At 49.5% G+C, this 71,510-nt stretch overlaps 1 long non-coding RNA gene across 2 annotated transcripts; it reads left to right on the top strand.

Annotated features, from left to right (window-relative positions):
* The first annotated feature begins 17,443 nt into the window (after window positions 1–17,443).
* On the top strand, window positions 17,444–25,947 carry LOC144326355 (uncharacterized). Of its 2 annotated transcripts, none has more exons than XR_013391485.1 (2): window positions 17,444–17,512; window positions 25,532–25,947. It is a non-coding gene; the product is annotated as an uncharacterized LOC144326355 (long non-coding RNA). The 2 variants fall into 2 exon arrangements; XR_013391486.1 differs by lacking the exon at window positions 17,444–17,512 and adding an exon at window positions 17,530–17,676.
* The last annotated feature ends 45,563 nt before the right edge of the window (window positions 25,948–71,510 follow it).

The following is a 71,510-nucleotide window of genomic DNA, read 5'->3' as shown; positions in this document are numbered from 1 at the left end:
TCGGCCGCTGCTTTGCCCCTTTGCACCTCTGAGATCTTTGCTTGCGCGAAGGAGTCCCCCTGCAACGCTCGTCGCACCGCCTCCAGATCCACGGTTGCCGCGGCGCACGCCCACACTGTTGGTGCAAAGATGTGCATGGCGGCCGCTGGCGTTGCTTCCTCCAGATACTGTGGCTTGCGGGAGAGAGCGTCCGCCATGATGTTGGTGTCCCCCGGGACATACTCTATTCGGAAGTCGAAGTTCGCAAAGAACTCAGCCCAACGTATCTGCCTTTGGTTCAGGAACTGTGCCGTGCGCCAGTGCTCTAGGTTCTTGTGGTCCGTGCAAACCTGCACCGTGTGCTTGGCGCCGATCAGAAAGTGCCTCCACGCCTTGAACGCTGCATGAATGGCCAGCAACTCCCTGTCCCATATGGTGTAGTTCTGCTCGGACTTGCTGAGCTTCCTGGAGTAAAACGCTCCCGGTCGCCACACCCCCTGCGGGTCTTTCTGCAGCAGGACCGCCCCCACGGCTCTGTCCGAGGCGTCAGTCTCCACCCTCATCGGCTTGCTGGGGTTGACATGAAGCAGCTGCTCTTCCGACGCGAAGAGACGCTTGAGTGCCTGAAAGGACTGTTCCGCCTGCTCTGTCCAAATGAACTTCTTTTTCTTGGAGCTAAGCGTGTCAGTGATGGCCGCCGTCTGCATAGCGAAGCCCTTGATAAACTTGCGATAGAAGTTCGCAAAGCCGACAAACCGTTGGACCTCCTTCCGGTTGCGCGGGCTCTTCCAATCCAACACCGCTCGAACCTTGGCGCTGTCCATGGCGAGCCCCTTGTCAGACAGCTTGTAGCCCAGAAAATCCACCTCCGTCACGTCAAATTGGCACTTCTCCAGCTTGGCGTAGAGCCTATGGTGCTTCAGCCTGTTCAGTACTTCCTTGACGTGTTTGTCATGCTCCTGTTGCGACTCCGAAAAGATCAGGATGTCATCTAAGAAACAGACGCACGTCTTGTAGAGAAGTCCCGCCAACACGTGATGCATGAATGCTTGAAAAACGTGGGAGCCATTTTGCAATCCAAAAGGCATAACTCTATATTCGTAGGTCCCCAGTGGCGTGAACATGGCTGTTTTCCACTCGTCTCCCTCCCGCATGCGAATGAGGTTGTACGCACCTCGCAGATCCAATTTGGTGAACACTCTGCCCTTCCGCACCTTTGCGAGGAGGTCGTCAATTCGGGGCATGGGGAAGTCCGACGGCTTAGTCACACTGTTCAAGATCCTGTAATCCACTACGAGCCTCTTTTGGGGCGTATCCCGCTTCTTAACGAAGAACACCGGGCTGCCTCCCACCGCCTTGGACTCTCGGATGAAACCGCGCTCCAAATTATGATCTATGAACTCCTTGAGTTCTTGCAGCTCGTCCTCTGACATGGAATACAGTTTCCCCTTAGGCAGCGCCGCCCCTGGCAGCAGGTCAATCTTGCAGTCATATGGCCTGTGAGGGGGTAGCCTGTCTGCCTCCTTCTCGCAGAAAACTTCCAAAAATTCTGCGTACTTGTGGGGAATCGCTTGCAGCGTGCCTAGCAGTAGCTGTGACTCCTCTTCCTCTCCTTCCTGCCTGGGCACGATGCAGTGTTCAGCACAAAAGGAAGAGCCGAAGGTCAGCTGCCTCTGGTACCAAGCCAGCGTTGGGCTGTGTTTGTCCAGCCAACTCATGCCCAACACAATGGGCGTGTCCGACAATTGAGTGACGTTGAAGCTGATGACTTCTTGGTGATTCCCAAGTCGCATCACCATCGGTGGCGTCTGCTGCACCACTTGCCCTCCTAGCAGCTCCCTGCCATCCACCGTGACCACCTGCAGGGGCAGTGTGGCCGGCAGCAACTGTATAGCATGCTGGTTGACAAAGTCCTGCCCCATAAAGTCCGCATTGCTGCCTGAGTCAATGGTGATTGGCACGTCCATGGTGATGCCATTGGGCAGCTGGAGCGACGCGGTGAGCCTCACCACTGGTTTGGGCGGGAGGGGGTTCACGGGCTGTAAAATCTCTGGGGACTGCATCATTAATACGTCTGGCTGGGCCCCAGTGCCTCTTCCTCCAGCCAGACAGCGTCGTTTCCCTGCTGTGGTTCTCCTTGCTGCGTTGCTGCAGTCGCCATTGCTGAGGCTGCAGTGAGCTTGTGGAGCCTCTGGGGACACTCTTTCGCCATATGCCCTGGCTCCTCACAGACGTAACACTTCCTGTTCCCTCTAGGAGGCTTCGCTTTCACTGCTGCTGGTGCTAGGGCTCTGGTTGCTGACTGAGCCCTGGCACCTCCAACCTCCATCGGTTCAGCTCCTCCCCCTGGCGGAGGCGTGGATTGCGTACGTGCTGCTTCTCTGGGAAAGAAGGAGGAGCCCCTGGCTGGTTCGCGCCCTCCACGCCCTTCGTCCCTGCTCCACGGACGTCCTTCCAGCCGTACCCCCACTGCCAGCGCCCTCTGCACGACCTCCTGGGTGGTCCGGGGTCTCTCCCCCCTCGCAATCTCATCTTTTACAGAGCTGTTTAGTCCCTCCCAGAAAAGGTCTCTTACAGGGGTCGCATCTCTGTCCCATTCTAGGGCACTGGCCAAGGCGAAAAAGCGGGCATGGTACTGCCGTACGCTGGCCCTTCCCTGCTTCAGTCCATGAATCTGTTGCCGAGCAAGATCCACGTCAATGCTTGATAAAAAACACGCATCCATCGCTTTAATAAAGGCATTCGCATTTTGGAGCGCCGGATCGTTATCCCTCCATAAATTGCGCAGCCATGCTCTGGCATCCCCATGCAAATAAGACATGATGAACCCCACTTTCTCTTGCTCATCTCTAAAATCTTTACTCAGCAGTTGCAGTGCACACAGTACGTCTGCTTTAAAATTGGGATACTGTTGCAGGTTCCCATCGAAGTGAGAGACCAGACCGCCTGTGCGTCTCCCCAACCCAATCCCCTCTGGTTTGGGTGTCTGTTGCCCTTGCTTCGTAAGCACTTCCAACCTGACCTGGAGATCCCTGTAGGCGGCAGCTGCGTCCTCCTCTCTCTTCCTGGATGCGAGAGCCTCGGCATTCAGCTGTGACACTGCTTCTCTGAGTTCCGCTATCTGCTGTTCAGCCGTCATGTCGGCTGCCGTTCGTGAGCTCACTAGTAGGCACCTGCTTCTCTCCTCTCCTCGAGGCTGTAGATGCCCACAATACGTGAGACGGAGCTTACTGTCAGGGTTGCTTCAAGATCCTAGCTCACAGAGGATCACGCTAGCCAACGGTCATTAAGTAAAAGTCTTTATTGAGTTACAGTTTCCATTCTCAAGCTGCTGCGTGCAACCCTACGTCTAGTAGCTAGATCGGCGAAGCTCCGTCTGAATCTCCGCCCCTCGTACACCAACTTAATATCCTAGCCCTGCTCCACCTTTTCCGCCTGACTGTTCTTCTCTGGGTCCCTCTGCCCCCCTGGGTCTCTTCCTTCCGGGATTCTTCGGACGCTGACCCCCCGGACTCTCCTGTCTCCTTGCGCCGGGCTTTAGGACCCGGCTCTCTTTCCGGGCTGCCTACTGCGCCTCCTTCCTGTTCATTTGAACTTGGCGCGCGCGCCCAACCTTCCACCTTCCGTCTAACCGTTTCTTCGCTCCCAGATGGAGGTGTGGCCACCCCTGACTCGTGCCCTCCCTCCTGCTGTGAGCTGCCAGCGCTTGCCCCCTGGCTCCTTTCCTCTTCCCTGTTCTCTGGCGGTGACGCTGGACCCGATCTCCAACTGCTCTCCTCTGATTCCCCTCTGGCTCTATCTCCCTGGGGTGCCCCCCTAAACTCCCCCCTTGCCTTGGCCACTGGTGCTCCTTTCTGTGAATCCTCCGACTCACTGGAGAGACTCGGAGATCTCGGGTCGTCGTCATCGCTCATCCTTTCTTCTGCCTCCTCCCCTTCGCTCTCTGTTTCCTTCCTTGCCCTTGCCTCTGCTCCTGAACCCCTGACACATACACTTTGCGATTTCTGGGCTAATGTTGCATTTTCACCAAAGAACACAACTTGAAATAAGTGAAATCCAAGATTCTTCTTTCTAAGTAAATGAATCCCAAAACATCCTCTTTTGCCTAGTTTAGACTTATTACACTTTGCTTTGTTATTATGTGTGAATGAACACGGAAAGAACAATTAAAGCTTATGCGTGCTCTTTCGATCGAGATGGAACCAAAGCAGCTATGCTTGATTTGGGCTGCTAACAAACATTTAACTGCGATTTTTAGGTGCATGCATTCTAACCCCAAAAACAGCAACGGGTAATAAACCCAATCACAGCTTTATCATCTTCTTCTTATGCAGATGGAACCGAAAACTCCTTTTTGCTTTGGTTGGAGGTGATTCTAGTGCACACACAAAAAAAGCATGCGAATTGAAATAAGTTCAATCAAAGATTTGTCTTCTTTCTTCACATATGGAAGCGAAAAGACGGTGTTTTGTTATTTTCGTCTCATTACATAAACTTTGCAATTTCTGGGCTAATGGTGCATTTTCACCAAAGAACACAACTTGAAATAAGTGAAATCCAAGATTCTTCTTTCTAAGTAGATGAAACCCAAAACATCCTCTTTTGCCTAGTTTAGACTTATTACACTTTGCTTTGCTACTTGTGGCTGAGTGAACACCGAATGAAACAATCCAAGTTTATTCGTCATCTTTCGATTGAGATGGAACCAAAGCAGCTATGCTTGATTTTGGCTTATAACATACACCAGTTTGATTTTTGGGTGAATGTGCTTTCTAACCCCAAAAACAACAATTGGAAATAAGCCCAATCAGAGCTTTATCATCTTCTTTTTATGTAGATGGAACCCAAAACTCCTTTTTGCTTTGGTTGGAGGTGATTCTAGTGCACACCCAAAAAACACCTTGCGAATTGTAATAAGCTCAATCAAAGCTTATTTGTCTTCTTTCTTCACATATGGAAGCGAAAAGACGGTGTTTTGTTATTTTCGTCTCATAACATAAACTTTGCGATTTCTGGGCTAATTTGCATTTTCACCAAAGAACACAACTTGTAATGTGAAATCAAAGGTTCTTCTTTCTAAGTAAATGAATCCCAAAACATCCTCTTGCCTAGTTTAGACTTATTACAGTTTGCTTTGCTAATTATGTGTGAATGAACACGGAAAGAACAATTAAAGCTTATTCGTTTTCTTTCGATTGTGATGGAACCAAAGCAGCTATGCTTGATTTGGGCTGCTAACAAACATTTAAGTGCGATTTTTGGGTGCATGCATTCTAACCCCAAAAACAGCAACGGGAAATAAACCCAATCACAGCTTTATCATCTTCTTCTTATGCAGATGGAACCCAAAACTCCTTTTTGCTTTGGTTGGAGGTGATTCTAGTGCACACCCCAAAAAAACCATGCAAATTGAAATAAGCTCAATCAAAGTGTATTTGTCTTCTTTCTTCACATATGGAAGCGAAAAGACGGTGTTTTGTTATTTTCGTCTCATTACATACACTTTGCGATTTCTGGGCTAACGTTGCATTTTCACCAAAGAACACAACTTGAAATAAGTGAAATCCAAGATTCTTCTTTCTAAGTAGATGAAACCCAAAACATCCTCTTTTGCCTAGTTTAGACTTATTACACTTTGCTTTGCTACTTGTGGCTGAGTGAACACCGAATGAAACAATCCAAGTTTATTCGTCCTCTTTTCATTGAGATGGAACTAAAACACCTATGCTTGATTTTGGCTTATAACATACACTTCAGTTTGATTTTTGGGTGAATGTGCTTTCTAACCCCAAAAACAACAATTGGAAATAAGCCCAATCAGAGCTTTATCATCTTCTTTTTATGTAGATGGAACCCAAAACTCCTTTTTGCTTTGGTTGGAGGTGATTCTAGTGCACACCCAAAAAACACCTTGCGAATTGTAATAAGCTCAATCAAAGCTTATTTGTCTTCTTTCTTCACATATGGAAGCGAAAAGACGGTGTTTTGTTATTTTGGTCTCATTACATACACTTTGCGATTTCTGGGCTAATTTGCATTTTCACCAAAGAACACAACTTGTAATGTGAAATCAAAGGTTCTTCTTTCTAAGTAAATGAATCCCAAAACATCCTCTTGCCTAGTTTAGACTTATTACACTTTGCTTTGCTAATTATGTGTGAATGAACACGGAAAGAACAATTAAAGCTTATTCGTGCTCTTTCGATTGTGATGGAACCAAAGCAGCTATGCTTGATTTGGGCTGCTAACAAACATTTAACTGCGATTTTTGGGTGCATGCATTCTAACCCCAAAAACAGCAATGGGAAATAAACCCAATCACAGCTTTATCATCTTCTTCTTATGCAGATGGAACCGAAAACACCATTTTTATTTGGTTAGGGGTGATTCTGGTGCACACCCAAGAAGCACCATGCGAATTCAAATAAGTTCAAACAAAGCTTATTTGTCTTCTTTCTTCACATATGGAAGCGAAAAGACGGTGTTTTGTTATTTTGGTCTCATTACATAAACTGCGGCCGTGTTCATTCACAAACAAATAGCAAAGCAAATAAGTCTAAACTAGAAAAAAGAGGATGTTTTGAGTTCCAACTACATAGAAAGAAAAATCCTGGCTTTCGCTTATTTCAAATTGTGTTCTTTAGTGTTAATGCAACATTGACCCAGAAATCGCAAAGTGCATGTAATGAGACGAAAATAACAAAACACCGGCTTTTCGCTTCCATATGTGTAGAAAGAAGACGAATAAGCTTTGATTGGGCTTATTTCAATTCGCATGGTGTTTTATAGGTGTGCACCAGAATCACCCCTAACCTAATAAAAATGGTGTTTTCGGTTCCATCTGCATAAGAAGAAGATGATAAAGCTGTGATTGGGTTTATTTCCTGTTGCTGTTTCTGGGGTTAGAATGCATTCACCCAAAAACCGCAGTTAGCAGCCCAAATCAAGCATAGCTGCTTTGGTTCCATCTCAATCGAAAGAGCACGAATAAGCTTTAATTGTTATTTCCGTGTTCATTCACACACAATTAGCAAAGCCAAGTGTAATAAGTCTAAACTAGGCAAAAGAGGATGTTTTGGGTTTCATTTACTTAGAAAGAAGAATCTTGGATTTCACTTATTTCAAGTCGTTCTTTGGTGAAAATGCAACAATACCCCAGAAATCGCAAAGTGTATGTAATGAGACCAAAATAACAAAACACCGCCTTTTTGCTTCGATATGTGAAGAAAGAAGACAAATAAGCTTTGATTGAGCTTATTTCTAGTCGCAAGGTGTTTTTTGGGTGTGCACTAGAATCACCTCCAACCAAAGCAAAAAGGAGTTTTGGGTTCCATCTACATAAGAAGAAGATGATAAAGCTGTGATGGGGTTTATTTCCCGTTGCTGTTTTTGGGGTTAGAATGCATTCACCCAAAGATCGCAGTTAAATGTTTGTCAGCAGCCCAAATCAAGCATAGCTGCTTTGGTTCCATCTCAATCGAAAGAGCACGAATAAGCTTTAATTGTTCTTTCCGTGTTCATTCACACACAATTAGCAAAGCCAAGTGTAATAAGTCTAAACTAGGCAAAAGAGGATGTTTTGGGTTTCATTTACTTAGAAAGAAGAATCTTGGATTTCACTTATTTCAAGTCGTTCTTTGGTGAAAATGCAACAATACCGCAGAAATCGCAAAGTGTATGTAATGAGACCAAAATAACAAAACACCGCCTTTTTGCTTCGATATGTGAAGAAAGAAGACAAATAAGCTTTGATTGAGCTTATTTCTAGTCGCAAGGTGTTTTTTGGGTGTGCACTAGAATCACCTCCAACCAAAGCAAAAAGGAGTTTTGGGTTCCATCTACATAAGAAGAAGATGATAAAGCTGTGATGGGGTTTATTTCCCGTTGCTGTTTTTGGGGTTAGAATGCATTCACCCCAAGATCGCAGTTAAATGTTTGTCAGCAGCCCAAATCAAGCATAGCTGCTTTGGTTCCATCTCAATCGAAAGAGCACGAATAAGCTTTAATTGTTCTTTCCGTGTTCATTCACACACAAGTAGCAAAGCAAAGTGTAATAAGTCTAAACTAGGCAAAAGAGGATGTTTTGGGTTTCATCTACTTAGAAAGAAGAATCTTGGCTTTCACTTATTTCAAGTCGTGTTCTTTGGTGAAAATGCAACATTAGCCAAGAAATCGCAGTGTATGTAATGAGACGAAAATAACAAAACACCGTCTTTTCGCTTCCATATGTGAAGAAAGAAGACAAATAAGCTTTGATTGAACTTATTTCTATTCGCATGGTGCTTCTTGGGTGTGCACTAGAATCACCTCCAACCAAAGCAAAAAGGAGTTTTGGGTTCCATCTGCATAAGAAGATTATAAAGCTGTGATTGGGTTTATTCCCCGTTGCTGTTTTTGGGTTTAGAATGCATTCACCCAAAAATCGCAGTTAAATGTTTGTTAGCAGCCCAAATCAAGCATACCTGCTTTGGTTCCATCTCAATCGAAAGAGCACGAATAAGCTTTAATTGTTATTTCCGTGTTCATTCACACACAATTAGCAAAGCAAAGTGTAATAAGTCTAAACTAGGCAAAAGAGGATGTTTTGGGTTTCATTTACTTAGAAAGAAGAATCCTGGATTTCACTTATTTCAAGTCGTTCTTTGGTGAAAATGCAACAATACCCCAGAAATCGCAAAGTGTATGTAATGAGACCAAAATAACAAAACACCGTCTTTTCGCTTCCATATGTGAAGAAAGAAGACAAATAAGCTTTGATTGAGCTTATTTCTATTCGGAAGGTGTTTTTTGGGTGTGTACTAGAATCACCTCCAACCAAAGCAAAAAGGAGTTTTGGGTTCCATCTACATAAGAAGAAGATGATAAAGCTGTGATGGGGTTTATTTCCCGTTGCTGTTTTTGGGCTAAGAATGCATTCACCCAAAAATCGCAGTTAAATGTTTGTTAGCAGCCCAAATCAAGCATACCTGCTTTGGTTCCATCTCAATCGAAAGAGCACGAATAAGCTTTAATTGTTCTTTCCGTGTTCATTCACACACAAGTAGCAAAGCAAAGTGTAATGTCTAAACTAGGCAAAAGAGGATGTTTTGGGTTTCATTTACTTAGAAAGAAGAATCTTGGATTTCACTTATTTCAAGTCGTTCTTTGGTGAAAATGCAACAATACCCCAAATCGCAAAGTGTATGTAATGAGACCAAAATAACAAAACACCGTCTTTTCGCTTCCATATGTGAAGAAAGAAGACAAATAAGCTTTGATTGAGCTTATTTCTATTCGCAAGGTGTTTTTTGGGTGTGCACTAGAATCAAGCATACTTCAGTTTGATTTTTGGGTAAATGTGCTTTCTAACCCCAAAAACAACAATTGGAAATAAGCCCAATCAGAGCTGTATCATCTTTTTTCTTCCATCTACAGATGGAAGCCAAAATTTTTTTTTGCTTTGGAGGTGATTCTAGTGCACACCCAAAAAACACCTTGCGAATAGAAATAAGCTCAATCAAAGCTTATTTGTCTTCTTTCTTCACATATGGAAGCGAAAAGACGGTGTTTTGTTATTTTGGTCTCATTATATACACTTTGCGATTTCTGGGCTAATGTTGCATTTTCACCAATGAACACAACTTGAAATAAGTGAAATCCAAGATTCTTCTTTCTAAGTAGATTCCTCTTTCTAAGTAGATGAAACCCAAAACATCCTCTTTTGTCTAGTTTAGACTTATTACACTTTGCTTTGCTACTTGTGGGTGAGTGAACACCGAATAAAACAATCCAAGTTTATTCGTCCTCTTTTCATTGAGATGGAACTAAAACACCTATGCTTGATTTTGGCTTATAACATACACTTCAGTTTGATTATTGGGTGAGTGTGCTTTCTAACCCCAAAAACAACAATTGGAAATAAGCCCAGAGCTGTATCATCTTCTTTTTTCTTCCATCTACAGATGGAACCCAAAACTCCTTTTTGCTTTGGTTGGCGGTGATTCTAGTGCACGCCCAAAAAACACCTTGCGAATAGAAATAAGCTCAATCAAAGCTAATTTGTCTTCTTTCTTCACATATGGAAGCGAAAAGACGGTGTTTTGTTATTTTCGTCTCATTACATACACTTTGCGATTTCTGGGCTAATGTTGCATTTTCACCAAAGAACACGACTTGAAATAAGTGAAAGCCAAGATGCTTCTTTCTAAGTAGATGAAACCCAAAACATCCTCTTTTGCCTAGTTTAGACTTATTACACTTTGCTTTGCTACTTGTGGGTGAGTGAACACCGAATGAAACAATCCAAGTTTATTCGTCCTCTTTCGATTGAGATAGAACCAAAGCAGCTATGCTTGATTTGGGCTGCTAACAAACATTTAACTGCGATTTTTGTGTGCATGCATTCTAACCCCAAAAACAGCAACGGGAAATAAACCCCATCACAGCTTTATCATCTTCTTCTTATGCAGATGGAACCGAAAACACCATTTTTATTTGATTAGGGGTGATTCTGCTGCACACCCAAGAAGCACCATGCGAATTGAAATAAGTTCAATCAAAGCTTATTTGTCTTCTTTCTTCACATATGGAAGCGAAAAGACGGTGTTTTGTTATTTTGGTCTCATTACATACACTTTGCGATTTCTGGGCTAATGTTGCATTTTCACTAAAGAATACAACTTGAAATAAGTGAAATCCAAGATTCTTCTTTCTAAGTAAATGAATCCCAAAACATCCTCTTTTGCCTAGTTTAGACTTATTACACTTTGCTTTGTTATTATGTGTGAATGAACACGGAAAGAACAATTAAAGCTTATTCGTGCTCTTTCGATCGAGATGGAACCAAAGCAGCTATGCTTGATTTGGGCTGCTAACAAACATTTAACTGCGATTTTTGGGTGCATGCATTCTAACCCCAAAAACAGCAACGGGTAATAAACCCAATCACAGCTTTATCATCTTCTTCTTATGCAGATGGAACCCAAAACTCCTTTTTGCTTTGTTTGGAGGTTATTCTAGTGCACACACACAAAAAAGCATGCGAATTGAAATAAGCTCAATCAAAGCTTATTTGTCTTCTTTCTTCACATATGGAAGCGAAAAGACGGTGTTTTGTTATTTTCGTCTCATTACATAAACTTTGCGATTTCTGGGCTAATGTTGCATTTTCACCAAAGAACACAACTTGAAATAAGTGAAATCCAAGATTCTTCTTTCTAAGTAGATGAAACCCAAAACATCCTCTTTTGCCTAGTTTAGACTTATTACACTTTGCTTTGCTACTTGTGGGTGAGTGAACACCGAATGAAACAATCCAAGTTTATTCGTCCTCTTTCGATTGAGATAGAACCAAAGCAGCTATGCTTGATTTGGGCTGCTAACAAACATTTAACTGCGATTTTTGTGTGCATGCATTCTAACCCCAAAAACAGCAACGGGAAATAAACCCCATCACAGCTTTATCATCTTCTTCTTATGCAGATGGAACCGAAAACACCATTTTTATTTGATTAGGGGTGATTCTGCTGCACACCCAAGAAGCACCATGCGAATTGAAATAAGTTCAATCAAAGCTTATTTGTCTTCTTTCTTCACATATGGAAGCGAAAAGACGGTGTTTTGTTATTTTGGTCTCATTACATACACTTTGCGATTTCTGGGCTAATGTTGCATTTTCACTAAAGAATACAACTTGAAATAAGTGAAATCCAAGATTCTTCTTTCTAAGTAAATGAATCCCAAAACATCCTCTTTAGCCTAGTTTAGACTTATTACACTTTGCTTTGTTATTATGTGTGAATGAACACGGAAAGAACAATTAAAGCTTATTCGTGCTCTTTCGATCGAGATGGAACCAAAGCAGCTATGCTTGATTTGGGCTGCTAACAAACATTTAACTGCGATTTTTGGGTGCATGCATTCTAACCCCAAAAACAGCAACGGGTAATAAACCCAATCACAGCTTTATCATCTTCTTCTTATGCAGATGGAACCCAAAACTCCTTTTTGCTTTGTTTGGAGGTTATTCTAGTGCACACACACAAAAAAGCATGCGAATTGAAATAAGCTCAATCAAAGCTTATTTGTCTTCTTTCTTCACATATGGAAGCGAAAAGACGGTGTTTTGTTATTTTCGTCTCATTACATAAACTTTGCGATTTCTGGGCTAATGTTGCATTTTCACCAATGAACACAACTTGAAATAAGTGAAATCCAAGATTCTTCTTTCTAAGTAGATGAAACCCAAAACATCCTCTTTTGCCTAGTTTAGACTTATTACACTTTGCTTTGCTACTTGTGGCTGAGTGAACACCGAATGAAACAATCCAAGTTTATTCGTCATCTTTCGATTGAGGTGGAACCAAAGCAGCTATGCTTGATTTTGGCTTATAACATACACCAGTTTGATTTTTGGGTGAATGTGCTTTCTAACCCCAAAAACAACAATTGGAAATAAGCCCAATCAGAGCTTTATCATCTTCTTTTTATGTAGATGGAACCCAAAACTCCTTTTTGCTTTGGTTGGAGGTGATTCTAGTGCACACCCAAAAAACACCTTGCGAATTGTAATAAGCTCAATCAAAGCTTATTTGTCTTCTTTCTTCACATATGGAAGCGAAAAGACGGTGTTTTGTGATTTTCGTCTCATTACATACACTTTGCGATTTCTGGGCTAATTTGCATTTTCACCAAAGAACAGAACTTGTAATGTGAAATCAAAGGTTCTTCTTTCTAAGTAAATGAATCCCAAAACATCCTCTTTTGCCTAGTTTAGACTTATTACACTTTGCTTTGCTAATTATGTGTGAATGAACACGGAAAGAACAATTAAAGCTTATTCGTGCTCTTTCGATTGTGATGGAACCAAAGCAGCTATGCTTGATTTGGGCTGCTAACAAACATTTAACTGCGATTTTTGGGTGCATGCATTCTAACCCCAAAAACAACAATTGGAAATAAGCCCAATCAGAGCTTTATCATCTTCTTCTTATGCAGATGGAACCGAAAACACCATTTTTATTTGGTTAGGGGTGATTCTGGTGCACACCCAAGAAGCACCATGCGAATTCAAATAAGTTCAAACAAAGCTTATTTGTCTTCTTTCTTCACATATGGAAGCGAAAAGACGGTGTTTTGTTATTTTGGTCTCATTACATAAACTGCGGCCGTGTTCATTCACAAACAAATAGGAAAGCAAATAAGTCTAAACTAGGAAAAAGAGGATGTTTTGAGTTCCAACTACATAGAAAGAAAAATCCTGGCTTTCGCTTATTTCAAATTGTGTTCTTTAGTGTTAATGCAACATTGACCCAGAAATCGCAAAGTGCATGTAATGAGACGAAAATAACAAAACACCGGCTTTTCGCTTCCATATGTGTAGAAAGAAGACGAATAAGCTTTGATTGGGCTTATTTCAATTCGCATGGTGTTTTATAGGTGTGCACCAGAATCACCCCTAACCTAATAAAAATGGTGTTTTCGGTTCCATCTGCATAAGAAGAAGATGATAAAGCTGTGATTGGGTTTATTTCCTGTTGCTGTTTCTGGGGTTAGAATGCATTCACCCAAAAATCGCAGTTAGCAGCCCAAATCAAGCATAGCTGCTTTGGTTCCATCTCAATCGAAAGAGCACGAATAAGCTTTAATTGTTCTTTCCGTGTTCATTCACACACAATTAGCAAAGCAAAGTGTAATAAGTCTAAACTAGGCAAAAGAGGATGTTTTGGGTTTCATTTACTTAGAAAGAAGAATCTTGGATTTCACTTATTTCAAGTCGTTCTTTGGTGAAAATGCAACAATACCCCAGAAATCGCAAAGTGTATGTAATGAGACCAAAATAACAAAACACCGCCTTTTCGCTTCGATATGTGAAGAAAGAAGACAAATAAGCTTTGATTGAGCTTATTTCTAGTCGCAAGGTGTTTTTTGGGTGTGCACTAGAATCACCTCCAACCAAAGCAAAAAGGAGTTTTGGGTTCCATCTACATAAGAAGAAGATGATAAAGCTGTGATTGGGTTTATTACCCGTTGCTGTTTTTGGGGTTAGAATGCATTCACCCAAAGATCGCAGTTAAATGTTTGTCAGCAGCCCAAATCAAGCATAGCTGCTTTGGTTCCATCTCAATCGAAAGAGCACGAATAAGCTTTAATTGTTCTTTCCGTGTTCATTCACACACAAGTAGCAAAGCAAAGTGTAATAAGTCTAAACTAGGCAAAAGAGGATGTTTTGGGTTTCATCTACTTAGAAAGAAGAATCTTGGCTTTCACTTATTTCAAGTCGTGTTCTTTGGTGAAAATGCAACATTAGCCAAGAAATCGCAGTGTATGTAATGAGACGAAAATAACAAAACACCGTCTTTTCGTTTCCATATGTGAAGAAAGAAGACAAATAAGCTTTGATTGAACTTATTTCTATTCGCATGGTGCTTCTCGGGTGTGCACTAGAATCACCTCCAACAAAGCAAAAAGGAGTTTTGGGTTCCATCTGCATAAGAAGATTATAAAGCTGTGATTGGGTTTATTCCCCGTTGCTGTTTTTGGGTTTAGAATGCATTCACCCAAAAATCGCAGTTAAATGTTTGTTAGCAGCCCAAATCAAGCATACCTGCTTTGGTTCCATCTCAATCGAAAGAGCACGAATAAGCTTTAATTATTTCCGTGTTCATTCACACACAATTAGCAAAGCAAAGTGTAATAAGTCTAAACTAGGCAAAAGAGGATGTTTTGGGTTTCATTTACTTAGAAAGAAGAATCCTGGATTTCACTTATTTCAAGTCGTTCTTTGGTGAAAATGCAACAATACCCCAGAAATCGCAAAGTGTATGTAATGAGACCAAAATAACAAAACACCGTCTTTTCGCTTCCATATGTGAAGAAAGAAGACAAATAAGCTTTGATTGAGCTTATTTCTATTCGCAAGGTGTTTTTTGGGTGTGCACTAGAATCAAGCATACTTCAGTTTGATTTTTGGGTAAATGTGCTTTCTAACCCCAAAAACAACAATTGGAAATAAGCCCAATCAGAGCTGTATCATCTTCTTTTTTCTTCCATCTACAGATGGAAGCCAAAATTTTTTTTTGCTTTGGAGGTGATTCTAGTGCACACCCAAAAAACACCTTGCGAATAGAAATAAGCTCAATCAAAGCTTATTTGTCTTCTTTCTTCACATATGGAAGCGAAAAGACGGTGTTTTGTTATTTTGGTCTCATTATATACACTTTGCGATTTCTGGGCTAATGTTGCATTTTCACCAATGAACACAACTTGAAATAAGTGAAATCCAAGATTCTTCTTTCTAAGTAGATTCCTCTTTCTAAGTAGATGAAACCCAAAACATCCTCTTTTGTCTAGTTTAGACTTATTACACTTTGCTTTGCTACTTGTGGCTGAGTGAACACCGAATGAAACAATCCAAGTTTATTCGTCATCTTTCGATTGAGATGGAACCAAAGCAGCTATGCTTGATTTTGGCTTATAACATACACCAGTTTGATTTTTGGGTGAATGTGCTTTCTAACCCCAAAAACAACAATTGGAAATAAGCCCAATCAGAGCTTTATCATCTTCTTTTTATGTAGATGGAACCCAAAACTCCTTTTTGCTTTGGTTGGAGGTGATTCTAGTGCACACCCAAAAAACACCTTGCGAATTGTAATAAGCTCAATCAAAGCTTATTTGTCTTCTTTCTTCACATATGGAAGCGAAAAGACGGTGTTTTGTGATTTTCGTCTCATTACATACACTTTGCGATTTCTGGGCTAATTTGCATTTTCACCAAAGAACACAACTTGTAATGTGAAATCAAAGGTTCTTCTTTCTAAGTAAATGAATCCCAAAACATCCTCTTTTGCCTAGTTTAGACTTATTACACTTTGCTTTGCTAATTATGTGTGAATGAACACGGAAAGAACAATTAAAGCTTATTCGTGCTCTTTCGATTGTGATGGAACCAAAGCAGCTATGCTTGATTTGGGCTGCTAACAAACATTTAACTGCGATTTTTGGGTGCATGCATTCTAACCCCAAAAACAGCAACGGGAAATAAACCCCATCACAGCTTTATCATCTTCTTCTTATGCAGATGGAACCGAAAACACCATTTTTATTTGGTTAGGGGTGATTCTGGTGCACACCCAAGAAGCACCATGCGAATTCAAATAAGTTCAATCAAAGCTTATTTGTCTTCTTTCTTCACATATGGAAGCGAAAAGACGGTGTTTTGTTATTTTGGTCTCATTACATACACTGCGATTTCTGGGTTAATGTTGCATTTTCACCAAAGAACACGACTTGAAATAAGTGAAAGCCAAGATTCTTCTTTCTATGTAGTTGGAACCCAAAACATCATCTTTTTCCTAGTTTAGACTTATTTGCTTTGCTATTTGTTTGTGAATGAGCACGGAAAGAACAATTAAAGCTTATTCGTGCTCTTTCGATTGAGATGGAACCAAAGCCCACTCAGAGCTTTATCATCTTCTTTTTATGCAGATGGAACCCAAAACGCCATCTCTCTCGCTGCTCTACCTGGAGCTCCGGGCAGCTGAAGGGGAGATTGTGTGCGACTCCTCTCTTGAATGCTATAATTTGTGTTTTGTATGCCTGCTGCTATCTGTTAACCTTATGCAAATAAAGCATTGCTTATTCTTCATCCACTGGCGTGCTTATTGGCTCCAGATCCAGAAATAACCCTGCCCTTGGCAGAACATATACAGTGCTTTTTTCTGGGGGGGGGGGGGGACGCAGAGGAATGCATAAAACATTTTGTGAATGTACTTTTGTCCATTTACTGTATTTATTTTTCCCGGTTTGAACTATAAAATGGTGATTTTCTTGAGTCAAAATGAGAGTACCCCCAATCATTTTTTTTTAGAAAAGAAGCACTGCATATATACAAACACATATACATATATCCATTTTATTTTTATATATTTACAAACGGACACCTATATCTAGGTATGTATATTCTTGTATATAAACTTCCGTGGCCCACCCGCACCATCCCTCCGCCAAGGTGCACGAGAGGAAGGCCACTGGGGGAGAAAGGCAGGTGAGGGCGGGGCGGGGGGCAGGGCTGCACCCTGGGGAGAGCGGGGTCGAGAGAGCAACGTCGCAGCGCCTCTTCCGCTCTTTCCCCTCCCCTTCCTGTCCTCTTGCCTCTCCTCCGCTGGCAACTCCTTCCGGTAATCCTACCCTCGCCAAACATGGCGGCAGCACAGCCTCTTCCGCCCTTTCCCCTCCCCTTCCTGTCCTCTTGCCTCTCCTCCGCTGGCACCTCCTTCCGGTAATCCTACCCTCGCCAAACATGGCGGCAGTACAGCCTCTTCCGCCCTTTCCCCTCCTTTTCCTGTCCTCTTGCCTCTCCTCCGCTGGCACCTCTTCCGGTAATCCTACCCTCGCCAAACATGGCGGCAGCACAGCTTTTCCGCCCGTTTCCATCCCCTTCCTGTGCTCATGCCTCTCCTCCGGTGGCACGTCCTTCCGGTACCCCTGCCCTCGCCCAACATGGCGGCAGCACAGCCTCTTCCGCCCTTCCGAACTAGGAGTGCAGAAAAAGGTGAAACTGCCATGAAAAGGAGAGGAGGAGTGTGTGAGAGTGAGAGTGAGACAGGGAGCATCCTAGTAGAGATGGAAGGGGAACCCAAGGGTCATCTAGTCCAACCCTCTGCAAAGAAGCTCAGAGCTACAATTCCCAGGTCTTCTTTGGGAATCCTATGGGAAGTAAGAGTTTCTACATTCATGAGCATTCACTTAGAGTGCGCTCATGTTTTTACCTTTTATTGAAAGCGGCCACTAGTGACTTGGGTGGAGTATAAATAATAAAATTATATTGCTAATTTAACCCTAACCCTAAGTAATAAAATTAAATTTCTCCTTCTGCTGTTCTTCTCTTACCGTAACTCAACCCCAACTCTAACTCCTAATCCTATTCTAACTCAAACCCAACTCTCACTGTAACCCTCTGCTTCTTTATGATTTGTTTCTGTGTTTCTGGTGTTTTGGCTTGGTTATGTCATAAAATTGAAGAAATACCACCAGAAGCACAAAAACCAAGAAATATTCCCAAAATGAGGCAAAACCAGGAGACATGAAAACCAAGCCAAATGAATGGAAAAGAAACAATCTCACCCAAAACCGCAGAACCATTCAAAGTAAAAGAAGCAAAACAATTAAATGCAAAAAAAAAAAAAAGCAAAACCACCCCAAATTAAACAAACCAGCAGAAAACAAAAAAGAAGCAGTAAAGCCACCAATTACAAAGCAAGGCCACAAGAAACTGGAAACCAGTTTTTAAAAAGCAAAACCAGAAACTCAACAAGCATGCAATTTATGGGAGTCCAAAAGCACTTCAAGCAACAGAAATTAACCAACATAGCATACTAGTTTTCACTTAGTCTTGGGTTTCTGGTGAATGTGCTTCGTTTGCAGCTGGCTTCATTTCTTTTCCATTGGTTTAGCTTGTTTTTTGGACTTTTGCTTTATTGCTTCTTTTGAGAAGTTTTCTTGTTTTTGTATTCTGGTGGTAATACTTTTGAATGCTTTGGGGGTTTCTGGTGAATCTGCTTTGTTTGGGATTTTAGTTGGCTTCTTTGCCAGTTTCCATTGATGTTGCTTTTACATGGTTCTTCTGCTTCTTTTCAGTAGGTTTTTGTGTTTTTAGTGGTTGACTTCATTGTTGGAATGGTCATTTCTGGTGGTTTTGCTTCATTTCTGGTGGTTTTCCTTTTATTCTTGGGATTATCAGATCTCATACAAATTAATATTCTCAAAGGTGCAAAACCCAAAAAACCTAGAAAGGAAGCAAACTCACCATCAATCCAGCACCCAATCTGTTATGTACTAACCTTGGATCCTAGAATGCAACAACAGATTGGTCTTTTCCTGCAGGCCAATCAGGCTCCAAGAGGGAAGCAGAGTTAGCCAGTCAGACGGTACTCATTGTGTAAATAATGTATATAAAAGCATGAGGTTGGGGGGCGGGGGCAATAAAGAGCATGAAATACATACAAGACTCTGAGTATATTTCACAATCGTAATTTATATAAAAGAATCTATGAAACGAAAACCACAGAAAAAATTCAACATAATCCCAAAAACAAACAAGAAACAACAGAAACAAACCACATCCACAAAAGATTAGAAAACCAGTTGAATAGAACCACAAGAAACCCACGCAGTAAACATCTCAGGGAAAAGCGAAATCACCCCACACCATGCAAAACTAAGGTTTAACTGGCTTTGGGGTTTCTGCGCAATTTACTTTTTCCCTCTTGTTGGGGGTTTCTGGTGGTATTTCTTCTGCTTCTCACATTTCTGCTTCTTTTCAATTGGTTTTGGGATTCTGGTGAATTTGGTAATGATTTGATTGAAGTCTCTGTCTGGCAATTTTCCTTTTTCATGAATTCCTTCCTTGTTGGGTTTCTGGTATCTCACTTTTGGTTTTCACATTTGTCAGGGCTGCCTCAGGTCCCAGCTCACAGAGGACCAACGCCAGTCCGTTGTTATATTAAATAGTCTTTATTAAAGTTCAGTCTCTCATTTACAGCCACGGCGCGCAGCTCTACGTCTTGAACCTAGACCGCCAAAGCTCCATCTGAATCTCCTCCCCCCAGGCACCAGTTCAAGACCCTAGCCTTGCTCCACCTCTTCCTCTGCTCCCTTTTCCTCTGGGTCCGCCTGTCCGTCGGGGCTTTCCCCTTTCTAGACTCTTCCGACGCTGACTCTCCCGAGTCCTCCCCCTCCCTCCGGCGAGCTTTAGGACCTGGTTCCCAATCCTGGTTTCCTGCTGTCCCGCTCGCCTGCACATTTGAACATGGCGCGCGCGCCCAGCCTGCCACCTTCCTTCTGACCGTTATGCTGCTCCTGTCACTGCTCCCCTCTTCGGGAATGCTAGCTGGGCTTGACTCCTCCTCCCTGCTTGCTGGAGGAGACGTTGGCCCTGACCTGTGGGACACTTCCCCCCCACTACGCTCCGGTGGGGAAGCTGGTCCTGATTTCCAGCTACTGCTCTGGGAGTCTCCGCTGGCCCCCTGCTTCTGGTGTGTCCCCCCTGGGACCCCCCTTGCCCTGGCCATCGGCGCCCCCTTCTGGGAATCTTCTGATTCACTGGAGAGGCTCATGGAATCTCTCGGGTCACTGTCATTCTGCCCTCCGCTGCCCTCAGATTCCTCCCCTTCGCTCTCCATTTCCTCTCTCCCCTGTGCCTCTGCTCCTGAGCCCCTGACAACATTTCTCTTAGTTTTGCTACGTTTCAGGTAGTCTGCTTACTTTTGGGAATTATCCAGTCTCATAAAAATGAAGCAATATCATTAGAAGCTTAAAAAGCATGGGGAAAAAAACCCCAGGCACTAACCCTAACCCTGAACGTCCACCTATCCCCTGCCCTAGCCCTAACCCTAACCCTGACATTCTGGTCATCCATCTTGGGGATAACAATCTGGTGAGGTAAATTCAGTTGAGATCACTAAATATCTCCATCAGCTGTGCTTCCTCATCCCTGAGCTTTTCATAGTTTGGTTTGGAATGTTGTAGAGGTGCTTATGGAGTGGGGGCAGCCTTCCTAAGAAGGTGGATGGGCAAGACACAAAGCTAATCATTCTACAACGATGTTTGTGTTTGAAAATGTGGGTGCTTATATCCCTCATGGCAGAATTATGTTCTGTGCCCAACAGTTGTATAGACCTGGTGGTATGCATCTTTCTGATTTGGGTTGTGACATCTTTCTGATTTGGGTTGGGTTCTTAAGGATCTGCAAAGAGCTCTGTTTGAGCACTTGTGTGTTTGTGGGTGGAGGTGAACAAGCACACCTGCCCAGACAATTTGATTTGGTTACATTGGTCGAATCTGACTAGTTTTGCCGATCCTCAAGTTGTTATATTTAATAAATACAACCTATTTATCCACTTTTGGTTGTCTTGACTCTTCCTCCTGATGTGCTAGGAACCACTCCGTTTGGGGGGCACTGCAAAACATGCGGTTTTTACTGCAAACATTTTGCCAGACTTTGGCCTTGATTTGGAGTGAATCAGGCGATGTTGGGTTTTGGGGTGACCTTATGACCCCTGTCACTTACTTGGTTTGTCGGGCAAAATGCTAAAAAAATTCTACAATGTCTGGCAAAATGCTACAAAACTTTTGCCAGACTTTGGCACCAGTTTGGAGTGAACCGGACAATGATGGGTTTTTGATATTAATTATGAACCCCGGTTTGATGTATCAATTACTCTGTTTATGGGGTGTTACAAAATGTGGGGGTTTTGCTGCAAAACTTTTACCAAACATTAGTTTTGATGGGATCCCAGATTTGGGGGTTTGTAGTTAAATGAAGCATTCTTTCAGTGCTTCTCGGGAAATGTGCAGTTTCCGTCAGATCAAACTAATACTACTGGATAAAATTATATGGTTGTTGATTATCAGACAGTTCTCCCATTTATCAAGGAAAACGTCTGTTATGGGTGGCTTTTGCTTGGTGTGTGTGACTGTTGACAGACAGATTTGAAAAGGAACACAGCTTCCTCTGTTTGTCTCACAGTAACTTACTGGCCTTTTTGATTATGCAGTCGGCTCGCCCAACACTTCCAGTTGGATTCAGAGGACAGGAAATGATTCTGCTAAAGGCTTTCTGTGAATATACGGGTAATTCCAGTTGATTTGATTTAATGGTCACATAAAGGCACTTTCTTTGGTTATAAAATGATGTTGTGAGTCTTATATCTGAGCAGTCAATAAACTCCCTCCCCCACAGAAACGCTTGTCTTCTTCTTCTGCTTGGCATCCATACAGTACTTACATGTTTGTAAGAAAGACTAACCCCACCCCGAACCCCACCTCCAGCTTTCATCTTATTATTCTAGTGCAGTGTTTCCCAACCGGTGTTCCGCGGCACACTAATGTGCCGCGAGACCTTGCCTGGTGTGCCGTGGGAGGGAGGCGGGCGAGTCGGGCGGCGAGAGGCGGGGTGGCGGCGGCGAGGATCCGCGTCGAGCCGGGGGCGGCTCCGCGGTGGTGGTGCCGAGGTTTCTCTCTCCATTCTCCCCTCACACACACACACAGGAAATAACACAGGATCAGCTGACAGGACCCGGCCAATGGGGCGGCGGCGGGGCAGCGCGCGCAAAAGGGAGGAGCGCGAGACAGCGGACGAGGAGGAGGCCGGCATGTCCGGGCAGCAGCAGCAACAACAGCAGCAGCAACTCCCGGCGACGGCTCCTCAAGCCCCGGGCAACCCTACTCCCTCACTGGCCTCGGCCGCCCTCCTGCTCCACCCGCCGCCGCCTCCCCCGCCGCCGCCGGCCACCTCGGCCCCGCCGCCGCCCCCTCCTCCGCCCGCTATCGCCACCACCACCACAACAGCCGCCGCCTCAGCTGGGCCCATGCCTGCTGGGAGCGGCGGCGGCAGCAGCAGCAGCAGCGCCCCGGCGCCCTTCCCTCACGGCGGCGACCCGGCCCTCCTGGTTCGGGAGGCGGGCGCGAAAGCCCCACCCCTCGGCGCTCGCCAGCTCCGCGCGAGTCCTTGCCTGGGCGAAGGTGCTTCTTGGACGGGAGGCTGCGGCGACCAAAGACCCCGGCGGCTGGCAGGAGGAAGCAGAGGAGGAGCGGGAGGCTGACCCCGAACTCGTGGGAGGAGGCGAGAGAGAGAAGGCGCTTGGGCAGCCACCCCAAGCCGGCGCACGCGGGCGCCCCTTTGGAGCTGCCCACCTGAGCGCACGGGACAGGAGCGGCGATTTGATTCGCGCCAGGCCACGCTTGCTGCGGAGGGAGGAGGAGAGCGGCGCCTTCCAGCCTCGTCTCGCTTCGTGACAGCGCCGACCGAGCCTGAGAGGGAGCAGATCCGAGGGGGATCTCCCCCACCCAGCCACCCCCTCGCCGCCTGCCCTGCTCCTGTCGTGGCAGCTGACGAGCCGACTCGCCCTGACCTGCGGGGTCCCCCACGCCGCCTCCGCTCACGGCGGCGACCCGGCCCTGAACGAGCAGGAGAAGGAGCTCAAGCGGCGCCTCAAGCGGCTCTACCCGGCCGTGGACGAGCAGGAGGAGGAGTTGGAGGAGTCCCTCAGTCCCTCGCTTTGCTGCCTCCTCCCCCCCACCCCCAAAGCTTGGAGGTTCCCCGGCAAGGGGGAGGGGAAAAAATTGAAACTTACACTTTCGTGTGTCCCTCCCGGCGTGACGCTGCGCGCTGACGTCACGGGGCTGTAATGATGGTGTGCCTCGAGATTTTTTTCATCAGCTCCAAAGGGGCGCCCGCGTGCGCCGGCTTGGGGTGCGCCGGCTTGGGCCGGCCTCCTCCTCGTCCGCTGTCTCGCGCTCCTCCCTTTTGCGCGCGCTGCCCCGCCGCCGCCCCATTGGCCGGGTCCTGTCAGCTGATCCTGTGTTATTTCCTGTGTGTGTGTGTGAGGGGAGAATGGAGAGAGAAACCGCGGCACCACCACCGCGGAGCCGGCCCCGGCTCGACGCGGATCCTCGCCGCCGCCGCCCCGCCTCTCGTCGCCCGACTCGCCCGCCTCCCTCCCACGGCACACCAGGCAAGGTCTCGCGGCACATTAGTGTGCCGCGGAACACCGGTTGGGAAACACTGCCTTAGAGAATAAAAAACTGAGGCAAATTTCCAGTCTAAACAGGCTACACAAAAAGAAACAGCAGCGATTCTTTATGTTTGACTTGTGCTTGAGCGCCTGATATCTCAGAAAATCAACACCAGTGTTGGGGTGGGTGGGTCAGGGCATTTCCAAAATGTTATGATAGATGGAGCCATGGATGTGGCCAAGGGGGGCCAACTAAATAAAAATACATAGCTAACTGAGGTTCTGACCCCCTAACAAAAGGCCTGCCTCCACTAACAAAAATCCTGGCTACGCCCATGGATGAAGCCAACTACAGTAACTCTGGTTTTGTCCCCACCCAGAAGTGTAGCATGTGTGGGCCGTGGGGGCACAAATTTGTGTCAGGGGGCACAAACAGGTGCCCCCACAGCAGGCTCCCTCATTGGTGCCTGGCTCCACGTGAGAAGGAGCTGACCTAAGCTGCTGTGCTTCTGCTGGCCACAGCTCTGTCCTTAGGTTAGGCCTGACCCAGGGAAGAGAGCAGGAGGGTGGGTGGCTGCAGTGCACCTCGCTCCCAGTCACAGCAGCAGCTCCGCCTCCGGGTCATGTCTGACCTGGCGCACTCAAGGAGCCTGAGCAGCAGCTTCCCTGCCCCTCTCCTCCCCTGGACAGGGGCATGTGGGGCATGCCCCTCCCCCCTTGTTGAGTTCTGCAAAGGCAGCCCTGAGACTGAGGAGGAAGGAGCTCACTGCTCATGCCAACCCTAGAGAGGATGTAAGAAAGAAGCAGGCTGTTGGAGGACAGCCAAGAAACAATTGAGCTTGGTGGAGCAGTGCCCCAGTCCCCCTTAAGGACGAGCCTCCACTGACAGGGAGCAAGAAGGAATTTGAAATGGGGAACTACAATATTGGCATGGGAACTACAATAGCTCAATGTTGCAATTTGTCTACCCTACTTAATATTTACCATTAAGGAAAGTATAAAGTCATGGAGTAAATCCTTTCAGGTTGTTGATGTGAAGCAGCAGACCTCAATCTGATACTGCAAATGTTATAGAATTATTGAATATTCAGAAGTATACCTCTCCACCACTCCTTAGTCAGGCTAGTTTTGGGCATTTATGGCAAGATTATCCCAAGTGGAAAGGAATAATGTATTTTCACTGTTACGTATTCAGTGGTCTGTCTTTGCTTCCCATTGTCTCAGGAATTGGGTAATTACCATCTCAAAGGAATGGCCAGACTACCAGGAAAGGCAATCAGATAAGGCATTATCAGATAACCTGGCAGACAGGAAAAACAACATTCAAATTTCTATTGTAGAAATTTTCCTTTTCTGTGATGTAGGTATGATGTTTGTGGGGGTGGTCTTGAGCTCCAGGGAAGGGAATTTCAAAATGGCAAGCACACATTGTTTGCGGTCCTCCTCCTCTCTCCTGCGTGTGGGGGGAGCACCCTGTTGCAACAGTTTAATAAAGATCAGGCTTACTAGCTGCTTTGCTTCTCAATATTCTCTGGTTGGCCTCTGTTATTTTCTCCTACCGATGGAGAACCTACAAGGTTCTCCAATACATAAAGGAATAAGGGCAGATTTTGTTTACAACAACACAAAGCCATCTGAAACTGTCAAATAAACTGCAAGAGCAGCAATGGAAAATTGCTTTCACACACTAAAAGTTCCCTGCAACTAGAAAGCCAGCAAAGCAGGGGAAAGGCTAGCTTTTTTAATTGACAAGTACCTTCTCTATGATGTGCTAGGCTTTGGTTTTTACGCATAGAAGTGTTATTCCTCACCTGTAGCTTGAGGTAGTATGGTCCATTTGGCCACCTCATTCTGCTGCATATGGAGAGTGCTGGAATTTTTAATTCTTAAGGAAATATTGTGTCTATTTTTCCCACATGAGATGTTTCTTTACTTATATCAATAATGTTATGAAAGACTTCAAGCTGATTAGCACTTGGTGGCTGTGAAGCTTTAAATACAAAACAGACACATAGTGAAAGGATTTCTACACACTGAATTTTTTATTTATTTCACAGAGCAATTGCTTTCAGCTTTGCAGAGGAGCCCGTAGTATCCAAACTACAGTACTTCCGTGAGAGCTGTGAAGCAGAGCTCCCTCCACTGGCTCTGCTGTGACAGGACAGCTCCCTCAGGCCTCCTCTCCCCACAACTGTTATCTGGGGCAGCCATCAGTGGGAGAGCTTTGCTGGAGGTCCAGCTCCTTCAGGCACCTCCAGCCCCTGAACTGTGCCAGCTGGTCAACATAGGAACAACTGTTTAGTGATTTGTGACTGAGATTTGATATTCCTCTTCCCTCCCTGCCCCCTTTGCCTGTGGGTAGGGACCATCTTGCTTTGATTGCATTTAAGTTGTCTGGTGGCCTTGTTGGCTGAACAGCGAGGCACAAATGTTCCAAATAAATAAATCTCTATACACAGTATAGAAAATTAGTGATCTTTGTAATGTGTGATTTTGTAGTACTACTTTGTAGTAGGGTGGCCAGATACCACATAGTATTTGAGCAAGAACAGAAGACCAAATAAGTGAATAAGGCTAAAACCGGAGTGGGGGGTTGGGGGTGCAAATGTGATTTACAAATTATAGAATCATAGAATCATAGAATCATAGAGTTGGAATAGACCACAAGGGCCATTGAGTCCAACCCCCTGCCAAGCAGGAAACACCATCAGAGCACTCCTGACATATGGTTGTCAAGCCTCTGCTTAAAGACCTCCAAAGAAGGAGACTCCAGGACTTCCGGGTTAGCGCGATCGGCTAATGGCGGATTCCCTCCGAGCTCCGGAGGGAATCTGCTCGGTGGGGGCTGGGTCTTGCCGTGCCGGCGACACGGGGACCCTTAAAAACCACGGGCGCGAATGCTCGTGGACGTGGTGACTCAGCGGGCACCGTTAGCGCCCTCCCGATTCACGAAGGAGCCTTTTTAAAGGCTACGGAACGGGTGCCGGGGAGCGGTGTGGTGCTGTGAGTCCTCTGCTTCCCCTGCCGAGTGAAGCCGCATGCCATTTGCCGGAGAGCGCTGGCTTCTTCCTTTTAAAATTCGGACTCAAAATCAACAACCCGTGAGTAATTTGGAACTGAATTTAAATTACTTCATTTTGGATTTGGTACGAGCGGGGGAGGTGAAAAGAGGAGGTCCATCTCCCCCCCATTGTAAACAGTTTAACAGCAAGGAACTGCCAACTAAGGTTGTGAGAAGAGTTGTTTGCTACGTTTTGGTGACATATTAATTCCACGGATTTAAAGAGACTAAGATATTGTGCTGGAGGGCAAGAGTTTATGTGTTTGGATCAAGTACCACTTTTCCCGGACCGGGAGTAACCCGTGAGAAGAGCCTGTTGAGGATTTACAGGAAGCTTTTGACAGCTGTCAAATTAGCTGTCAAAGCTCGAAAAAACTGAAAGTTCTAATTCTAGCCGGTTATTTTGTTATAAAGTAATGAAAGTAAAGGAAGACTGTTACAAACAAAATTGACTTTTGGTTCGGAAGTGAAAGGAATACTAAGTAACTAGAATCCCTCTAGAGGGGATTCACGGACATTACAAGAATGGAGATTGGTCGGGAAATACGAGCTGAGTTGCAAGAGCTGGTCGTTCTCGTGGGAAAGCTGCGAGAGATCTATGAGCAAGGTCATGTCTACAAGCCCTACAAAGTCGAAATCAACAGAAAATGTAGCTATTGAGATGGAAAAGGGCTTGATGCTCAAAACATGGGCAGCCGGACAAGAAAAGAAACCAAAAGCTGGACAAGAAAAGAAATTAAAGAAGGAAAAGGAGGAAATGATACTTGCTAAACAAGGGGCGACCGAAAAGATACAGAAGACAAAGGAAAGTCGAAGATCTACCAAGATGATTTTGAACCCGACCAGAGTGATAGCTGGGCTAGTTGGGATGTATGAACTTAAGAAACAGAATTGGAGCTTCACCTTTGAACAACTAGCCCTGGCTGAAAGAATTACTGCGAGGAATGAGAAAGTCCTTTATCGAATTTGGGGATTTAATATAAGAGATTTCGAAAGAAGCTGGCCGAGAGGGACTGAAAAGGACTTGAGAGCCTCGGACGTAAGGGCACCAGGCTAAAAGATAGATTAATGGCTCTTGGTTTGGGGCTGAAACCGGGGAGGGAAAAGGAGGGTGTGGGAGCCCAAAGGGGGCCTGTTTCATTATGCAGTGTTTAAAATGTTTTTTACGTCAATTATTATTTCTAAAATGGGGAATTCGTGGATGGGAACCAGGGACAACCTTAGGAATAGTACTCTTTTTTGCTATTTCTTTCTTCTTTTCTGTTTTCTGTACTCTTTTGCCTTTTCATCTTTTCATACAACTTAAAAGTTACTGTTTAAATTGATGTAATATAATGAAACAATGGTTAAAATTGATTATAAAGAAGTGTATTAATTAATAATATACGGTTATGACACTGTCAGGGGCTCAGGGGCAGAGCCACAGGGGAAAGAGCAGTTGGAGAGCGAAGGGGAGGAATCTGAGGGGAGCCTAGGAGGGTATGACAGTGACCCGAGAGATTCCATGAGTCTCTCTCTTCAACGGTCTAAAGTTACAGACGTAGGGATGCGCGCCACGGATGTAAAACCAACAATGAACTTCAATAAAGACCTTTGTATATAAAGAGACACTGGCGTTGGTCCTTTGTGAGCTGGGACCTGAGGCACCCCTGACAGACACTAAGGTTAAAAATTTGCTGGACAAAATAGTGGAAGTGGAATACAAGAAGGGGAGGTGTGGGGAAGTCAAGATAAGATGTCACTGAAAAGGAGGTTTAAAAGGTGGAATTTTTGTTCGTTTTTTTTTTCTTTTATTATGATGGTGTGTGCTTTCTATGTTTTTTTGATATATGCTTTGTACTTTTTGGAAATGATAATGTCAGGGGTTCAGGAGCAGAGGCAAGGGCAAGGGAGGAAACAGAGAGCGAAGGGGAGGAGGCAGAAGAAAAGATGAGCGATGACGACGACCCGAGATCTCCGAGCCTTTCCAGTGAATCAGAGGATTCACAGAAAGGAGCACCAGTGGCCAGGGCAAGGGGGGAGTTTAGGGGGGCACCCCAGGAAGATAGAGCCAGAGGGGACTCAGAGGAGAGCAGTTGGAGATCGGGACCAGCGTCACCGCCAGAGAACAGAGAAGAGGAAGGGAGCCAGGGGGCAAGCGCTGGCAGCTCACAACAGGAGGGAGGGCACGAGTCAGGAGTGGCCACACCTCCATCTGGGAGCGAAGAGACGGTTAGACGGAAGGTGGAAGGCTGGGCGCGCGCGCCAAGTTCAAATGCACAGGAAGGCGACGCAGTAGGCAGCCCGGAAAGGGAGCCGGGTCCTAAAGCCCGGCGCAAGGAGACAGGAGGGTCCGGGGGGTCAGCGTCAGAAGAATCCCGGAAGGAAGAGACCCAGGGGGGCAGAGGGACCCAGAGAAGAACAGTCAGGCGGAAAAGGTGGAGCAGGGCTAGGATATTAAGTTGGTGTACGAGGGGCGGAGATTCAGACGGAGCTTCGCCGGTCTAGCTACTAGACGTAGAGTTGCACGCAGCAGCTTGAGAATGGAAACTGTAACTCAATAAAGACTTTTACTTAATGACCGTTGGCTAGCGTGATCCTCTGTGAGCTGGGATCGGGAAGCAACCCTGACAGTAAGCTCCGTCTCATAGAATTGTGGGCATCTACAGCCTCGAGGAGAGGAGAGAAGCAGGTGCCTACTAGCGAGCTCACGAACGGCAGCCGACATGACGGCTGAACAGCAGATAGCGGAACTCAGAGAAGCAGTGTCACAGCTGAATGCCGAGGCTCTCGCATCCAGGAAGAGAGAGGAGGACGCAGCTGCCGCCTACAGGGATCTCCAGGTCAGGTTGGAAGTGCTTACGAAGCAAGGGCAACAGACACCCAAACCAGAGGGGATTGGGTTGGGGAGACGCACAGGCGGTCTGGTCTCTCACTTCGATGGGAACCTGCAACAGTATCCCAATTTTAAAGCAGACGTACTGTGTGCACTGCAACTGCTGAGTAAAGATTTTAGAGATGAGCAAGAGAAAGTGGGATTCATCATGTCTTATTTGCATGGGGATGCCAGAGCATGGCTGCGCAATTTGTGGAGGGATAATGATCCGGCGCTCCAAAATGCGAATGCCTTTATTAAAGCGATGGATGCGTGTTTTTTATCAAGCATTGACGTGGATCTTGCTCGGCAACAGATTCATGGACTGAAACAGGGAAGGGCCAGCGTACGGCAGTACCATGCCCGCTTTTTCGCCTTGGCAAGTGCCCTAGAATGGGACAGAGATGCGACTCCTGTAAGAGACCTGTTCTGGGAGGGATTAAACAGCTCTGTGAAAGATGAAATTGCGAGGGGGGAGAGGCCCCGGACCACCCAGGAGGTCGTGCAGAGGGCGCTGGCAGTGGGGGTGCGGCTGGAAGGACGTCCGTGGAGCAGGGACGAAGGGCGTGGAGGGCGCGAAACAGCCAGGGGCTCCTCCTTCTTTCCCAGAGAAGCAGCGCGTACGCAATCCACGCCTCCGCCAGGAGGAGGAGCTGAACCTATGGAGGTTGGAGGTGCCAGGGCTCAGTCAGCAACCAGAGCCCTAGCACCAGCAGCAGTGAAAGCGAAGCCTCCTAGAGGGAACAGGAAGTGTTACGTTTGTGAGGAGCCAGGGCATATGGCGAAAGAGTGTCCCCAGAGGCTCAACAAGCTCACTGCAGCCTCAGCAATGGTGACTGCAGCAACGCAGCAAGGAGGACCACAGCAGGGAAACGACGCAGTCTGGCTGGAGGAAGAGGCACTGGGGCCCAGCCAGACGGGTTAATGATGCAGTCCCCAGAGATTTTACAGCCCGTGAACCCCCTCCCGCCCAAACCAGTGGTGAGGCTCACCGCATCGCTCCAGCTGCCCAATGGCATCACCATGGACGTGCCAATCACCATTGACTCAGGCAGCAATGCGGACTTTATAGGGCAGGACTTTGTCAACAAGCATGCTATACAGTTGCTGCCGGCCACACTGCCCCTGCAGGTTGTCACGGTGGACGGCAGGGAGCTGCTAGGGGGGCAAGTGGTGCAGCAAACGCCACCAATGGTGATGCGACTTGGGAATCACAAAGAAGTCATAAGCTTCAACGTCACTCAATTATCGGACACGCCCATTGTGTTGGGCATGAGTTGGCTGGACAAGCACAGCCCAACGCTGGCTTGGTACCAGAGGCAGCTGACCTTCGGCTCTTCTTTTTGTGCTGAACACTGCATCGTGCCCAGGCAGGAAGGAGAGGAAGAGGAGTCACAGCTGCTGCTAGGCACGCTGCAAGCGATTCCCCACAAGTACGCAGAATTTTTGGAAGTTTTCTGCGAGAAGGAGGCAGACCGGCTACCACCTCACAGGCCATATGACTGCAAGATTGACCTGCTGCCAGGAGCGGCGCTGCCTAAGGGGAGACTGTATTCCATGTCAGAGGACGAACTGCAAGAACTCAAGGAGTTCATAGATCATAATTTGGAGCGCGGTTTCATCCGGGAGTCCAAGGCAGCGGGAGGCAGTCCGGTGTTCTTCGTTAAGAAGCGGGATACGCCCCAAAAGAGACTTGTAGTGGATTACAGGATCTTGAACAGTGTGACTAAGCCATCGGACTTCCCCATGCCCCGAATTGACGACCTCCTCGCAAAGGTGCGGAAGGGCAGAGTGTTCACCAAGTTGGACCTGCGAGGGGCGTACAACCTCATTCGCATGCGGGAGGGAGATGAGTGGAAAACAGCCATGTTCACGCCACTGGGGACCTACGAATATAGAGTTATGCCGTTTGGATTGCAAAATGGCGCCCACGTTTTTCAAGCATTCATGCATCACGTGTTGGCGGGACTTCTCTACAAGACGTGCGTCTGTTTCTTAGATGACATCCTGATCTTTTCGGAGTCGCAACAGGAGCATGACAAACACGTCAAGGAAGTGCTGAACAGGCTAAAGCAACATAGGCTCTACGCCAAGCTGGAGAAGTGCCAATTTGACGTGACGGAGGTGGATTTTCTGGGCTACAAGCTGTCTGACAAGGGGCTCGCCATGGACAGCGCCAAGGTTCGAGCGGTGTTGGATTGGAAGAGCCCACGCAACCGGAAGGAGGTCCAACGGTTTGTCGGCTTTGCGAACTTCTATCGCAAGTTTATCAAGGGCTTCGCTATGCAGACGGCGGCCATCACTGACACGCTTAGCTCCAAGAAAAAGAAGTTCATTTGGACAGAGCAGGCGGAACAGTCCTTTCAGGCACTCAAGCGTCTCTTCGCGTCGGAAGAGCAGCTGCTTCACGTCAACCCCAGCAAGCCGATGAGGGTGGAGACAGACGCCTCGGACAGAGCCGTGGGGGCGGTCCTGCTGCAGAAAGACCCGCAAGGGGTGTGGCGACCGGGAGCGTTTTACTCCAGGAAGCTCAGCAAGTCCGAGCAGAACTACACCATATGGGACAGGGAGTTGCTGGCCATTCATGCAGCGTTCAAGGCGTGGAGGCACTTTCTGATCGGCGCCAAGCACACGGTGCAGGTTTGCACGGACCACAAGAACCTAGAGCACTGGCGCACGGCACAGTTCCTGAACCAGAGGCAGATACGTTGGGCTGAGTTCTTTGCGAACTTCGACTTCCGAATAGAGTATGTCCCGGGGGACACCAACATCATGGCGGACGCTCTCTCTCGTAAGCCACAGTATCTGGAGGACGCAACGCCAGCGGCCGCCATGCACATCTTCGCACCAACAGTGTGGGCGTGCGCCGCGGCAACCGTGGACCTGGAGGCGGTGCGACGAGCGTTGCAGGGGGACTCCTTCGCACAAGCAAAGATGGCAGAGGTGCAAAGGGGCAAGGCAGCGGCCGACGGTTTCCAGCTAAGAGATGGATTGCTCATCCGTAAAGGGGCCATCTACGTGCCGGGAGACGAACTTCGCGCCAAGGTGCTGCAGCAGCTGCACGACGCGCCCACGGCTGGGCACTTCGGCAAGGAGAAGACGGTGGAATTAGTCGCCAGGGATTTCTGGTGGCCTGGAATGAGAGGGGAGGTCGCGGACTACGTGGCGAGGTGTGACACCTGCCAGAGGGCGAAGCCAGTGCATAGACCGCCGGCCGGACTGTTGGAACCGCTGCAAACTCCGGTCGAACCTTGGGAGAGAGTGGCCCTGGACTTTGTCACGGATCTGCCCAGCTCGAGGGGCAAGACGGCAGTGCTGGTGGTGGTGGACCTGTTTTCCAAGATGGCACATTTCATTCCGTGTGCGAAGGTGACCACGGCGGAGCAAACCGCCAAACTGTTCATAGACCACGTGTTCAAGGTTCACGGTCTGCCACGGTCTATTCTGTCCGACCGGGGGCGGCAGTTCATCTCGAATTTCTGGCAGAAGCTGATGGGCTTCCTGAACGTCAAGATCAACCTGGCGTCGGCGAGACACCCGCAGACCAACGGGCAAGCCGAGCGGGTCAATGCCATCATGCAGCAGTACTTGAGGTGTTATGCAAATCAACAGCCTGCGACGTGGGTGGATTACCTGCCGCTCGCCGAGTTCGCCTACAACAACACGAAGCACGTGTCCACGGGGATCACGCCGTTCTTCGCCAACAACGGGAGGCACCCCAGAACTTTTCCGGGACTGGAAAGGCTGGGGGAGGGGGAGCCGCAGACGGCAGATGCGTTCGCGTCGGAGCTGCAGGAAGTCCACGATCAGCTGAGGCGCCACCTGGAGCTGGCCAAGCACGCATACAAAGTACAAGCGGACAAAAGTAGAAGGGTTGGCGAAGAGCTCCACGTGGGAGACTGGGTCTGGTTAGCAGCCCACGCAGTGCCGGCCAGGTCGTTGGCCAAGAAGAAACTAGGGCATAAGCAACTGGGGCCCTATCAAGTCGAAGAGCAGATCAACCCGGTGGCCTTCAGGCTGGCGCTTCCGGAAGGTTCCAGAATGCATCCGGTGTTCCACAGATCGGTGCTCACTCCCTAAAAGGCACCGCACAGGTTTCAGGAACCTGGAACGGCGCCGAGTCCGGTCAGAGACAGAACAGGGCGCGCAGGAGGGGCACAGAAGGAGCGCATCAACGAAGTCACAGAGATTTTGGATTCCAGATGGGGGGAAGAAGGGGTAGAATACTTTCTCGCCAAGGAGGGCACCCCGGCCAGTGCGAACAGCTGGGTGCCGGGCTACGCCTTGGACGAACCTCTGCTCAAAGACGAGTTTCATGCCCTCTTCCCACATAGACCAATGCCAGCAGACTTTTTCGACGACTGGCTTTTCACGCCCACGCTTTCGGCCAGCACGTTCCGGGGGTTCGACTCGGACGAGGACCCGACACGAGACGTCCGTTCCCCGGAGGGGTCACCCTCGGGATCTGCCTCAGAACCCTCGTATTGGTGGGACGACAGACCAGAGGAGCAGTGGCGCAGGAAGTGGCAAGAAGGTCCAGGACGAGCAACGCCGCCAGGAGGAAGTGAGGGAGAGACGGACATGGACGTTTTCGGGGACGACCCTGGTTTCGAGCACGGCGGCACAGAGATGGAAGCAGAGGTGACCGTCGTCGACGAGAGCAGGGAGGAAGAACCGGAAGACTTCGGAAGGAGGCCCGCTACGGGAAGCGAACGGTACCCGACATTCGTTCCCTTGACACAGCAGCACCCAACTCCAGCACCGGAAGGAGGGGAAGGGGGAGTGGGGGGCTTCGAGGGGGGGATGGATGTCAGGGGTTCAGGAGCAGAGGCAAGGGCAAGGGAGGAAACAGAGAGCGAAGGGGAGGAGGCAGAAGAAAAGATGAGCGATGACGACGACCCGAGATCTCCGAGCCTTTCCAGTGAATCAGAGGATTCACAGAAAGGAGCACCAGTGGCCAGGGCAAGGGGGGAGTTTAGGGGGGCACCCCAGGAAGATAGAGCCAGAGGGGACTCAGAGGAGAGCAGTTGGAGATCGGGACCAGCGTCACCGCCAGAGAACAGAGAAGAGGAAGGGAGCCAGGGGGCAAGCGCTGGCAGCTCACAACAGGAGGGAGGGCACGAGTCAGGAGTGGCCACACCTCCATCTGGGAGCGAAGAGACGGTTAGACGGAAGGTGGAAGGCTGGGCGCGCGCGCCAAGTTCAAATGCACAGGAAGGCGACGCAGTAGGCAGCCCGGAAAGGGAGCCGGGTCCTAAAGCCCGGCGCAAGGAGACAGGAGGGTCCGGGGGGTCAGCGTCAGAAGAATCCCGGAAGGAAGAGACCCAGGGGGGCAGAGGGACCCAGAGAAGAACAGTCAGGCGGAAAAGGTGGAGCAGGGCTAGGATATTAAGTTGGTGTACGAGGGGCGGAGATTCAGACGGAGCTTCGCCGGTCTAGCTACTAGACGTAGAGTTGCACGCAGCAGCTTGAGAATGGAAACTGTAACTCAATAAAGACTTTTACTTAATGACCGTTGGCTAGCGTGATCCTCTGTGAGCTGGGATCGGGAAGCAACCCTGACAGATAATAAATATTATTTTTAAAAAAAACAAAGAAGGAGACTCCACCACACTCCTTGGCAGCAAATTCCACTGTCGAACAGCTCTTACTGTCAGGAAGTTCTTCCTAATGTTTAGGTGGAATCTTCTTTCTTGTAGTTTGAATCTATTGCTCCGTGTCTGCTTCTCTGGAGCAGCAGAAAACAACCTTTCTCCCTTCTCTATATGACATCCTTTTATATATTTGAACATGGCTATCATATCACCCCTTAACCTCCTCTTCTCCAGGCTAAACATGCCCAGCTCCCTTAGCCGTTCCTCATAAGGCATCGTTTCCAGGCCTTTGACCATTTCGGTTGCCCTCCTCTGGACACGTTCCAGTTTGTCAGTGTCCTTCTTGAACTGTGGTGCCCAGAACTGGACACAGTACTCCAGGTGAGGTCTGACCAGAGCAGAATACAGTGGCACTATTACTTCCCTTGATCTAGATGCTATACTCCTATTGATGCAGCCCAGAATTGCATTGGCTTTTTTAGCTGCCGCGTCACACTGTTGGCTCATGTCAAGTTTGTGGTCAACCAAGACTCCTAGATCCTTTTCACATGTACTGCTCTCAAGCCAGGTGTCCCCCATCTTGTATTTGTGCCTCTCATTTTTTTTGCCCAAGTGCAATACTTTACATTTCTCCCTGTTAAAGTTCATCTTGTTTGTTTTGGCCCAGTTCTCTAATCTGTCAAGGTCGTTTTGAAGTGTGATCCTGTCCTCTGGGGTGTTGGCCACCCCTCCCAGTTTGGTGTCATCTGCAAATTTGATCAGGATGCCCTTGAGTCCATCATCCAAGTCGTTGATAAAGATATTGAATAAGACCGGGCCCAAGACAGAACCCTGTGGCACCCCACTAGTCACTCTTCTCCAGGATGAAGAGAAACCTTTGGGTTCGTTCGGTCAGTCAGCCAGTTACAAATCCACTGAGTGGTAGCATAGTCAAGACCGCATTTTACCAGCTTCTCTACAAGAATATCATGGGGCACCTTGTCGAATGCCTTGCTGAAATCAAGGTAGGCTACATCCACTGCGTTCCCTTCATCTACCAGGCTTGTAATTCTGTCAAAAAACGAGATCAGGTTAGTCTGACATGACTTATTTTTCAGAAATCCATGCTGACTATTGGTGATCACAGCATTCCTGTCTAGGTGCTCACAGACTGTTTGCTTAATGATCTGCTCCAGAATCTTCCCTGGTATTGATGTCAGACTGACTGGGTGATAATTATTTGGGTCCTCTCTTTTCCCCTTTTTGAAAATAGGGACAACATTTGCCCTCCTCCAGTCTGCCGGGACATCGCCTGTTCTCCAGGTATTCTCAAAGATGACTGCCAGTGGTTCTGAGATCACATCTGCCAGTTCTTTTAATACTCTTGGATGCAGTTCATCTGGCCCTGGAGACTTGAATACATCTAAACTAGTTATTCTGGGCTGTGTTTCCTCGGCTGAATCATTTGCTCCAAATTCTTCAGGTCGGGCATTGTTTTCTTTATCGGAGAAGATTGAGGCAAATAAGGCATTGAGGAGTTCAGCCCTTTCTGTGTCCCCTGTTTGCATTTCACCATCTTCTCCTCTGAGTGACCCCACTGTTTCTTTGTTCTTCCTTTTGCTACGGACATACCCATAATAGCCTTTTTTGTTGCTTTTAACCTCTCTAGCAAGCCTGAGTTCATTCTGTGCTTTAGCTTTTCTGACTTTCTGTCTACATGTGCTGGCTATTTGTTTGAATTCCTCTTTGGTCATTTGCCCCTTTTCCATTTTTTGTACACATCCTTTTTTAATCTTAACTCAGTTAAAAGTTCTTTAGATAGCCACCCTGGCTTCTTTAGGCACCTTCCATGTTTCTGTCTCATTGGTATTGCCTGAAGTTGTGCTTTTACTATCTCCCTCTTAACAGACTCCCAGCCATCATGAACTCCCTTTCCTTTTAGTATTACTGTCCATGGGATCTCACCCAGCACTTCCCTAAGTTTTATGAAGTCGGCTTTCTTAAAGTCAAGAAATTGAGTCCTAGTATGCTTGGCTGCTCCTTTCCGCTGTATAGTAAACTTCAGAAGAGCATGATCACTCGCGCCTAATGATCCTTCCACTTCTACCCCACTAACCAGGTCATCAACATTGGTTAGGACCAGATCTAAAATGGCTGTTCCTCTTGTTGCTTCTCCCACTTTCTGGACAATGAAGTTGTCTGCAAGGCCAGTGAGGAATCTGTTTGACCGTATGCTCTTGGCTGAGTTTGACATCCAACAAATAACCGGGTAATTGAAGTCCCCCATTACTACTATCTCCCTTCCTTTTGCATGCTTGGCCATCTGTTCCAGGAAGGCATCATCTATGTCCTCCGTTTGGCTTGGGGATCTATAGTAAACTCCCACAATGAGGTCTCTGTTATAGAAATAGATTGTATCCCTCCATTATTACATTCCAATCGTGGGACTTATCCCACCAGGTTTCAGTGATTCCTATTATGTCATATTTAGTTTGCTGTACCAAGAGCTCAAGCTCATCTTGTTAATTTCCCATGCTTTGCGCATTAGTGTACAGACATTGAAGTCCATTAATCATTCCCCCGTGTCTCTTATTTAAGGATTTTTTCCTCCCACCACTAGGTCTGTGTGCTGTTTGCTCCATTTGGTCTATGACATTTGGATGATCATTTTCATCAATTGATAGACTCCTACCTTCAGGAGCACTGTCTCCCTCCCCCACATTAGTCAGTTTAAAGCCCTCCTGATGAGGTTTCTGAGATTTTTGGCAAAAACATTCCTCCCAACCGTTGTGAGGTGCAGCCCATCGCTTGCCAGAAGTCCATCTTCAAGAAACTGCAGTCCGTGATCTAAGAATCCAAACCGTTCCTGTTTACACCATTTGCGAAGCCAGCTGTTCACTTCCACTATTTTTCCCTCTCTCCCTGGGCCACGTCGTTCAACTGGGAGGACAGATGAGATGACAATTTGTGCATTTAATTGCTTCAATTTCCTGCTCAGAGCCTTGTAGTCTCTTTTGATCTTCTGGAGGCTATTGCTTGCAGTGTCATTGGTTCCCACATGAACCATGAGGAAGAGGTATTTGTCAGTGGGTTTTATGATTCCTTGCAGTCGTTCAGTTACATCTTGGATCTTAGCCCCAGGGAGACAGCACACCTCCTAAGACATCTTGTCAGGCCCACGGATCACTGCTTCTGTTCCCCTCAGTAGGGAATCCCCTATCACCACTACACGCCTCCTCTTAGGTTTAGTCGGGGTTCTTCCGTGAGCTGTCCGTTCCAAGGTCGCTTGCACATTCCCGGAGGACTGACTTTGCTGCTCGTCTTCATATACCTGATCGACTGTAATGAGGGAGAGATCCTCAAATGGAGTCTGTTCTTTGTCTTCCATGCTAGGGGAGAGGACTTCAAAGCGATTGTGTATTTCTAAACAATCAGAGCGAACCCTGGGCCTCCTACTTCTTTGAGTCACGTTTCTCCATATTCTGGCACCTGTGTTGGTGAACTAGCCTCCTTCTCAGGGGTGTCCCCTGTCTCCTCCTTGGTGGAGACGGTGTTCTCTGTTGCTTCCAAGAAGAGCTCCAGCTCTCTAATTCTTTGGAGCGTAGCTACATGTTCCTCCAGTTGCTGGACTTTGTCTTCTAAGAGGGCAATCAACATACAATTGCTGCAGGTAAAGCTGCCTGCAACCTTTGGCAAGATGGCAAACATTGTGCAGGAACCGCAGGCGACTGCAGCTGTTCCCTCACCCTCCATCTTGAAAACGTGTCGTTGGGGGTGGCTACAGTGCTCCTCCATCTTAAAAAGCGTGAAGACAGGACAAATAACCCCCCCAAAAAACCTAGGTCTCCCCCAACAAACGTTTGAGACTAGCTCCCCTAAATCTAAAAGATGGATCAAACTGCGCACGCCGCTGCCCTGCAAGCTCTGATAAGCTCCTCCCACAGCTAATCACCTGACTCAACAGAAACCCTGCCCCCTCTGACCTTTGCACAGGGAGAGCAGCTAATCAGCCACAAACACACACACAAGAAAACCCTTATGTGCTATAAGAAATTATGTGCTATAAGAAACCAAGAAACCTCCTGCTGGGTCAGACCAAAAGCCAAGAGCCTTTCTTCCTCCAGTACCCAATCAGATGCCTCCAGGAAAGCCAGCAACAGCCCTCCCCAATTGTTGCTCCCCAGCAACTAGAATTCAGAGACATACTGCCTTTGTACAAGGATCTATCACTTCTCCTTTGGGCAGACCACTCCTCCATGATTTTGTCTGATTCCCCTATAAGCCAGTGACCATGAGCACATCCTGTGGCTTTTTAGTACCATGCATTCATTATGCATAGCATGAATAAATACTTTGTTCTATTCTGCTGCCCACTTATTCCAATCCAAATTGTACATTTTAAAAACTTCTCTATAAGTTAAGAATGCACATTGTCAGGGGCTCAGGAGCAGAGGCACAGGGGAGAGAGGAAATGGAGAGCGAAGGGGAAGAATCTGAGGGCAGCGGAGGGGAGAATGACAGTGACCCGAGAGATTCCATGAGCCTCTCCAGCGAATCAGAAGATTCCCAGAAGGGGGCGCCGACGGTCAGGGCAAGGGGGGTCCCAGGGGGGACACACCAGAAGCAAGGGGCCAGCGGGGACTCCCAAAGCAGCAGCTGGAGATCAGGACCAGCTTCCCCACCAGAGCGTAGTGGGGGGGAAGAGTCCCATGTGTCTGGGCCAGCGTCTCCTCCAGCAGGGAGGGAAGAGGAGTCAGGGCTGACCACGCCTCTATCGGAGAGTGGGGGAACGGAGGGGAGGTCAGACCCAGCTAGCCAGCGTCTCCTCCAGCAGGGAGGGAAGAGGAGTCAGGGCTGACCACGCCTCTATCGGAGAGTGGGGGAACGGAGGGGAGGTCAGACCCAGCTAGCCTCCCCGAAGGGGGAAGCAGTGACAGGAGCAGTGTAACGGTCAGGAGGAAGGTGGCCGGCTGGGCGCGCGCGCCAGGTTCGAATGTACAGGCGCGCGGGACAGCAGAAAACCCGGATTGGGAACCAGGTCCTAAAGCCCGCCGGAGGCAGGGGGAAGACTCAGGGGACTCAGCGTCAGAAGAGTCTAGGAAGGGCAAGACCCCAGCGGACAGGCGGACCCAGAGGAGGAAAGAGCAAAGGAAGAGGTGGAGCAAGGCTAGAGTCTTAAACTGGTGTCTGGGGGGAGGAGATTCAGACGGAGCTTCGGCGGTCTAGAGTTTGAGACGTAGAGCTGCGCGCCGCGGCTGTAAAAGCGAAAATGAGCTTCAATAAAGACTGTTTTATATAACAACGAACTGGCGTTGGTCCTTTGTGAGCTGGGACCTAGGGCAGCTCTGACACACATGATTTGCAGTGCATGTTTAAAGGTAAAGGTAAAGGTACCCCTGCCCGTACGGGCCAGTCTTGACAGACTCTAGGGTTGTGCACCCATCTCACTTAAGAGGCCGGGGGCCAGCGCTGTCCGGAGACACTTCCAGGTCACGTGGCCAGCGTGACATCGCTGCTCTGGCGAGCCAGAGCCGCACACGGAAACGTCGTTTACCTTCCCGCTAGTAAGCGGTCCCTATTTATCTACTTGCACCCGGGGGTGCTTTCGAACTGCTAGGTTGGCAGGCGCTGGGACCGAACAACGGGAGCGCACCCCGCCGCGGGGATTCGAACCGCCGACCTTTCGATCGGCAAGCCCTAGGCACTGAGGCTTTTACCCACAGCGCCACCCGCGTCCCAGTGCATGTTTACTCAGGAGTAAAACTTAAGTTTAGTAGGACTTGCCTAGGAGTGTATATAAGACGACAGCCATATTCTGCTTTTGTTGGTCATGGGGAAATGCACTGAACTATTGATTCTATATGGATGCTTCAGTTGTGAATCCTGCACTGCACTACATGACCCTTGGGGTGCCTTCCAACTCTATGATTCTATGAGTCCCTCCCCATGGTTGCTGACCCACTTTCTGGTGCCTGAGATTTCATCAGTTATTTTGCACACACTTTGAAGGCTCATCTTTTACTAGAATCCGTTTGTTGAAATGAAACCTGAGGTTACCCAGATGCTGAATTCTACATCCACCCTCTAAATTTTGATGGCTTTTCCTTCACTTGCCCCACCTAAGTCACGCTTGGTCCCAGACAAAAACAAAACTTTATGGTCCAATACTGTGGTGAAATTTATCAGTGTGAATTGTTTTCTTCATTTTTTGGGAACAGATGTGGTGAAGCAGTGGGGGAAAATAAGTGCCTGCTTACTGCTGACCAAAGGGAATATCAACAAGAATTGAAAAAGAACTACAAGAAGTTGAAAGAGAACCTCAGACCAATGATCGAGAGGAAGATCCCAGAGCTGTATAAACCTATTGTGAAAGTTAACAGTATTTCAAGGTATAAGAATAGCCCTTTCCCCCACATGCCCAATAACCATAGCAAAATACAACAAAGGATGGGGGTAAGCAATATGGTTCACTCCAGATGATCAGCCTCAGTTATCATGGCCAATGGTCATTTTCTTCTTATTTATTTTAGGGGCTTATTCTAGTTTTAGGAAATATGAAAATCTGCCTCCACAGAACAGTTAAGAGCAGCTTCATGAAAAGGAGCTATCTACTTGCAGTGGATCAAATACTAGAGGATATGCAAATGTTGTTTGAAGTCGAAAGATTTCCCTTCTTTCTGTACTCAACAATCACATCTTCTAAGGGAGGGGATATTGAAACTACTTGCAGAAAAACTGATATTTTATTATAAATTGACATGGATATTTTCACGCACAGAGAAAACAGCTTTGTGTTTTCTCTAAATTCTAAAGGCCAGTTCACAATATTGCATTGTCAACACAATGTTCCCTCTATGTATATATGTATGTATGTATGTATGTATGGGTATCTATGAAACTTCATCTGTGGATGTTTGACCATACCAAGCTCAAGGAAATGTTCCTGAATGCAACCCAAAGCCCCTTCTGCGCAATCATGAATTTGCATCAATGTTACATATAAGCACATTCACCAAGCAGCAGATACGAACAGTTAACCAAAACAAATCAACCCATTTTTTAAGCACATTTCTATTGCATTTATTGTGATAAGAAACTTACAGACATTTGTATCTAGATTCCAGCTTATATAAAATTATTGTTGTTTGAATGGGAATAATCTTACTGCTTGATGGAAAGTACTGCAATGGATGGATCTGGTAATAACTTTTCTCATGGAAGTGGATGCCATTATGCTTTTTAACAAGTAAGATAAATTTGCAGGAGGATAAAGCAATGCTCTGTAATATTTAAATCTCATTGGATGGAGGCCACACAAATGCAAAATGGAGACCACTCAAGTGAGAACAATAAAACTCCATTTACTGCAAAAGTTATATTTCTTCCTATGGGCTACAGGGATTCATTCTAGTTACAGATAGGTAGCCGTGTTGGTCTGCCATAGTCAAAACAAAAAAAAAATCCTTCCAGTAGCACCTTAAAGACCAACTAAGTTAGTTCTTGGTATGAACTTTCGTGTGCATGCACACTTCTTCAGATACACTGAAACAGAAGTTGGCAGATATATAGTGAGAAGGTGGGGAGGGGTATTACTCAGAAGGGTGGTGGGAATGGGTGATTGGCAGATAGGGATTCATTCTAGTTAGAATATTTTATTATTGTAATTATAATTGTTATTTAAAAGTAGCACTATATTTCTTCTAATACTTGAAATACAGTGTTGGTTCCTGACTTTTATTTTTCCTTCATGTTGGGTGGGACTCATTTCCCTTCAGTTCAGTGTTCACGAGAGGCAAGGTAAAAACTTTGCAAATTTGTATACATATATGTATATGGTAGGGACGCGGGTGGCGCTGTGGTCTAAGCCACTGAGCCTCTTGGGCTTGCTGATCAGAAGGTCGGTAATTCGAATCCCTGTGACAGGGTGAGCTCCCATTGCTATCGGGCACCTGCTCTCTCTCCAAACCTGGCTTTCCATCAACGAGGCCCAAAGAATGGTGATGTTTGGATAAGAGGCCAGCGCATTCCCCTCCGAGAGATCCAAGATATATTGATGTAGTAAAGGTGCGGCCTGAGACCGGAATTGATGGCGCGGACCCTGGCCCAATGCACAATGCTGTGCCCGCTTATCCAGATGCGCGCCCTCATAGCTCCTGCACCCTAGGGTCCCCGTTAACGGCATGGTTTCTATCCCAGTGGACAGTGCAGGGCCTATAATCCCAAATGTGCACCACAACGTCACCTGAAAGCAAAAGAAGGTAACGAAGCCAGGTCAAGTATACTGTGAACAATCTCAAGGTCTTACAATATATCCCTTAAATGCATCAGACTTCCACTGCCCCCAAGTCCTTCATCCTTTCAGCTGAGAGTCCCAAATGCAGTGCTGTGGTGGCGGCCCCAATCCTAAAGGAGTTAGCCGCGAATTCAGCTGAGGATAAACCGCAGGCAGCCATCTCTCTTTGCATAATGCGCGTGGACTGGTGCCGTGCAAGGCGGGAGCCATCCAAATGTATAAGGAATGGACCTGAGACGGTTGGTCTCACGTGCATGAAATGTTTAGTGTCCTTTACCGCTGAACAGTTTTGGAACATTGGACATGCAGGACTAAATTGGATCTGGACAAGGTCATGAACTCTCAAACTAACCCCGGGCAGCGGATTCTGGTTGGCCCTTACAAACTACTACGCCAATGCGCATAGCGCCAAAGGCAATGGAGTATGCAGCTGAAAATAACCGGGCCTTGTCCTCGGACCAACAGTTACTTCTTATTTTATTTTATTTAAATTATTTTTATTTTATTTAATTATTTGGAATTGGCATAGAATGTCATAAGGGCCTTCTACCATCACTTTTAGGAGGCTGCAGCCTGCGCCAGCCCTACAACAACAACAACAACAACAATAATAATAGTAATAATAATAATAAGTTATTATTTGTACCCCACCCATCTGGCTGTGTTTCCCCAGCCACTCTGGGCGGCTTCCATAGAAATCAAACATACACTAAAATATCACACATTAAAAAAAAACAACTTCCCTGAACAGCAGCCCTACAGTGCCCTTCACACTAAGAAGTCCACGCCAGGGTCTATGGATTAAACAACCTTACAGAAAAAGGGAGATTGCCGCTGTCAGGGGTTCAGGGAGAGAGGCACAGATGAGGGAGGAGACTGAGAGCGAGGGGGAAGAATCCCGGAACGAGGAGGAGGAGGATGACAATGACTTGAGGGTTTCCATGAGTCTTTCAAGTGAATCGGAGGATTCCCTGGTCAGGCCAAGGGGAGTCACAGGGGGGACTCGTCAGGAGCAGGGGAGCAGCAGGGGAACCCCGAGTGGGAGTTGGAGATCGGGGCCGGCTTCCCCGCCGGAACGGAGTGAAGAGGGTGGAGTTCCCAGTGTGACAGACGAAGCAGAGCAGGAAGCAGAGAGGGGAAGGAGATCGGGGCAAGACGTCCTGCCGGAAGGGGCGGAGAGTAGTACAGAGAGTAGTGTAACTGTCAAGAGGAAGGTCAGAGGTAGCGAACGAGCGCCAAGTTCAAATGTGGAGGCGCGCGGAAATGCGGAGAGCCCGGAGGAGGAGCCTGGTCCCAAAGCACGGAGGAGGGGGGAGCAGGCGTCTGGGGACTCAGCGTCAGGGGAATCCAGGAGGGGAGGAACCCAGGGGGGCAGAAAGACCCTGCGGAAAAGGAAGGACAGGAAGAGGTGGACCAGCACAAGCCTCTTAAACTGGTGTAGAGGCGGGACTGATTCAGAGGGGACTTCAGCGGTCTAAGCGTAACAGACGTGGGGCTGCGCGCCTCGGCTGTGGAACAAACAATGTACTTCAATAAAGACTTTTGTAAATAAAGTGGACTTGGCGTTGGTCTCTTGTGAGCTGGGACCTGAGGCGGCCCTGACAGCCACCTACTGGATGTTTAATAGTCTTTGCTGCACGACCCTAGCACCCTCCAATGTACCAAGTATTGCAGAGCTTCAGCCTTGGTAGGAGGTGTGTCAAGCCTAGGATTTTCTAGTTTGCCTTGAGGTGTGTCAAACCTAGCATTTATTCATTCATTTTTTAATATTTTATTTATTTATTTATTTATTTATTTATTTATTTATTTATTTATTTGCCTTGGAACTCCATAAAGTCCAACCAAGCCTTTTTATAAGATCTAAGCGTGGACGGGGCTCCTGAAGCTAATACTCCTTTCAGGACATCACGTTCCCAAGGCTCCAAAGGTGCTCCCGGAATGGCTGTGGCAATTTGCTGCGCCTGAGCATCTGTGATCTCATTGTTAACCCTAGGGGTAAATTTGGTAGAGAAATAGATGTTTAATTCTAAGCACAAAAGGACAAAGGTCCGGGGCAGATCTGCCACTCTAGGAGAGTGTGATAATTGCTTTGACAGGACACTGACAACCATTTGATTGTCGGTCCAGAAGCATACCTGGTGATTCCTGAGCTCGTCAGCACACAAATGCCATTGTACTTTTCCAGGAACTTCAACCCAACCTTCAGGTCTGACTTGACCACTTTAGAGAGGCGCACTCAGTGTTGCGGAGCACGCAGTCCCGCTGACAGCTTAGCCAATCGCCCACAAAAGGGGCGGCCAGGGAACACTACCCAGCATGCAAAGTTGAGGTGACCGAAGCGCGAATTGACTCTGGCCAAGGGTTCTTGAGGGGAATTTGCAGAATTAATGCAAGCCTCTCCCTTGGTAGGCGGGATGTCTGTGCAATTGTGTCCAATTCAATACCCAAAATAGGTTATGGTCAAAACTGGACCCTCTGTTTTGTCCGCCACCAAAGGTACCCCAAGCTCCTCAGCCAGGGAGGTGAAAGCCTCTAAAGGGGAAGCGCACTCAGAGCTATTACTAATGATGGAGGGGAGAGAGTTATCGAGGTAATGGTTCACCCTTTCAGAACCAGTTCTAAAGCGAAGCCCAGTCCAAAATTGCACTAAATGTCTCAAAGGCTGCACAAGCTGCTGAGCACCCTATCGGAATAGATTTGTCTATGGAATAAGCCCCCTCAAATCTAAAACCTAGCCATAGAGATTCCTCAGGGTGAATTGGCAGGAGACGGAAAGTCGACTCAATGGCGCACTTAGCCAAGAGCGCGCCCCTGCTGAACCTTCGCATACGCTTTATAGCCTGATCAAAGGAGGCATACTTCACAGAACAAGGCTTCTGTGGTATTGCATCATTGACTGAGCCACCTCTAGGGTAGGATAGGTTGTGGATCATAGGATACTCTCCTGGAGACAATGCCTAAAGATGAAATGAGTAAACCTGCTATAGGTGGCTCCCTGAAGGGGCCGGCCACCCTCCCGGCCAGACATTTCTTTAATTTCTTTTTTGCAATAGCTGGCATTTCCCAATGAAACGAGGATCTTGAAGCACTAACAGAAACTCTTCCCAGGGTACTTTGCTGCCTCTATTTTAGGTTATTTATCGAGAAGGGTTCTAAGAGGTGAGAGCTTAACAGAAGAGAACACCACAGTCAAGGGCCAAATTCATACCAGTTTGTGGCTGTTCTTTTTGGCGGGTCTGTGAGCTTTTCAAGACCCCTGGTGGAAATGCCCCCTGCTGCCCGGAAAGGGGTGTTTACCTTTAAAACATGAAGACGCTGGGTGGTTACCTAGGCACTTCTCACCTTCATGCGCATACTTACAATTTGGCCCCTGGCACACACCCGTGTTGTACTCCCAGCAAACCTCATGGTGAGAGACTCGCTTAGCTTCAAATCTTCCAACTTTCCTTTTTCCACATAGGGACCTGTCAGGGGCTCAGGAGCAGAGGCACAGGAGAGTGAGGAAATAGAGACCGAGGGGGAGGAATCTGAAGGAAATGTTAGCGATGACAGCCGTCCGAGGTCTCTGAGTCTCTCCAGCGACTCGGAGGATTCACAGAAAGGGGCTCCCATGGTCAGAGCAAGGGGGGTGCCTAGGGGGACACCCCAGGAAGAAGGGGCAAGAGGGGACTCAGAGAGCGGCAGTTGGAAATCAGGACCAGCTTCTCCACCAGAGCGCAGTAGGGGGGGAGGAGTCCCAGGCATCGGGATCAGGCGGCGCACCGCCAGCAGGAGGACATGAGTCAGGATTGGCCACACCTCCATCGGAGAGCGAGGAAACGGTCAAAAGGAAGGTCGGAGGCTGGGCGCGCGCGCCAAGTTCAAATGTACAAGAGGGCGGCGCAGTGGGCAGCCCGGATAGGGAGCCAGGTCCTAAAGCCCACCGAAAGGAGGGAGGAGACTCAGGGGGGTCAGCGTCAGAAGAGTCCAGGGCGGAAGGGACCCCGGGGGGTAGAAGGACCCAGAGGAGAAAGGAGAAACGGAAGAGGTGGAGTAAGGCTAGAGTCTTAAACTGGTGTACAGGGGGCGGAGACTCAGATGGAGCTTCGCCGGTCTAACCTCTAGACGTAGAGATGCACGCTAGGGCTTGAAAATGGAAACTGTACTTCAATAAAGACTTTTGTACATTACTACCGGCTAGCGTTGGTCCTCTGTGAGCTGGGACCTGGAGGCAGTCTCTGACAGTAAGCTCCATCTCAGATCATCAGTTTTCTTCACCAAAAAACCTCGCTACGTGAGTGGACGCAGTGAGAGAAGAAGATTGGTGCTTCGCGAGCTCACAAGAGTCAAGCGAGATGACTACAGAACAGCAAATAGCAGCCCTGCAAAATGCAGTGACACAACTCAACGCGGAGGTAATCGCATCCAGGAAGAGGGAAGACGAAGCGGCTGCCGCCTGCAGGGATCTCCAAGCCAGGTTGGAAGTGCTTACTAAGCAGGGGCAACCGGGACCCAAATCAGAGGGGATTGGGCTGGGGAAGAGAGGAGGCAGCCTTGTATCTCATTTCGATGGGAATTTACAGCAGTACCCCAACTTCCGAGCAGACGTGCTGTTTGCGCTGCAACTGCTGGATAAAGACTTTAGAGATGAGCAAGAGAAGGTGGGGTTTATCTTATCTCATTTGCATGGAGACGCTAAAGCGTGGCTGCGTAATCTGTGGAGAGATAAGGATCCGGCGCTCCGAAGTGCGGATGCATTCATTAAAGCGATGGATTCGTGTTTTTTATCTAATATAGACATTGATATCGCCAGAAAAGACATACATGGTTTGAAACAAGGAAGAGCCACTGTAAGGCAGTATCATTCTCGCTTTTTTGCATTGGTCAACGCGCTGGGTTGGGAAAAACATTCTGCTCCAGTCAGAGACCTTTTTTGGGAAGGCTTGAATGCAAATGTTAAAGATGAAATTGCAAGGGGGGAGAGACCAAAGAGCACTCAGGAAATCGTCCAGCGGGCGCTGACAATTGGGGTGCGTCTGGAAGAACGTCCATGGAGCAAAGATGAAGGGCGTTGGGGACGCACGCCAGCGAGAGCACCTCCCCTCTTTCCCAGGGATGCAGTGCGTGCGCAATCCACACCTCCGCAGGGAGGGGGAGAGGAACCGATGGAAATTGGAGGCGCCAGGGCTCAGTCAGCAACCAGAGCCCTAACACCGGGAGCAGTCAAAGCCAAGCCGCCTAGAGGGAACAGGAAGTGCTACATCTGCGACTGTCCTCAGCACATGGCGAAAGAGTGTCCCCAGAGGCTCCACAAGCACACTGCAGCCTCCGCAACTGTAACGGAAGCAACTCAGCAGAGAGAACCACAGCAGGGAAACGACAGAGTCTGGCTGGAAACAGAGGCACTGGGGCCCAGCCAGACGAGTCAGTGAAGCAGTCCCCAGAAATTTTGCAGCCCACAGACCCCCTCCCGCCCAAACCAGTGGTGCAACTCACCGCATCGCTCCAGCTACCCAATGGACTCACTATGGAAGTGCCTATTACTATTGACTCTGGCAGTAACGCAGACTTTATACGACTGGAGTTCATTCAACAACACAACATAGCGCTACTGCCAGCCACGCTGCCCCTGAAGGTTGTCACGGTGGATGGCAGGGAGTTGCTAGGGGGGCAGGTGGTGCAGCAAACGCCGCCGATGGTGATGCAAATTGGGAATCACCGGGAAGTCATCAGCTTCAATGTCACCCAATTGTCGGACACGCCTGTAGTATTGGGCATGAGTTGGCTGTACAGGCACAGTCCGGCATTGGCTTGGTACCAACGCCAACTGACTTTCGGCTCCTCCTACTGTGCGGAACATTGCATTATACCTAGCCCAGAAGGGGAAGAGGATGACCCGCAGTTACAATTGGGCACGCTGCAAGCAGTGCCACTCAAGTACGCGGAGTTTTTGGAGGTTTTCTGCGAGAAGGAAGCGGACAAGCTACCTCCCCACAGGTCCTATGACTGCAAGATTGACCTCCTGCCGGGGGCGACGCTGCCGACCGGGAAACTGTATTCCATGTCTGAAGACGAACTGCAGGAACTCAGGGAGTTCATAGATCACAATTTGAAGCGCGGTTTCATCCGGGAGTCGAAAGCAGTGGGGGGCAGTCCCGTATTCTTTGTGAAGAAAAAGGACACGCCCCAAAAAAGGCTTGTGGTGGACTATAGAATTTTGAACTCGAAAACTAAGCCCTCAGCCTTCCCCATGCCCAAGATAGACGACCTGCTCGCGACTGTGAGGAAAGGACGCGTTTTCACCAAGTTGGACCTGCGAGGGGCGTACAACCTGATTCGCATACGGGAGGGCGACGAGTGGAAGACGGCCATGTTCACACCACTGGGCACCTATGAATACAGAGTTATGCCCTTCGGATTACAAAATGGCTCGCACTGCTTTCAAGCCTTCATGCATCACGTGTTGGCGGGACTCCTCTACAAGAAGTGCGTCTGCTTCCTGGACGACATCCTGATATTTTCAGCATCGCGAGAGGCTCATGAGAGGGATGTCAAGGAAGTTCTGCAGAGACTGCAGGAGCACAGACTGTACGCCAAGCTGGAGAAGTGCCAGTTCGACATGACGGAGGTGGATTTCCTGGGCTACAAATTGTCGGACAAGGGGCTCGCCATGGACAGCGCCAAGGTTCGCTCAGTATTGGACTGGAAGAGCCCACGCAATCGGAAGGAAGTCCAGCGGTTTGTCGGCTTTGCCAACTTTTACCGCAAGTTCATCAAGGGGTTCGCTATGCAGACGGCGGCCATCACCGACACGCTCAGCTCCAAGAAGAAGAAATTCATCTGGACAGAGCAAGCGGAGCAGTCCTTTCAGAAACTCAAGCGTCTCTTCGCGTCCGAAGAGCAGCTACTGCATGTGAATCCCAGCAGACCGATGAGGGTGGAGACAGACGCCTCAGACAGGGCCGTGGGAGCTGTCCTGTTGCAACAAGAACCGCATGGGGACTGGAGGCCGTGCGCATTCTACTCCAGGAAGCTCAGCAAGTCAGAGCAGAACTACACCATCTGGGGCAAGGAGTTGCTAGCTATTCATGCAGCGTTCAAGGCATGGCGGCACTTCCTTATCGGAGCCAAACACACAGTGCAGGTCCGCACGGACCACAAGAACCTGGAGTACTGGCACACGGCAAGGTTCCTGAACCAGAGGCACATACGATGGGCGGAGTTCTTCGCGGACTTCGACTTCAGGATAGAGTACATTCCAGGCGACAACAACGTCATGGCGGATGCACTGTCCAGGAAGCCGCAATACCTCGAGGAGGCGGCACCGTCGGCGGCCAAGCACATTTTCGCACCGCAAGCGTGGGCGTGCGCTTCGGCAACCGTGGACCTGGAAGCCGTACGTCGCGCGCTGCAGGAGGACCCCTTCGCACAAGCCAAGATGGAGGAGGTGCACAGGGGCAAGGCGAAGGACAACGAGTTCCAGATACGCGACGGATTACTCATCCGCAAGGGGGCACTCTACGTACCGGGAGACGACCTCCGCGCAAGGGTACTGCAGCAGTTACACGACGCTCCCACCGCCGGGCACTTTGGCAAAGAGAAGACTGTAGAATTAGTAGCCAGGGATTTTTGGTGGCCCAAGATGCGGGGGGAAGTCGCGGATTACGTCTCGAGGTGCGACACATGCCAGAGGGCCAAGTCAGTGCACAAACCGCCGGCGGGACTGCTGGAACCGCTGCAGACACCGCTCGGACCGTGGGAGAGGGTGGCCCTGGACTTTGTCACGGATCTGCCCAGCTCGAGGGGCAAGACAGCAGTGCTAGTGGTGGTGGACATGTTCACCAAAATGGCCCACTTCATTCCGTGCGCGAAGGTGGCCACGGCCGAACAGACCGCCAAACTGTTCATAGACCACGTGTTCAGGGTTCACGGTCTACCACGGTCTATCCTGTCCGACCGGGGGCGACAGTTCATCTCGAACTTCTGGCAGAAGCTGATGGGCTTCCTGAACGTCAAGATCAACCTAGCGTCGGCGAGACACGCGCAGACCAACGGACAAGCGGAGCGGGTCAACGCCATTGTCAGAGACTGCCTCCCGGTCTCAGCTCACAGAAGACCAACGCTAGCCATTAGAACTGTACAGAAGTCTTTATTGACATTTAGTTTCCATTTTCAAACACTAGCGTGCGTCTCTACGTCTAGACCCTAGACCAGCGAAGCCTCGTCTGAGTCTCCGCCCCCTGTACACCAGCTTAAGACTCTAGCCTTACTCCACCTTCTACGTTTCTCCTTCCTCCTCTGGGTCCTACTACCCCCCTGGGTGCCTTCCTTCCTGGATGCCTCGGAAGCGGACCCTTCGGACTCCTCCCCTTCTCTCCGGCGGGCTTTGGGACCCGGCTCTCTCTCCGGACTGCCCATTGCGCCCCCCTCTTGTACATTTGAACTTGGCGCGCGCGCGCTGCCCCTGACCTTCCTTTTGACCGTTACCTCGCTCTCTGATGCAGGCGTGGCTAACCCTGACTCCTGTCCTTCCGCTGACGGAAGGCTGCCTGCTGCCGATGTTTGGGACTCCTCCCCCTTACTGCTCTCCGGTGGGGAAGCTGGTCCCGATTTCCAGCTGCTGCTCTCTGAGTCCCCTCTGGCCCCTCCTTCCTGGGGTGTTCCCTCTGGCAACCCCCTGGCTCTGACCACTGGGGCCCCTTTCTGTGAATCCTCTGATTCACTGGAGAGACTTAGAGACCTCGGATGGCTACCCTCGCTGACTTCTCCCTCAGATTCCTCTCCCTCGGTCTCTACTTCCTCCCTTTCCTGTCCCTCTGCTCCTGAACCCCTGACATCCATCCCCCCCTCGAAGCCCCCCCTTCCCCCCTCCCCTCCTTCCGGTGCGGGTACTGGGTGCTCCGTCGTAGCGGGGGTGCTTGCAGGATACAGTTCGTCCCCCATGTACTCGTCAACGTCGCTCTCCTCTGCTTCCATCTCTCTGTCTTCGTGCTCGAACCCCAACACGTCCATGTCCGTCTCGCCCCTCTCCCCCTCTTCGGGTGGTCCCATCCAAGGACCCCTCAGCCACTTTCTGCGCCACTGCTCCTCTGGTTGATCGTCCCACCAATACGAGTGGTCTGAGGCAGACCCCGGTGGCGAACCCACCTGGGAGCTGGGGACTGGTGCCTGATCCTCGTCCGAGTCGAACCCCAGGAATGTGCTGGCTGAAAGAGTGGGTGTGAAAAGCCAGTCGTCGAAATACTCTGCTGGCATGGGCCTGTGCGGGAAGAGGGCATGAAACTCCTCTTTGAGCAGCGGTTCCTCCAAGGCATAGTCCGGTACCCAGCTGTTGGCACTGGCCGGGGTACCCTCTCTGGCTAGGAAATATTCTACTCCCTCTTCCCCCCATCTGGAGTCCAAAATCTCTGTGACCTCATTGATGTGCCCCCTCCTAGGCGACCCCCTCACTCTGGGCCCTTCTCTGCTCTGGTCTGGTGCTGTGTCTGGCTCCTGAAACCTATGAGGTGCTTTGTAGGGCGTGAGCACCGATCTATGGAACACCGGATGCATTCTGGAACCCTCCGGAAGAGCTAACCGGAAGGCCACTGGATTGACCTGCGCCTGGACTTGGTAAGGTCCTAGCTGCTTATGTCCTAGCTTCTTCTTAGCTAATGATCTGGTCGGCACTGCTTGCGCTGCTAACCAGACCCAGTCACCCACCTGTATGTCTTCCCCAACTCTTCTGTGTCTGTCGGCCTGCACCTTGTATGCGTGCTTTGCTAGTTCTAACTGCCTCCTGAGCTGTTCGTGGACCTCCTGCAACTCCGACGCTAAGGCTTCCGCTGCCTGTGGCTCCCCCTCCCCCACTCTCTCTAAACCCGGGAAGGTTCTGGGATGCCTCCCGTTGTTGGCGAAGAACGGCGTCACCCCCGTCGACACGTGCTTCGTATTGTTGTAAGCGAACTCGGCGAGCGGCAGGTAGTCCACCCATGTCGTGGGCTGCTGGTTGGCGTAGCATCTTAGGTACTGCTGCATGATGGCGTTGACCCTCTCCGCTTGTCCGTTGGTCTGTGGGTGTCTCGCCGACGCCAAATTGACTTTGACGTTCAGAATGCCCATCAGCTTCTGCCAGAAGTTCGAGATGAACTGTCGCCCCCGGTCGGAGAGAATAGACCGTGGCAGACCGTGGACTTTGAACACGTGGTCTATGAACAGTTTGGCGGTCTGCTCTGCCGTGGCTACCTTTGCACACGGAATGAAGTGTGCCATCTTAGTAAACATGTCCACCACCACTAGCACTGCTGTCTTTCCCCTTGAGCTGGGCAGATCCGTGACGAAGTCCAGGGCCACCCTCTCCCACGGTTCAGACGGTGTCTGCAGCGGTTCCAGCAGTCCCGCCGGCGGTCTGTGAACTGACTTGGCCCTTTGGCAGGTGTCACATCTCGAGACGTAATCCGCTACTTCCCCCCGCATCTTGGGCCACCAAAAGTCTCTGGCTACGAGTTCGACAGTCTTTTCTTTGCCAAAGTGCCCGGCGGTGGGAGCGTCGTGTAGCTGCTGCAGGACCCTTGCGCGGAGGTCGTCTCCCGGCACGTAGAGTGCTCCCTTGTGGAGGAGCAACCCATCGCGTATCTGGAACTCGTCGGCCCTCGCTGTGCCCCTGTGCACCTCCTCCATCTTGGCCCGTGCGAAGGGGTCTTCCCGCAGCGCGCGACGTACGGCGTCCAGGTCCACGGTTGCCGACGCGCATGCCCACGCTTCCGGTGCGAAAATGTGCTTGGCCGCCGACGGTGCCGCCTCCTCCAGGTATTGCGGCTTTCTGGACAATGCATCCGCCATCACGTTGTTGTCGCCTGGGATGTACTCTATCTTGAAGTCGAAGTCCGCGAAGAACTCTGCCCATCTAATGTGTCTCTGGTTGAGGAACCTAGCCGTGCGCCAGTACTCCAGATTCTTGTGGTCCGTGTGGACCTGCACTGTATGTCTGGCTCCGATGAGGAAGTGCCTCCATGCCTTGAATGCTGCATGTATGGCTCCCTGTCCCAGATAGTGTAATTCTGCTCCGACTTGCTGAGCTTCCTCGAGTAGAAGGCGCACGGCCTCCAGTCCCCCTGCTGGTCTTGTTGCAACAGGACAGCTCCCACGGCTCTGTCTGAGGCGTCTGTCTCCACCCTCATGGGTCTGCTGGGATTCACATGCAGCAGCTGCTCTTCGGACGCGAAGAGACGCTTGAGTTTCTGAAAGGACTGCTCCGCTTGCTCCGTCCAGATGAATTTCTTCTTCTTGGAGCTGAGCGTGTCGGTGATGGCCGCTGTCTGCATGGCAAATCCCTTGATGAACTTGCGGTAAAAGTTGGCAAAGCCGACAAACCGCTGGACTTCCTTCCGATTGCGTGGGCTTTTCCAGTCCAAAACTGCGCGAACCTTGGCGCTGTCCATGGCGAGCCCCTTGTCCGACAACTTGTAGCCCAGGAAATCCACCTCCGTCACGTCGAACTGGCACTTCTCCAGCTTGGCGTACAGCCTGTGCTCCTTCAGTCTCTGCAGAACTTCCCTGACATCCCTCTCGTGCGCCTCTCGCGATTCTGAAAAAATCAGGATGTCGTCCAGGAAGCATACGCACTTCTTGTAAAGGAGCCCCGCCAGCACGTGATGCATAAAGGCTTGGAAAGTGTGAGAGCCATTTTGTAATCCGAAGGGCATAACTCTGTATTCGTAGGTGCCCAGTGGCATGAACATGGCCGTCTTCCACTCGTCGCCGTCGCGCATGCGAATCAGGTTGTACGCCCCACGTAGATCCAGCTTGGTGAAAACGCGTCCTTTCCGCACCGTCGCGAGCAGGTCGTCTATTTTGGGCATGGGGAAAGCGGAGGGCTTGGTTTTCGAATTTAAGATTCTGAAGTCCACCACCAGCCTCCGTTGGGGCGTGTCCCGCTTCTTCACAAAGAATACGGGACTGCCTCCCACCGCTTTCGACTCCCGGATGAACCCACGCTTCAAATTGTGATCTATGAACTCCCTGAGTTCTTGCAGTTCATCCTCAGACATGGAGTACAGTTTCCCAGTTGGCAGCGTCGCCCCCGGCAGGAGGTCAATCTTGCAATCATAGGGTCTGTGAGGGGGTAGCTTGTCCGCCTCCTTCTCGCAGAATACCTCCAAAAACTCCGCATACTTGTGGGGTACTGCTTGCAGCGTGCCCAACTGTAACTGCGGGTCCTCCTCTTCCCCTTCCGGGCTGGGTATAATGCAGTGTGCTGCACAGTAGGAGGAGCCAAAAGTCAGTTGGCGCTGGTACCAAGCCAATGCTGGGCTGTGTCTGTGCAGCCAACTCATGCCTAATACTATAGGCGTGTCGGACAGTTGGGTGACATTGAAACTGATGACTTCCCGGTGATTCCCAATTTGCATCACCATAGGCGGCGTCTGCTGCACCACCTGCCCCCCTAGCAGTTCCCTGCCATCCACCGTGACAACCTTCAGGGGCAGTGTGGCTGGCAGTAATGCTACGTTGTGTTGTTGAATGAACTCCAATCCTATAAAGTCTGCGTTACTGCCAGAGTCAATTGTAATAGGCACTTCTAAGGTGAGTCCATTGGGCAGCTGAAGCGATGCGGTTAGCTGCACCACTGGCTTGGGCGGGAGGGGGTCTGTGGGCTGCAAAATCTCTGGGGACTTCCTCACTGACTCGTCTGGCTGGGCCCCAGTGCCTCCTCTTCCAGCCAGACTTGGTCGTTTCCCTGCTGTGGTGCTCTCTGCTGAGTTGTTTCCAATACTGTCACTGAAGCTGCAGTGTGCTTGAGAAACCTCTGGGGACACTCTTTCGCCATGTGCTCTGCACTCTCACATATATAACACTTCCTGTTCCTTCTAGGCAGCTTCGATTTTACTGCTCCCGGTGTTAAGGCTCTGGTAGCTGAGTGAGCCCTAGCACCGCCAATCTCCATCTGCTCCTCGCCCCCTCCCTGTGGAGGCGTGGACTGCGCACGCGCTGCCTCTCTGGGCAAGAGGGAGGGCACTCTCGCTGGTGAGCGTCCCCAACGCCCTTCTTCTTTGCTCCACGGGCGTTCTTCCTGCCTCACCCCAATAGACAACGCTCTTTCAACCACTTGTTGAGTGGTTGTGGGTCTCTCTCCCCTTGCCATCTCATCCTTGATCTGTGCATTCAGACCCTCCCAAAAAAGGTCTCTAACCGGCGGAGAATCCTTATCCCAATTCAGCGCGTTGACCAATGCAAAAAACCGGGAATGATACTGCCTTACGCTGGCTTTCCCTTGTCTTAGCCCAAATATGTCCCTCCGGGCAATGTCAAGGTCTATTTTGGATAAGAAACAGGAGTCCATCGCCTTAATGAACGCATCTGCGCTTTGGAGCGCTGGATCCTTATCCCTCCACAGGTTGCGCAGCCATGCTTTCGCGTCCCCATGCAAATGAGACAAAATAAACCCCACTTTCTCCCGCTCATCTCTAAAGTCTCTTTCCAGCAGCTGCAGCGCAAACAGCACATCTGCTCGGAAATTGGGGTACTGCTGCAAATTCCCATCAAAATGAGATACAATGCTGCCTCCTCTCTTCCCCAAACCGATCCCCTCGGATCTGGGTACTGGGATCCCCTGCTTTACAAGCCCTTCCAACCTGACTTGAAGATCTCTGCAGGCAGCTGCCGCTTCTTCCTCTCTCTTCCTGGATGCGATTATTTCAGCGTTGAGTAGTGTCACCGCTTCTTGCAGGGAAGCTATTTTCTGTTCTGTAGTCATCTTGCCTGACTCTTGTGAGCTCGCAAGGCACCAGTCTTCTACCCTCCCTGCCTCGCTTCCTTAGCGATGCTTGAGGCGAAGAAAACCGATGATACTGGAGACGAGGCTTACTGTCAGAGACTGCCTCCCGGTCTCAGCTCACAGAAGACCAACGCTAGCCATTAGAACTGTACAGAAGTCTTTATTGACATTTAGTTTCCATTTTCAAACACTAGCGTGCGTCTCTACGTCTAGACCCTAGACCAGCGAAGCCTCGTCTGAGTCTCCGCCCCCTGTACACCAGCTTAAGACTCTAGCCTTACTCCACCTTCTACGTTTCTCCTTCCTCCTCTGGGTCCTACTACCCCCCTGGGTGCCTTCCTTCCTGGATGCCTCGGAAGCGGACCCTTCGGACTCCTCCCCTTCTCTCCGGCGGGCTTTGGGACCCGGCTCTCTCTCCGGACTGCCCATTGCGCCCCCCTCTTGTACATTTGAACTTGGCGCGCGCGCGCTGCCCCTGACCTTCCTTTTGACCGTTACCTCGCTCTCTGATGCAGGCGTGGCTAACCCTGACTCCTGTCCTTCCGCTGACGGAAGGCTGCCTGCTGCCGATGTTTGGGACTCCTCCCCCTTACTGCTCTCCGGTGGGGAAGCTGGTCCCGATTTCCAGCTGCTGCTCTCTGAGTCCCCTCTGGCCCCTCCTTCCTGGGGTGTTCCCTCTGGCAACCCCCTGGCTCTGACCACTGGGGCCCCTTTCTGTGAATCCTCTGATTCACTGGAGAGACTTAGAGACCTCGGATGGCTACCCTCGCTGACTTCCTCTCCCTCGGTCTCTACTTCCTCCCTTTCCTGTCCCTCTGCTCCTGAACCCCTGACAGCCATCATGCAGCAGTACCTGAGATGCTACGCAAATCAGCAGCCCGCAACATGGGTGGACTACCTGCCGCTCGCCGAGTTCGCCTACAACCACACGAAGCACGTGTCCACGGGAGTGACACCGTTCTTCGCCAACAACGGGAGGCATCCCAGAACTTTCCCGGGATTAGAGAGAGTGGGGGAGGGGGACCCACGGGCAGCGGAAGCCTTAGCATCAGAGTTGCAGGAGGTCCACGAACAGCTTAGGAGGCAGTTAGAACTAGCGAAGCACGCATACAAACTGCAGGCTGATAGACACAGAAGGGTTGGGGAAGACATACAGGTGGGGGACTGGGTTTGGTTAGCAGCTCAGGCAGTGCCGGCCAGATCGTTAGCCAAGAAGAAGCTCGGACATAAGCAGCTAGGACCTTACCAAGTCGAGGCACAGGTCAATCCAGTGGCCTTCCGGTTGACACTTCCGGAGGGATCCAGAATGCACCCGGTGTTCCATAGATCAGTGCTCACGCCCTATAAAGCACCTCACAGATTTCAGGAGCCAGGCACGGCACCAGACCCGCTCAGGGAAACGCCCACAAAGAGGGGGTCGCCAAGGGGGGAACCCATCAACGAAGTCACGGAGATTTTAGACTCGAGATGGGGGGAAGAGGGAGTAGAATATCTCCTCGCCAGAGAAGGTACCCCGGCCAGCGCCAACAGTTGGGTGCCGGATTATGCCTTGGAGGAACCTCTGCTCAAAGAAGAATTTCATGCCCTCTTCCCACACAGGCCCATGCCAGCCGAGTATTTCGACGACTGGCTTTTCACACCCACACCTTCAGCCAGCACATTCCAGGGGTTCGCCTCGGACGAGGAACCGGCACCAGACACACGCTCTCCGGAGGGATCACCCTCGGGGTCTGCCTCAGACCGCTCTTATTGGTGGGACGATCAACCAGAGGAACAGTGGCGCAGGAAGTGGCTGGGGGGTCCTTGGCAGGCAACACCCTCAGATGAGAACGGGGGAGAGACGGACATGGACGTGTTGGGGGAGGACGTTGGGTTCGAGCACGGAGGCAGAGAGATGGAGGCAGAGGAGATCGACGTCGTCGAGAGCACGGAGAACGAGCCGGACTTATCCGGCTGGATGTACAACACGGGGGACGAACTGTATCCGGCACTCACCCCCGCAACGACGGAGCACCCAGTACCCACACCGGAAGGAGGGGAGGGGGGAAAGGGGGGCTTCGAGGGGGGGGATGGATGTCAGGGGCTCAGGAGCAGAGGCACAGGAGAGTGAGGAAATAGAGACCGAGGGGGAGGAATCTGAAGGAAATGTTAGCGATGACAGCCGTCCGAGGTCTCTGAGTCTCTCCAGCGACTCGGAGGATTCACAGAAAGGGGCTCCCATGGTCAGAGCAAGGGGGGTGCCTAGGGGGACACCCCAGGAAGAAGGGGCAAGAGGGGACTCAGAGAGCGGCAGTTGGAAATCAGGACCAGCTTCTCCACCAGAGCGCAGTAGGGGGGAGGAGTCCCAGGCATCGGGATCAGGCGGCGCACCGCCAGTGGGAGGACATGAGTCAGGATTGGCCACACCTCCATCGGAGAGCGAGGAAACGGTCAAAAGGAAGGTCGGAGGCTGGGCGCGCGCGCCAAGTTCAAATGTACAAGAGGGCGGCGCAGTGGGCAGCCCGGATAGGGAGCCAGGTCCTAAAGCCCGCCGAAAGGAGGGAGGAGACTCAGGGGGGTCAGCGTCAGCGTCAGAAGAGTCCAGGGCGGAAGGGACCCCGGGGGGTAGAAGGACCCAGAGGAGAAAGGAGAAACGGAAGAGGTGGAGTAAGGCTAGAGTCTTAAACTGGTGTACAGGGGGCGGAGACTCAGATGGAGCTTCGCCGGTCTAACCTCTAGACGTAGAGATGCACGCTAGGGCTTGAAAATGGAAACTGTACTTCAATAAAGACTTTTGTACATTACTACCGGCTAGCGTTGGTCCTCTGTGAGCTGGGACCTGGAGGCAGTCTCTGACAGGACCCATATGCTCCATCCAGTCATTCTGGTCGCTCGGAACCCAGCAGGTGGTGGGCAGCAGGAAGCTATTCTGAATTGTCCTCGGCATCAGAAGGCTTACTTCTTTTGCTCTTCTTGGCCGAATGCTTCTTCTTACTTAGACTTCTTTCTCCCTTGCCCATCATTGGAGACTGGTGCTGTTCTGCAGCCTTTGCCACTTCCTGTTGTCCCTGCGTCTCTTCCTCCGATGATGTTTTGGAGCCACCTTCCGCGGTAAAGACTGAGGTTGTGAATGCTGTAGAATACAGGGAAAGTCTGGGGTATACTGAGAGGCAGAAAGGTTATAATTGTGAGCATGAGCCCTACCTCCCGAGGATCTGTCATTGGAAACCCAGGGACACGTAGACTGTAATTATGTGTGAGGATGCATAAATGGATTGCTACCCGAATGTGGAACCCTAAATAAGGAGGCCAAAGTGCAAGGGAGCTCCTCATTGCTGGACGGAAGAAATCACTATTTGGGGACCATGGGCCTGAATTGCTGGTAAAAGGTTTCAAAAGCAGAGGAAACACTGACTAGGCCTGTGGGTTTCAGGGCACAGGAGGCTACCCTGACCCATCTTGGACAAAGGACCCACTGTTGAGTCATTGGCTGCTCTCAGCACTGCTGCAGTGGCCGCGGAGGTGCCGGGGCAGTCCACAACGTTAGGTGGCGTATCTGGGATGCATTCTTGGGTGAGCGCCAGAGGTGCCGCTGCCACCTGGTCTGCGGGCCTATATTGCCTATAAAATGTCTAAAAAGCATTGAAAAACTGTGCCAAAGCCTGTGGGTTACTAGGCACTACGAAAGCCTGAGGCCCCTCTTTGTTCCCTTGTGCCCCCCCTAACCCCCCCCCCCCCAGATACAGCAGGCATTACAAAGCTTGGGACCCCTCCTGGTTCCCTTGTGCCACCCCAGATATAGCGGCATTTTGCTGGTTCTCTTGAGCAGACATAGTTTGATACCCTTAATTATCCTGGTTCTGTAAAATCAACGCCAACTAGCTTGGATTATATGCGTGAGCTCCGAGCAATAACACGGTAGTTCAGTATTGTCTGCACTGGTAAGTTTAAAGGACCCAAAGATGCCTAACTAATCTCCAACAAATTGTATTTAGCTGCAAACAATATCACCGTAGCTCTGTATTATCTGCACTGGATAGCAGTCCAAAATACCAGCCCACACCTCAAAGCAATGTATTTAGAGGAATACTGAGTCTATAATAAACAGAAGAGAACCTTTGATAATATAAGCAGCTATTCAGCAAGCTAGAGGTAGAATTATAAATTGTAACCCAGCAGTGAAAAATGATAAATTGACTTATGCAACAAACCTATAAGCAAAGCAAAGCTCCCCAGAGCCCTTAAGCACTATTATCAAAATCAACCAAATGAATTAAATTGCCAGATTAAATATATACTTACAAACTAACAGATGAAATGCCAGAAAGAGATGAACGTAGAAGAGGCATGAGCTATTTACTTTAGATTCCCTATAAACCTGTATGCACAGATTATTTTGCAGGCGAAGAAGCCCTTTAATAAATCAAATGATATACAACCCGGATCTCTTTTTCCTTATAACTATGAATTGACTATACCAAATTATAAAACTTAATGCCTAGGCAGAGAGTAAATGACACAGCTCCTCAGAGCACCGCAAGCTGAATGAAATAGTTTGAATTCCAATATACTGTGCACTAATGCTTCAATTTAATTTAAATGCGTTTCGTATATTCCCAGAATGAAATTCTCAAGAGTGTAAGTATAAACAAAAGCAGTCAAATTAATTAGAGGATATCAATTCTAAGATCAGCCTAGCCAGAGACGCTGTAGCCAGCTCTATACAAGCTTATGGGGCTCCCTGCAGCCCCTTGTGCGCTCTTATTTAAGCTAGGCTCTTTTAGTAATTGCGCTATCATCCTTTGTTTATATTGCTTATGTTTATTACCTTTGTTTATATTGCTTTTGAATTTAAAACCAACGAGAAAGTGAGGGGCACTCGAAAAGGAGATAGCTCCCACGTGGTTTTGCCTCTCCTAAAATGGCTGCCACCGCAAGGCCACGTGGGCAATCAAAATGGCGGCTGTGATGCGTTCCCGTTGCCTAGCGACAATGAACACGTGCGAAAACACTTAACGCTAGCCCTTTAACACTGAAAAATTCCGCAGCCTCAAGAGCAAAACCTGCAGGCATTCCCCACGTACCCCTTATGAACGTTAATTATTCCCCTGGTTTTCTCGCCGGTTAAGCTTAAAAGGGAGGGTTTGTAAAATTACTTCCCACGTGGAATGTCTATAGTAAAATGGCGGCCGCCCGGAAGGGCACGTGGGCGGATGAAATGGCGGCCGTGTTCATTCACAAACAAATAGCAAAGCAAATAAGTCTAAACTAGGAAAAAGAGGATGTTTTGAGTTCCAACTACATAGAAAGAAAAATCCTGGCTTTCGCTTAGAATGCATTCACCCAAAAATCGCAGTTAAATGTTTGTCAGCAGCCCAAATCAAACATAGCTGCTTTGGTTCCATCTCAATCGAAAGAGCACGAATAAGCTTTAATTGTGCTTTCTGTGTTCATTCACACACAAGTAGCAAAGCAAAGTGTAATAAGTCTAAACTAGGCAAAAGAGGATGTTTTGGGTTTCATCTACTTAGAAAGAAGAATCTTGGATTTCACTTATTTCAAGTCGTTCTTTGGTGAAAATGCAACAATACCCCAGAAATCGCAAAGTGTATAGAATAGAATAAAGCTCAATCAAAGCTAATTTGTCTTCTTTCTTCACATATGGAAGCGAAAAGACGGTGTTTTGTTATTTTCGTCTCATTACATACACTTTGCGATTTCTGGGCTAATGTTGCATTTTCACCAAAGAACACGACTTGAAATAAGTGAAAGCCAAGATTCTTCTTTCTAAGTAGATGAAACCCAAAACATCCTCTTTTGCCTAGTTTAGACTTATTACACTTTGCTTTGCTACTTGTGGGTGAGTGAACACCGAATGAAACAATCCAAGTTTATTCGTCCTCTTTCGATTGAGATGGAACCAAAGCAGCTATGCTTGATTTGGGCTGCTAACAAACATTTAACTGCGATTTTTGGGTGCATGCATTCTAACCCCAAAAACAGCAACGGGAAATAAACCCCATCACAGCTTTATCATCTTCTTCTTATGCAGATGGAACCGAAAACACCATTTTTATTTGATTAGGGGTGATTCTGCTGCACACCCAAGAAGCACCATGCGAATTGAAATAAGTTCAATCAAAGCTTATTTGTCTTCTTTCTTCACATATGGAAGCGAAAAGACGGTGTTTTGTTATTTTGGTCTCATTACATACACTTTGCGATTTCTGGGCTAATGTTGCATTTTCACCAAAGAACACAACTTGAAATAAGTGAAATCCAAGATTCTTCTTTCTAAGTAAATGAATCCCAAAACATCCTCTTTTGCCTAGTTTAGACTTATTACACTTTGCTTTGTTATTATGTGTCAGGGTTGCTTCAAGATCCTAGCTCACAGAGGATCACGCTAGCCAACGGTCATTAAGTAAAAGTCTTTATTGAGTTACAGTTTCCATTCTCAAGCTGCTGCGTGCAACCCTACGTCTAGTAGCTAGATCGGCGAAGCTCCGTCTGAATCTCCGCCCCTCGTACACCAACTTAATATCCTAGCCCTGCTCCACCTTTTCCGCCTGACTGTTCTTCTCTGGGTCCCTCTGCCCCCCTGGGTCTCTTCCTTCCGGGATTCTTCGGACGCTGACCCCCCGGACTCTCCTGTCTCCTTGCGCCGGGCTTTAGGACCCGGCTCTCTTTCCGGGCTGCCCACTGCGCCTCCCTCCTGCGCATTTGAACCTGGCGCGCGCGCCCAACCTTCCACCCTCCGTCTAACCGTTTCTTCGCTCCCAGATGGAGGCGTGGCCACCCCTGACTCGTGCCCTCCCTCCTGCTGTGAGCTGCCAGCGCTTGCCCCCTGGCTCCTTTCCTCTTCCCTGTTCTCTGGCGGTGACGCTGGACCCGATCTCCAACTGCTCTCCTCTGATTCCCCTCTGGCTCTATCTCCCTGGGGTGCCCCCCTAAACTCCCCCCTTGCCTTGGCCACTGGTGCTCCTTTCTGTGAATCCTCCGACTCACTGGAGAGACTCGGAGATCTCGGGTCGTCGTCATCGCTCATCCTTTCTTCTGCCTCCTCCCCTTCGCTCTCTGTTTCCTTCCTTGCCCTTGCCTCTGCTCCTGAACCCCTGACATCCATCCCCCCCTCGAAGCCCCCCACTCCCCCCTCCCCTCCCTCCGGTGCTGGAGCTGGGTGCTGCTGCGTCAAGGAGACGAATGTCGGGTACCGTTCGGTTCCCGTAGCGGGCCTCCCTCCGAAGTCTTCCGGTTCTTCCTCCCTTCTCTCGTCGACGACGGTCACCTCTGCTTCCATCTCTGTGCCGCCGTGCTCGAAACCTGGATCGTCCCCGAAAATGTCCATGTCCGTCTCTCCCTCGCTTCCTCCAGGCGGCGTTGCTCGGCCTGGACCTTCTTGCCACTTCCTGCGCCACTGTTCCTCTGGTTTGTCGTCCCACCAATACGAGGGTTCTGAGGCAGATCCCGAGGGCGACCCCTCCGGGGAACGGACGTCTCGTATCGGGTCCTCGTCCGAGTCGAACCCCCGGAACGTGCTGCCCGAAAGCGTGGGTGTGAAAAGCCAGTCGTCGAAAAAGTCTGCTGGCATCGGTCTATGTGGGAAGAGGGCATGAAACTCGTCTTTGAGCAGAGGTTCGTCCAAGGCGTAGTCCGGCACCCAACTGTCCGCACTGGCCGGGGTGCCCTCCCTGGCGAGAAAGTATTCTACCCCTTCTTCCCCCCATCTGGAATCCAAAATCTCTGTGACTTCGTTGATGCGCTCCTTCTGTGCCACTCCTGCGTGCCCTGTTCTGTCTCTGGCCGGACTCTGCGCCGTTCCGGGTTCCTGAAACCTGTGCGGTGCCTTGTAGGGAGTGAGCACCGATCTGTGGAATACCGGATGCATTCTGGAACCCTCCGGAAGCGCCAGCCTGAAGGCCACCGGGTTGACCTGCTCTTCGACTTGATAGGGCCCCAGTTGCTTATGCCCTAGTTTCTTCTTGGCCAACGACCTGGCCGGCACTGCGTGGGCTGCTAACCAGACCCAGTCCCCCACGTGTAGCTCTTCGCCAACCCTTCTGCGTTTGTCCGCTTGTACCTTGTATGCGTGCTTGGCCAGTTCCAGGTGGCGCCTCAGCTGATCGTGGACTTCCTGCAGTTCCGACGCGAACGCATCTGCCGTCTGCGGCTCCCCTTCCCCCAGCCTTTCCAGTCCCGGGAAGGTTCTGGGGTGCCTCCCGTTGTTGGCGAAGAACGGTGTGACCCCCGTGGACACGTGCTTCGTGTTGTTGTAAGCGAACTCGGCGAGCGGCAGGTAATCCACCCATGTCGCAGGCTGTTGATTTGCATAACACCTCAAGTACTGCTGCATGATGGCATTGACCCGCTCTGCTTGCCCGTTGGTTTGCGGGTGTCTCGCCGACGCCAGGTTGATCTTGACGTTCAGGAAGCCCATCAGCCGCTGCCAGAAATTTGAGATGAACTGCCGCCCCCGGTCGGACAGAATAGACCTTGGCAGACCGTGAACCTTGAACACGTGGTCTATGAACAGTTTGGCGGTTTGTTCCGCCGTGGCCACCTTCGCACACGGAATGAAATGTGCCATCTTGGAGAACAAGTCCACCACCACCAGCACTGCCGTCTTGCCCCTCGAGCTGGGCAGATCCGTGACAAAGTCCAGGGCCACCCTCTCCCAAGGTTCGGCCGGAGTTTGCAGCGGTTCCAACAGTCCGGCCGGCGGTCTAAGCACTGGCTTCGCCCTCTGGCAGGTGTCACACCTCGCCACGTAGTCCGCGACCTCCCTTCTCATTCCAGGCCACCAGAAATCCCTGGCTACTAGTTCCACCGTCTTCTCCTTGCCGAAGTGCCCTGCAGTGGGCGCGTCGTGCATCTGCTGCAGCACCTTGGCGCGAAGTTCGTCTCCCGGCACGTAGATGGCCCCTTTACGGATGAGCAATCCCTCTCTTAGCTGGAAACCGTCGGCCGCTGCTTTGCCCCTTTGCACCTCTGAGATCTTTGCTTGCGCGAAGGAGTCCCCCTGCAACGCTCGTCGCACCGCCTCCAGATCCACGGTTGCCGCGGCGCACGCCCACACTGTTGGTGCGAAGATGTGCATGGCGGCCGCTGGCGTTGCTTCCTCCAGATACTGTGGCTTGCGGGAGAGAGCGTCCGCCATGATGTTGGTGTCCCCCGGGACATACTCTATTCGGAAGTCGAAGTTCGCAAAGAACTCAGCCCAGCGTATCTGCCTTTGGTTCAGGAACTGTGCCGTGCGCCAGTGCTCTAGGTTCTTGTGGTCCGTGCAAACCTGCACCGTGTGCTTGGCGCCGATCAGAAAGTGCCTCCACGCCTTGAACGCTGCATGAATGGCCAGCAACTCCCTGTCCCATATGGTGTAGTTCTGCTCGGACTTGCTGAGCTTCCTGGAGTAAAACGCTCCCGGTCGCCACACCCCCTGCGGGTCTTTCTGCAGCAGGACCGCCCCCACGGCTCTGTCCGAGGCGTCAGTCTCCACCCTCATCGGCTTGCTGGGGTTGACATGAAGCAGCTGCTCTTCCGACGCGAAGAGACGCTTGAGTGCCTGAAAGGACTGTTCCGCCTGCTCTGTCCAAATGAACTTCTTTTTCTTGGAGCTAAGCGTGTCAGTGATGGCCGCCGTCTGCATAGCGAAGCCCTTGATAAACTTGCGATAGAAGTTCGCAAAGCCGACAAACCGTTGGACCTCCTTCCGGTTGCGCGGGCTCTTCCAATCCAACACCGCTCGAACCTTGGCGCTGTCCATGGCGAGCCCCTTGTCAGACAGCTTGTAGCCCAGAAAATCCACCTCCGTCACGTCAAATTGGCACTTCTCCAGCTTGGCGTAGAGCCTATGGTGCTTCAGCCTGTTCAGTACTTCCTTGACGTGTTTGTCATGCTCCTGTTGCGACTCCGAAAAGATCAGGATGTCATCTAAGAAACAGACGCACGTCTTGTAGAGAAGTCCCGCCAACACGTGATGCATGAATGCTTGAAAAACGTGGGAGCCATTTTGCAATCCAAAAGGCATAACTCTATATTCGTAGGTCCCCAGTGGCGTGAACATGGCTGTTTTCCACTCGTCTCCCTCCCGCATGCGAATGAGGTTGTACGCACCTCGCAGATCCAATTTGGTGAACACTCTGCCCTTCCGCACCTTTGCGAGGAGGTCGTCAATTCGGGGCATGGGGAAGTCCGACGGCTTAGTCACACTGTTCAAGATCCTGTAATCCACTACGAGCCTCTTTTGGGGCGTATCCCGCTTCTTAACGAAGAACACCGGGCTGCCTCCCACCGCCTTGGACTCTCGGATGAAACCGCGCTCCAAATTATGATCTATGAACTCCTTGAGTTCTTGCAGCTCGTCCTCTGACATGGAATACAGTTTCCCCTTAGGCAGCGCCGCCCCTGGCAGCAGGTCAATCTTGCAGTCATATGGCCTGTGAGGGGGTAGCCTGTCTGCCTCCTTCTCGCAGAAAACTTCCAAAAATTCTGCGTACTTGTGGGGAATCGCTTGCAGCGTGCCTAGCAGTAGCTGTGACTCCTCTTCCTCTCCTTCCTGCCTGGGCACGATGCAGTGTTCAGCACAAAAGGAAGAGCCGAAGGTCAGCTGCCTCTGGTACCAAGCCAGCGTTGGGCTGTGTTTGTCCAGCCAACTCATGCCCAACACAATGGGCGTGTCCGACAATTGAGTGACGTTGAAGCTGATGACTTCTTGGTGATTCCCAAGTCGCATCACCATCGGTGGCGTCTGCTGCACCACTTGCCCTCCTAGCAGCTCCCTGCCATCCACCGTGACCACCTGCAGGGGCAGTGTGGCCGGCAGCAACTGTATAGCATGCTGGTTGACAAAGTCCTGCCCCATAAAGTCCGCATTGCTGCCTGAGTCAATGGTGATTGGCACGTCCATGGTGATGCCATTGGGCAGCTGGAGCGACGCGGTGAGCCTCACCACTGGTTTGGGCGGGAGGGGGTTCACGGGCTGTAAAATCTCTGGGGACTGCATCATTAATACGTCTGGCTGGGCCCCAGTGCCTCTTCCTCCAGCCAGACAGTGTCGTTTCCCTGCTGTGGTTCTCCTTGCTGCGTTGCTGCAGTCGCCATTGCTGAGGCTGCAGTGAGCTTGTGGAGCCTCTGGGGACACTCTTTCGCCATATGCCCTGGCTCCTCACAGACGTAACACTTCCTGTTCCCTCTAGGAGGCTTCGCTTTCACTGCTGCTGGTGCTAGGGCTCTGGTTGCTGACTGAGCCCTGGCACCTCCAACCTCCATCGGTTCAGCTCCTCCCCCTGGCGGAGGCGTGGATTGCGTACGTGCTGCTTCTCTGGGAAAGAAGGAGGAGCCCCTGGCTGGTTCGCGCCCTCCACGCCCTTCGTCCCTGCTCCACGGACGTCCTTCCAGCCGTACCCCCACTGCCAGCGCCCTCTGCACGACCTCCTGGGTGGTCCGGGGTCTCTCCCCCCTCGCAATCTCATCTTTTACAGAGCTGTTTAGTCCCTCCCAGAAAAGGTCTCTTACAGGGGTCGCATCTCTGTCCCATTCTAGGGCACTGGCCAAGGCGAAAAAGCGGGCATGGTACTGCCGTACGCTGGCCCTTCCCTGCTTCAGTCCATGAATCTGTTGCCGAGCAAGATCCACGTCAATGCTTGATAAAAAACACGCATCCATCGCTTTAATAAAGGCATTCGCATTTTGGAGCGCCGGATCGTTATCCCTCCATAAATTGCGCAGCCATGCTCTGGCATCCCCATGCAAATAAGACATGATGAACCCCACTTTCTCTTGCTCATCTCTAAAATCTTTACTCAGCAGTTGCAGTGCACACAGTACGTCTGCTTTAAAATTGGGATACTGTTGCAGGTTCCCATCGAAGTGAGAGACCAGACCGCCTGTGCGTCTCCCCAACCCAATCCCCTCTGGTTTGGGTGTCTGTTGCCCTTGCTTCGTAAGCACTTCCAACCTGACCTGGAGATCCCTGTAGGCGGCAGCTGCGTCCTCCTCTCTCTTCCTGGATGCGAGAGCCTCGGCATTCAGCTGTGACACTGCTTCTCTGAGTTCCGCTATCTGCTGTTCAGCCGTCATGTCGGCTGCCGTTCGTGAGCTCACTAGTAGGCACCTGCTTCTCTCCTCTCCTCGAGGCTGTAGATGCCCACAATACGTGAGACGGAGCTTACTGTCAGGGTTGCTTCAAGATCCTAGCTCACAGAGGATCACGCTAGCCAACGGTCATTAAGTAAAAGTCTTTATTGAGTTACAGTTTCCATTCTCAAGCTGCTGCGTGCAACCCTACGTCTAGTAGCTAGATCGGCGAAGCTCCGTCTGAATCTCCGCCCCTCGTACACCAACTTAATATCCTAGCCCTGCTCCACCTTTTCCGCCTGACTGTTCTTCTCTGGGTCCCTCTGCCCCCCTGGGTCTCTTCCTTCCGGGATTCTTCGGACGCTGACCCCCCGGACTCTCCTGTCTCCTTGCGCCGGGCTTTAGGACCCGGCTCTCTTTCCGGGCTGCCCACTGCGCCTCCCTCCTGCGCATTTGAACCTGGCGCGCGCGCCCAACCTTCCACCCTCCGTCTAACCGTTTCTTCGCTCCCAGATGGAGGCGTGGCCACCCCTGACTCGTGCCCTCCCTCCTGCTGTGAGCTGCCAGCGCTTGCCCCCTGGCTCCTTTCCTCTTCCCTGTTCTCTGGCGGTGACGCTGGACCCGATCTCCAACTGCTCTCCTCTGATTCCCCTCTGGCTCTATCTCCCTGGGGTGCCCCCCTAAACTCCCCCCTTGCCTTGGCCACTGGTGCTCCTTTCTGTGAATCCTCCGACTCACTGGAGAGACTCGGAGATCTCGGGTCGTCGTCATCGCTCATCCTTTCTTCTGCCTCCTCCCCTTCGCTCTCTGTTTCCTTCCTTGCCCTTGCCTCTGCTCCTGAACCCCTGACATTATGTGTGAATGAACACGGAAAGAACAATTAAAGCTTATGCGTGCTCTTTCGATCGAGATGGAACCAAAGCAGCTATGCTTGATTTGGGCTGCTAACAAACATTTAACTGCGATTTTTAGGTGCATGCATTCTAACCCCAAAAACAGCAACGGGTAATAAACCCAATCACAGCTTTATCATCTTCTTCTTATGCAGATGGAACCGAAAACTCCTTTTTGCTTTGGTTGGAGGTGATTCTAGTGCACACACAAAAAAAGCATGCGAATTGAAATAAGTTCAATCAAAGATTTGTCTTCTTTCTTCACATATGGAAGCGAAAAGACGGTGTTTTGTTATTTTCGTCTCATTACATAAACTTTGCAATTTCTGGGCTAATGTTGCATTTTCACCAAAGAACACAACTTGAAATAAGTGAAATCCAAGATTCTTCTTTCTAAGTAGATGAAACCCAAAACATCCTCTTTTGCCTAGTTTAGACTTATTACACTTTGCTTTGCTACTTGTGGCTGAGTGAACACCGAATGAAACAATCCAAGTTTATTCGTCATCTTTCGATTGAGATGGAACCAAAGCAGCTATGCTTGATTTTGGCTTATAACATACACCAGTTTGATTTTTGGGTGAATGTGCTTTCTAACCCCAAAAACAACAATTGGAAATAAGCCCAATCAGAGCTTTATCATCTTCTTTTTATGTAGATGGAACCCAAAACTCCTTTTTGCTTTGGTTGGAGGTGATTCTAGTGCACACCCAAAAAACACCTTGCGAATTGTAATAAGCTCAATCAAAGCTTATTTGTCTTTTTCTTCACATATGGAAGCGAAAAGACGGTGTTTTGTTATTTTCGTCTCATAACATAAACTTTGCGATTTCTGGGCTAATTTGCATTTTCACCAAAGAACACAACTTGTAATGTGAAATCAAAGGTTCTTCTTTCTAAGTAAATGAATCCCAAAACATCCTCTTGCCTAGTTTAGACTTATTACAGTTTGCTTTGCTAATTATGTGTGAATGAACACGGAAAGAACAATTAAAGCTTATTCGTTTTCTTTCGATTGTGATGGAACCAAAGCAGCTATGCTTGATTTGGGCTGCTAACAAACATTTAAGTGCGATTTTTGGGTGCATGCATTCTAACCCCAAAAACAGCAACGGGAAATAAACCCAATCACAGCTTTATCATCTTCTTCTTATGCAGATGGAACCCAAAACTCCTTTTTGCTTTGGTTGGAGGTGATTCTAGTGCACACCCCAAAAAAACCATGCAAATTGAAATAAGCTCAATCAAAGTGTATTTGTCTTCTTTCTTCACATATGGAAGCGAAAAGACGGTGTTTTGTTATTTTCGTCTCATTACATACACTTTGCGATTTCTGGGCTAACGTTGCATTTTCACCAAAGAACACAACTTGAAATAAGTGAAATCCAAGATTCTTCTTTCTAAGTAGATGAAACCCAAAACATCCTCTTTTGCCTAGTTTAGACTTATTACACTTTGCTTTGCTACTTGTGGCTGAGTGAACACCGAATGAAACAATCCAAGTTTATTCGTCCTCTTTTCATTGAGATGGAACTAAAACACCTATGCTTCATTTTGGCTTATAACATACACT

The sequence above is a fragment of the Podarcis muralis genome, chromosome W (genome assembly GCF_964188315.1).
Source record: "Podarcis muralis chromosome W, rPodMur119.hap1.1, whole genome shotgun sequence".
NCBI lineage: Eukaryota > Metazoa > Chordata > Lepidosauria > Squamata > Lacertidae > Podarcis > Podarcis muralis.
This window is presented reverse-complemented; position numbering and strand designations above follow the sequence as displayed.